Source organism: Sarcophilus harrisii, chromosome 3 (assembly GCF_902635505.1).
Source record: "Sarcophilus harrisii chromosome 3, mSarHar1.11, whole genome shotgun sequence".
In the NCBI taxonomy this organism is placed as follows: Eukaryota; Metazoa; Chordata; class Mammalia; order Dasyuromorphia; family Dasyuridae; genus Sarcophilus; species Sarcophilus harrisii.
This window is the reverse complement of record NC_045428.1, coordinates 588,729,397-588,799,675: the sequence shown is the minus strand read 5'-3', so window position 1 is coordinate 588,799,675 and position 70,279 is coordinate 588,729,397. Positions and strand designations below refer to the sequence as shown.

The window sequence follows — 70,279 nt, the reverse complement described above, 5'->3', positions numbered from 1 at the left end:
TTTAGGACCAGCGTGACTCGATCATGTTGGTAGGCAGCAGGGAAGATTGGAGATGTATAAGAGAGTGAGAGTGGGTGGGAGGGGTTATTGCTAAAACAAGTTTCTGGGGAAGACAGGAAGGAAGGGGATCAATGTTACACATAGAAGGATTGTGTCTAGGGAGAAGTAGATGCCTCTTTTTTCTGCAATCTGAGAAAAGAGAGGATTTTAAGGGAAGGAGACAGGACAGAGGACAAGAAAGTTCTATTCATTAATCATTCTGTATTGCCTCTCTCATGAATAGCCTGAGAGCAGTCAGTCTCTTTCTTGTTGTTTGTTGCTGTTTGTCCTGCCTTCTCAGAGAAGAGCATGACAAACAGAAAGTGATGTCATGACTTGTAAATGAATTGGACTTAAGTGAGGCAGGGCTGTGCAAAGCCACAATCATCACTTTTTCCTCCAGAGGCATCTGGGTATCCAGGACCTCATCCTTTCCCCCCTCAAACAAATGGAACCCAAAATCTTTTGAGGTGAAGATTTTATATTTCAAAACCTTCCTGCTGAGACTGGGAGTAGAGTTGTCCATCCCTCAAGGTCCTTGTTCAAGGGTTAGGTCCTTTAGTGGGTGGTCAGAACTTGGAAGGTGCCAGATCCACTGGGTGGTGAGCCTTTGCCTTGATAAAGCATCTAGAGAGACATATCCTGGAGCTAAATCTAGGAGCAAGGAATTAGGGCAAACATGGAACAAAAAGAAGTGAGAGAAAGAGGATTAGAAATGGGGTGACAATAGGAGCCAAACACAGACAGTAGCCAAGGTTCCCATAAAGAGGATTGCTGTGGGAAGCTGAAATTATATTTAGCTTAAAAGTAAATTTTTTATTAGGTTAACAGAGGCATTCACAAATACTTCCTTAACAGGGGTTTTAGTTCTTTCCGTGATGGTGGAGCTTGATTTCCAAGCCAGGGAATAAACCTTTGTCAAGAAGCAGGTCATTGAGATAGAAAGGTTAGCCTACAAAGGAATGACTGGCACAAATGGGGTGCTGAAGAGTTTGGGAAAGGTCATGTTAGGAAGAGGGGCCTACAATTACAAAAACTCCATTTGGCTGAAGATGCTGGTGATTATGGGTGACACATCCAACAATCTGGGACTCCACCTCAGTCTATTGAGTTTCCTAGTTGACTAAGGAATTATCCTCCTGTTGGTGGGGGAGCTTGAGGAACAGAGAAGGCTGAACCATTGTCAATTTTCTGGGAGCAAGGCAGACCAAAGAAAGATATAATCTCTTTTAGTAAATACCTCAATATTCCCTGTGCTACCAGAAACACTTTGAAACCGCTGCATGGGGGCACACGTGTAAAATCTATCTGCCAGTCCTTGCCTAGATATGTATCCTTTCTCTAAACAGATTTTAAAAGGGGGGGGGGGTTAATGGCACAATCAGGATTCACTGGGGCACAAACCTGCTTTATGGTTTGTGTCCAGTGAAAACAGATTTCATAAAGGACCAGAAAGGATTCTTTCCTAAGTGAGTGGAATCAGTATAGATGTTAACTCTTATTCCTCCTTCCCTCCCCATTTCTAAAGTTCTGATATGGGCAATGAGTTTGGTCCGCTGCTCAGAAGTGTGTGGGGGAATGGCTTAACCTCCAAGGTGTATCCCCTGGAACCTGGATAAGGATAGTGTAGGGGTTAGGCACTATTAAGTGCCTATGAATGACAGTCTCGTTTACAGCCCTGAAAGTCCTGAACCATGTGATATTCCCCATTTGTCTTTTTAACTCAAGGAATAGGAATATTACAGGAAGACTGGCATGGAATCAAAAGCTTATATTTTATAAACATTTCAATCATTGGTTGCAATCCCTCTCAGGTTTCAAGCTTCATTGGTTACTGACATCTATGAGGAACTGTTGAGGTCTAGATTTGGGGTATCTAAATGAAATCAAGGTTTAGTTAGGTCTAATGGCAGGTTTGGGGTACAGGAAGTCAAGCAAAGCTCCCCTGCAACCCCCTTGCATTCGGCGCAAGGATACGGCGGTAAATGAGGTCTAGTAGCGGCGCAAGTCCCCAATAAAAGCATTTATTAGCCCGAGAGCTAGATTGATAAAAGAGGTTTATTACTGAGTTTAGAAGTAGGAGATAGGTGAAGGTAGAGATAAGGAGGGCACTGGACAGAGGGTCCAGTGGACAGAGGGTCCTCACATGGCTAGCATGTTTGGAATCTCTGCAAAGAGGGGTTCCCAGCATGGCCTTTTTATAATAGGAGACTTAGCTCGAGGGGCTTTTGGGTATAGCCCCAAAGTTGGCTCAGATCCGGATGGGGCTGGGACAGGTCCCGATCTTCTATTGGAATTCAAAGGGACCAGGATTTGTGAGTCAAAGGGCAATTGCATTCACTAGAGGGGTTTGGGAATCAAAAACAGGAATCTTTCCCACATCAGAGCCACATTAGGATTTGGGGATCACCCTATAACTGGAATGACATGAGTTACTCCACCTGGAATTCCCTGGTCCTAGACAGAAGGATCCGCTTCCTCCCAGATTTAAAGTGGAATATGGGAGGCCCTTGAGAGAAGTGTTAAAAGTGTTCCTGGAGGTCTGAGAAGAGAGAATTGGGTTCCCAGTTTCGCCATCAGATCCCATCTGCATAGGGCAGCTCGACAGGAGAGGAGAATTAGAAAAGAGTGTTTAAACTACAGATTCCCAAACTGACAGGGTAGAAAGAAGGTCCCAAAACATTCCTATTGCCCATCAGTCCCCACTACCTTATGGAGTGCTGGTGTGTAGGGCCAGAATGCTGCAGTAGAATAGAGTAAGCAGCTCCTGTGTCAATAAGAAAATTCATGAAATTACCTGCCACATTCAAAATACTTGGGGTTTGGCCATTGGGGTGGATTTTGGGGGAGCCTGGCCAATTCCCAGGCTCTCCCTTCCTGGTCCTGAGAAAACTGGGAGGCAGGGAAATGGGAAGAGGCAGTTTCTTTTTCAGTGCTTCCTCATTGCACAAAAGACTCAAGCCTGGAGGTTTCTTCTGAGGGCAATTTTAAGACCAATAATCCTGTATATGGCATCAGAAGCACAAACCTCCACAAGTTAGGCCCTTTTGGGTCCTGGATATAGCAACAGCCAAAACCTGAGCCAGATCTCCACTCCTAGCCCTATTCTTGTTGTCCTGCCTCCCGGTTGCACTTTGATTCCTGTTGTTAGACTCCAAAAGCCATTTCCAAAAGCTGAACCAGGGGAGTTCCAGGACCCATAGCTAACTTCTGCAATTTTGTCTGAAAGTCTAATGTAGACTGGCTGGTAAAATGCATGCTAAGATCTCCTTTAGGAGAAATGGGTTTGTGTATTTCATATCCTGGAGGCATTTTTGAACCTCTGGGGTTAGGGGCAACAAAGGGATGGAATGGGAAGTTTGTGGCTCCTAAAGCAAGGGGAGATAGAAGAGGATTATCTAAAAAATCCTTTTCTGACTCCATCTTCAATTTTCCTCCTCCAAATTTAGCTAGTAATATCCTACACTGTTGTCGTAAATGAGGATCCTGAACTGAGATAAAGGCTTGGACATATGGAACTTCAGTCCATTTGCCCTTTTGGCAACAAAACAGGTCAAGTTATAAAATAGTATTAGAGTTTAGAGACCCATTGACAGGCCATTTCCCCTGATTCCCCAGGTTATATTGGGGTCAAGCTTGATTACAAAAGAAAATGAACTCCTCTTTTGGAGAATTTGAAGGAAAAATTTGTCTATTTTGTTTGTTTGTTTGTTTGTTTTTAAGAGACTGCCTAAAGGAGAATCTTTGGGAATAAAAGAAATTGTCCCATCTTTGTCACCAACCATAAAAAAAAGTTTAAAATTTCTATTTTTATAGCAATTCATCTCATTTGGGGAAAAAAATGTCCTGGAAAGGTAAAAAGGATAAATGTTCCCAAAAGAAAGTAAGGTCCAAAATGCAAGTGTTTCCAACACTAAGCATCCCTAGTCAAAGGAAGCATGCTTGAGCATAGAATTCACTAAGCATAGAAATTCACTGAAGACTCCAAGCCTTCCCAGAGGCTGCTGGGTGTCCCAGCTATAGGACAGGAAAAAAAAAAGGAAAAGAAAAAATGCTTACCTTGAAATTGAGGCAGTAATGCCATATTGTCTTCATACTGGGCACTAAAATGTTGAGGTTACGGGCTGCAATCAGAATCCCAGAATGATGGTGTTAGCCACCAAAGTGGTGAGACCCCCAAAGTATATTGGGGTTATGGGCCAGTGTGAGAGTTGTCCCAAAAGAATTTGTAGGCTTAAACATCTCCCAGATCAAGGGGCAAAGATTTTATTATTCTTAAAATGGGCTAAATTCCAAGAGAAGTTAGCTAGAAAAAGGGGCTTAGCAATTAACAAGGGGAAAGACAAGTTCCCTAGTGAAAGTCACAATTAACCAGGAGGAAAACACCATGAGGTGGGAATATTCCATTGACTGGTGGGTTAACTTCCATAAAGAAGTTAGAAAGGATCTATAACATGAGCAGACTTTTTTTAAATGATAGCTTTTTATTTTCAAAATACATGCAAAAGTAATTTTCAACATTCACCCTTACAAAACCATGTGTTCTAAATTTTTCTACCTCCCTTTGTTCTTCCCCCTCCCCTAGACAGTAAGTAATCCAATATATTAAACATGTGCAGTTCTTCTAAACACATTTCCACATTTATGATGCTGCATAAGGAAAATTAGATCAAAAAGGGGAAAAAATGAGAAAGAAATAAAGGCAAGCAAACAATGACAGAAAAGGTGAAAATACTATATTGTGAGCCATGGTCAGTCCCCATAGTCCTCTTTCCATCACAAATCTATTGGAATTGGCCTGAATCACTTCATTGTTGAAGAGTCACATCTATCAGAATTGATCATCACATAATCTCATTGTTTCTGTGTGCAATGATCTCTTGGTTCTGCTCACTTTACTTAGCATCAGTTCATATAAGTCTCTCCAAGCTTATCTGAAATCATCCTGCTTATCGTTTCTTATAGAACTATAATATTCCATAACATCCATATCCCATAACTTATTCAGTCATTCTCCAACTGATGGGCATCCACTCAAGTTCCCAGTTCCTTGCCACTACAAAAAGGGCTGCCACAACATTCTTGCACATATGGGTCCTTTTCCCTTTTTTATGATCGCTTTGGGATACACATCCAATAGAGGCACTATGAGCAGATCTTTTACAGGGGATATATAACTTGGGGGTTTGACATCATCACTTGGCTTTCTGATTGGATACGTAAAGTGGGCTTACCTCCACCTGAGGTGGGACTGTAATCAAAAATCCACTTGTACAAAAAGCCTGCTTAAGGACAAAATGCCCACTTAAGGCAGAGGTGAGCCCTTCGGTGCCCTTTCTGGCTTGCCTCAGACAGAATTATAATCCTATCAGTGCTTCAGGTTTCTTCTAATGCCAAACTGGATGCCCAAGACCTCATCAATAAAGTCTTCAACAGAAATAGAAAAGGATAGAAAAGTTTTGGGGAAAAGATGTTGAATTGTGTTTGGACACGTTGAGTTTGAGGTGTCTCCAGGACTTCCGGTTTGAAGACTGAATGTGGCTAAGGAGATCATTAAAAGCCGATAAGATTACCAAAAAAAATGGGGAAAGAATACAAGAAAGGCCAGGACAGAGCCTTGAGAAACATTTACAATTGTTTCTCAGTCATGTCTATTGACTCTATTTGAGATTTTCTTGGAAGATACTGGTTTGCCATTTCCCTTCTCTAGCTCATTTGACAGATGAGGAAACTGAGGTAAACAAGATGAAGTGACTTGCCCCAAATCACACAGCGAGGAAGTGTCTGTAATGAGTCTTCCTGAGTCCAAGCCTAGTGTTCTATCCACTGCTTCACCTAATTATTCTACACTTAGAATTTGAGGTCATTTATGCATAATGAGCTAGCAAAGGAGGCAAAGGAGAGATTAGACAAGTAAGAGAGCCAATGAGAAAATATTGTTACTAAGATCCTTCCATTTTAGCTCCTGACTTTCTGGATTTCCAACCATGGTTCAAACGGCTATCTCAGCACTCGGGGCCTCTTTGCCTTGGAACCAACTCCTTGCATTTTCTGACCCTGCAATATCTCTCTTCCAGGACATTCCCCCAGAATTGGAATGGGGGCGGGGGGGAGTAGAGAGCTGTTCATCAGGCTTCTCATAAAGTGATTCCCTTCAACACACTTGAAGAAATTATGGCCAGGAGGGTCAAGTTCTGGAGAAAAGGACTGCCCTTTGAAGTGGCCTTTTTTTGCATTTAAAGGGTGTGCCCATTTCAGATGTTTACTAGCCAGAGTGAAGTTTTATACTTCCTGATTCCTTAAAGAGGGGTGAAGTTTCTTAACCAACTTAAGAGGTTTAGAAACTTTTGGCTAATGGACCAAAGCAGCAGATACCACACAAGAAATGGGTTCTGGATCTTCTATTTCAGAGAAGGGCCCAATATAACCTTCCCCCTATTTCTGATGCTTTTGGACTTTTTAAAAAGTTCTCTCCTTATTGACTTTTTTCTCCAGGAAACTCACATCTTATCAGTCCCCTGGGCCCCTCAATATGAATTTTCTACCTGGAGAACAGAGCATGGGCTTCATGGCCTCTATTTAAGAGGGGGCTCAGCAGCCAGTACCATGCCATCTATATGTGGAACCATCAGTTATAGCAAATGGAGAAGTTTTAAATGCTGTAACTAAATTCATTTTCCTTGACAGTATATTTTCCAAGCATGTACCCCATTAATAATAAGGTTGTCACCTATGTTGCCAGCGCTATCTCAGCATTTGGGAGACTCTGAAAGAAAGTATAGGAGAGAAGAGGTAGTAGACTGTGTTATGCCAAAGTTCCCTTTTAATGGGGTGACCCAGTTCCTCCAATTGTCCTATTTCTTTATTCTGCCTTAGGTTATAACCGTCCCCTCTTAATGTTTAAGATAAAGGTTTTATAGACATTGCTTAATGTTTGACAAGATAAAGGTTTATCCATTTCAGATGTCATTAGAATATCAGTAATGTCATTGTTCTTGTTATTCCATAAAAAGCTCGCTGGCCCAATGCTCTTTGAGATGATAGTTTTGTCTAGCCCTGGGATCAACATGGATCCATTGGTCCCAGTATTTCTCTCCATTTAATAAATTATTGAATTGGTCTCTAATCTCTGTCTTGCTCAGTTTCTTCAGCATTACAACTGACTACTAAGCTGAAGGTCTACAGAGCCTTTGTTCTGATCTCATTATTGTCTGAAGACTGGACAGTGTACCAGCGCCATGCCAGGAAACTAAATCACTTCCATTTATATAGTCTTAGAAAGATTCTGAAGATACCAAGAAAAGATATCAATCACTGAGGTCCTTTCTTGAGCTAAACAGCCAAGCATTCCAACTCTATTTCAGAGAGCACAACTCTGTTGGGTTGGCCACATTGTTTAAATGTGCTTGCCAAAAAGACTGTTTTACACAGGACAAATGTGGTCAGAAAAAGTGATAAGGGACAGAATATAGCTTCTAGGGGAGACATCAATAAAGCTACTTGTCCTTAGGGTACTTCTGTTCTAATAATCCCATCAGTGATTCTAAAGTCTTCTGGCTTTAGAATCTGTTATTCCTTCTCATTATTTTCACTGATTCTGCTAATATTTTTGATCTTTTGTTCCTCTAGATGAATTTTATTAACTTTTGTCTAATATTTTGATAGTTTGGTATGGCACTGAACAAATTAATTTAGACATATTATAATTTTTTATTATATTGGCTCAGCTACCCAAGAGTAATTAATATTTCTCTATTTAGATCTACTTTTATTTATATTAATAGCGTTTTGTAATATAGTTCTATGTGTATCTTGGCAGGTAGGTAGACTCCTCAGTGCTTTGTAGTATTTATTTTTTATTTTAAGTAGAATTTCTTTCTCTTTCTAGATTTTGTTGGTAACATACATAAATACTAATAACTTGTGTGAATTTATTTTATTGCAACTTTGCTGAAGTTGTTAATTATTTTGATTGATTCTTTAGTTGATTCTTTAGAGTTCTATAAGTAAACTATCTGCAAAAAATGATAGTTTTGTTTATTTCTCCCCCATGTTTATTCCTTCAGTTTCTGTTTCTTATTGCTTTAGTTAGGATTTCTGGTACAATACTGAATAGTAATAGTGATTATAGACATGCTTGCTTCACTCTGTATTGAGAAAGCTTCTAGCTTATCCCTGTTACAGATCATGATTGCTCTTGATTATAGATCAAATGATACTATTTCTCAATATAAGGAAAGCTCCATTTATTCTTTTACTTCCTAGCATTTTCAAGAGGAATAGGTATTTTTTTTGGAAATCGTTTTCTGCATATATTGAAATAATCATGATTTTTGTTGTTTTTAACAAATATAGCCAATTATATTTATATTGTCCCAATATTGAATCAGCCCTGCATTCCTGATATAAATCCAGCCTGTTTGTACTGCGTGATTTTTGTGATATATTACTGGAATCTTTTTGCTGATATTTTATTTAGTATAATTTCATGAATTAGGGAAATTGGTTTGTAGTTAGATTTTTTTTTTTCTGTTTTAACTTTCTCTGGTTTAGGAATCAAAAGCATATTTGTGCCATAGAAGGAATTTGACAACATGAATTCTTCTTTACCTTTTTTTCCCCCAATAATTTATATTGTATTGGAATTGATTGCTGTTTAAATGTTTGTTAGAATTCACTTGTAAATCCATCTGGTCTTGGATTTTTCTTTAAAAGTTCATTTATGGCTTGTTCCTTTTCTTTTCCTAAAAAAAAAAAAAAAATTATTTAAATATTCTATTTTCTGTTTTATTGATTTGGGCAATTTATATTTTGTAAATATATATCTATGTCATTTAGATTTTTAGTTTTATTGGCACATAGTTGGGCAAAATAGTTCCTAATAATTGCTTTTATTTTTTTCTTCATTGGTTGTGAATTGAGCTTTTTACTTTTTATGCTAGTAATATGATTTTCTTGTGATTTTTTAAAAAATCAAATTAGCTAATGGTATACTATGTACATGCATATACAAATATACACTATGTATCAATGTGTGTATCAATACATACACATATACATACATGTGTATATACACACATATATACATATATACAGACAGACAGACACACAGACATACATCACCTAGATGGTGCAGTGGATAGAGTGCAAGGCCTGAAATCAGGAAGACAATCTGACCTGAGAAACTTATGAGCTGTGTGATCCTGAGCAACTTATTTTACCCTGTTTGCCTTAGTTCCTCATTTACAAAATGAGCTGGAGAAGGAAATGGCAAACCACTCCAATACCTTTGCCCAAAAAACCCAAATTGAGTCACAGTCAGACAAGACTGAACAACAACACCCTCACCTACCCCCCACATAATAATTTTTTTGTTTTATTTCTTAATTCTTTTTAAACTTTCAATTTTGTTAATATTTTCTTTAATTTTGGGGATCTCTATATTGGTGTTTAGAGATCCCAAAAATTAAAGAAAATATTAACAAAATTGGTGTTTATTTAGGAGTTTTTAATGTGCTGTTTTTCTAATTTTTTTAAGTTGTATGTCTAACTTTTTGATCTGCTCTTTCTTTTGTTGATTAAAATTAGAGGTAGAAAATTTCTTTTTATTACAGCTTTGGCTGCATCCCTTAAATTCTGGAATATTATCTCATTGTTATCATTATCTTTAATGAAATTATTCATTATTTCTATCATTTGTTTTTTGACCAACCCATTCTTTATTATTAACTTAATTAGTTTCCAATTAATTTTTAATCTTTGCTTCACAGGCCCTTTATTGAAAATAATATTTATTTCATTATTGTCAGAAAAGATGCATTTTACATTTCTGTTTTTCTGCAATTGTTTTGTGAAAATTTTATATCTTAGTGCATGTTGAATGTATATTCTTTTTAATAGGTATATTCCATCCAGTTTCCATTCAATATTCTCTAGAGCTCTGTTATACCTCTTTTCTGAAAAATCTAACTTCTTTCTTGTTTATCTTTTAGTTGAATTTATCAAGGTCTAAGAATGGTAAATTGATGTGCTCCCCACTATTATGATTTTACTGTATATTTCTTCCTGTAACATATTTAAGTTTTTCTTTAAGAATTTAGACACTATGTCACTTGTCAAAAATAACATATTTTAAATATTTCTTTTGGATCATTATGCCTTTTTAGTAAAATGTAGTTTTACTGATTTTTTTTTTTAAATTAGGTCTATTTTTGCATTGCCTGAAATCATGATTACTATCTCTGCTCTTTTTTTAACACTTCAGTTGAAGGGAAAGGCAGTAAGCATTTGTATAGCACTCATTATACATTAGACATTAAACACCTTACAAATATCATACCATTTGAGCATCATAACAACCCTGGCAGTTAGATGCTATTATCTTCATTTCACAGTGAAAGAAACTCAGGCACATAGCTAGTAAGCATCTGAAACTGAATTTGAACTCAGGTCTTTCTAACTCCACATATGGTGTTCTAGTCACTGCACCATCTATCTAGTTGCCTCAAGAGACATTGGGATATAGAAGAAAGAATCTTGGTTTGAATACAGGATGCTGCCTTTACCACCAGTGTGACCTTGTCTAAGTCATCTCAGAGGGCTGGAAGATTTGGGATTTCCTGTCTATGATGATAGCATTGTTCCAAAAAAAGGCTGTGTCTAAGAATGGCAGCTACATAGAGAATCAAGAATAGAATGGACCAGGGAAAAGAAGTTTCTTCAGGACTTAGAAGCCCCATGAAAACTATTTTATAAGGTGGGGAAAATGATGAGGACCCCACAGAGAGGAGAGCGAGACTTCCACAGTCAAGCAAGTTCATCCCCTTTTTTTTTTTTTTTTTTTTTTGTGATCTCTCTAAGCCTAAAGCAACTTTCACCTTGGCTTTATATTTCCTTTTGAGATGTGTCCCAGACTTTTGGGGGTATGTTTTATACCAGCCTTTATTGTTCTACCACTTACGTAATTACTGTTTTCTAAAAACAAAATAAGTCTAATTGATTAATTGACATCAACCAATAATTGAGGAAGAACACTAATATAATACAAAAAAACATTTACTAAGTGCCCAATGTGTAGCAGGAGTTGTACCAAGCATCGGGAACACAAATAATAAGAAGTAAGGCAGTCCTTGCCCTCAAATATGAGGAAGACCTGTGCAAAATTACCAGCCTCACGTTCTCCTCTGATTCAATGACCAGATATAGATCAGGATGACTGGACGTGATCCCAGATGCAGCATCTGATATCAATAACAGGTATCAGTTTTAAATAAACCCTATTGGAGGCTCATGAGCAACAATTACATTAAAAAGATGCCCCCAGTCCCTCTAGATTTTCCCTAGAAACCAAGAAGTAGTCAGTCACCCTCCAAGGACCCAATCTATTCCAGAGTCTGAAATATACAAGCAATTGCAAGGAGACCCTCTGGCTGACACTTTCACCACTGGCCAAAGAACTCTCAAGTGAAAGCAATTTCTGACTCATGTTTATAGTCATCATAAAATAAAAAAGATCAAGAAAGGATACAATGATAAAAAGGACAAAAACTCATCACTTTCAGCTATGGTCTTGTAATAGTCCTCCAAAAAGGGAACAACAGTAACATGATCACAATTCACAGGAAAGTTTTCACACGGTTACTTATTGGCTCTGACTTTCTCAGGAAGTTAAGGGCAATTCTCAAAACTTATTCTTGTGGAACTCATTCTTGACTCTTTTCATTTCTAGAAAATTTTTGACTCTTAACTCTTACAACACCAAAGATTACTAAGGTCCTTTCTCACTCTAGAGCTATGATTTCCAGCCAGTCAAGGTGCCTTTCTTCCTGAGCTGACCCATTTCTCCTCTCATAGTCTGACCTCGGGTCAGTCCATAAATTCATAGCTTTGACTATAAATCCTTTTGTTGGTAAAGTGGTATCTCTGCTTTTTAGTATGGTACTTTTTTTCTCAGTCTTAAACCCATGAGTTATTCCATGTTTGATTCTAATTGTTGCTTTTTTGGCTCAATAGTATACAGGTTGCATGGGAGACAAGTAAGATGATCTACATTTTCTTTTTTTTTTTTTTTTTGAGGATTTGCCACATTTTATTTATATCATTTGCTGGAATATGGAGAAAACAAAGAGTTCCAGAAAAAAATCTATTTTTGCTTCACTGATTATATTTAAGTTTTTGACTGTGGCAATGACAATAAAATGTGGCATTTTGGCCTCTAGTTCCTCTACTTCTTCAAAAACCAACCTGCTCTTCTGGTAATTCTCAGTTCACATATTGCTGAAGCTGGCTTGCAGAATCTTAAATATAATCTTGCCTATGTGTGTAATGAGTTCAACTGCTTGATAATTTGAACATTTCTTGTCATTCCCCTTCTTCAGGACTGGGAGATAAATGGATCTTTTTCAATCCAGTGGCCACTGTTGAGTTTTCCAAATTTCCTGGCATATCGAGTATAGCACTTTAACATCATCTTTTAAGATTTTAAATAGCTCAACTGGGATTCCATCACCTCCACTAGCCTAGCATTGTTTCCCAAGACTCATTTTACTTCTTTTTCCCTAGTATCTGGGTTTAGATCAGTAACCATACCATGTGTTCATTAATGATGTTAAATCTTTCTTCCTTTTTTTTTTCCTTTTGTTATTCTTTCCACGGCTTCTTGATTTCTTTTGCTTTTGTTAGGTCTCTACCATTTTTATCTTTTATCATCTCCATTTTTGTATGAAACGTTTTCTTTAATTTTCTTGGAGAGATCTCTTCTTTCCCATTCTATTGTTTTCTCCTATTTCTTTGTATTGTTCACTTAAGAAAGCCTTTTTCTTTCTCCTTGCTATTTCTTGGAATTCCGCATTCATTGGGTGCATTCATATAGCCCCCTCCTTTCTCTTTTCTTCTTTACTTGGTGATTTGTAAAGCCTCATATCTTATATTTCTTGACAGTCCCTATGGTCCTTGCACTTAGAATAGAAGTTCAATAAATATTTGTTGATTTGATTTGGACTGCTTTTTCCAAACCTTTACACCGGTTTCTATTCTGCCAATTTTCAGATCAGAAACTTGTCTTCTCTATGGGAGTTTCCCTGCTCAAAATCAGGGAAATGAGGGGTGAGTTCAGCTTTACATACAGCGAAGGAGCTGGAATAGATAATCAACTATAAAAATTATATAATTTTCTTATTCTATTTAAGAATTTACATATCCTGTTCTTAGAGTTGTGCTGAAGCCACCAGCTCTTTAGCTTGAGAAAGAGCCGATTATTAAATTTTCACTGTGAGCATTTTGCACCCTTTGGAAATTGGCAAGCACTATAAATTGAGGCTGACTTTATTGTTTTGTTGATTCTTAAAGATTTGAGAAGGTGATGAAGAAAATATTAAGAATGCAGATTTAACTCATAAATGTGTCATGGATATATCCACTATCACTTCCTCTTCCCCTTCTCCTTTCTTCCCTCTACCCCAAAGCCGGTTGTTATATACTTACCAGCAGATTCCTTCTTGTTCTCCCCAATGCCTAGACATTTAATATAAATGTTCATTAAGTGCCTTGGTCTCTATGACATCTAATCTAGAGTGTAACCGATAGTGATTATTCAATTCACAATAGCTATTTAAAATTGATTATTCTTTTTCCTTCTCCATTTTCTCTTCTATGTTGATCACTCAGATAAAGCACTTACTCTATAGTGTCAGTAGTAGTCTCTACCTTTCTTATGATAAATGTGATTTCATTGAACTTATATTTGTACCTCTCTGATGGAAATGACCGTACCTACATTATATAAATCAGTGCTTGGCTTGGTCCCAGAAAGATACATGAGAAGGCACCTCTTCCATTCCTTTGTAGAGGCAGGGGTCCAGAGGTACGATATGTTGTATATGACATAAAGATTTTTTAAAATTTGTTGATTGGTTTTGCAGAAGTTTAAATGCTCTCTCTTATTCTTTCACACCCACCAAAAAACACTTCCCTTCAAGGAAATTAGCAGTCTTTCAAAACTGATCAATTTTGTGCAAGTAAACCATGTTTCTTAAAAATAAAAAAAATTTTTAAAAAAAGATGACTTATGCACTTGCCCAAACTCAAGGATATTAAAAATCCAGCACATAAAGCCCAGTACTAGAGGTAGAAATACAAGCCATGTACTATTACGGCAACAACCATCAATTACAGTTAAGAATCCTCGGTAACAACAAAATGGATAATCAAAGATTGCAGCGAGTCAAGTATTTCACTGAGCAAAGAGCATCTCTATTCAGTGTTGCCATTCAGTTTTCTAGCTTAAAACACTGGCTCCATTCCTGAACGAAAAATAAAAGGAATGAGAGGTACAGGAGGGTTTCAAAGGTGGAATCATTTTTATTAGACTTACAGGGCAATGGGAGATGTCTGGGATGAAGCAGATCCCAGATTCGTCCCCCAAGTTCCCAGAGTAGTTTAAGTGTTGAAAATCAGGGTTTCATTATGGGGGTGTTGGTCCAGGTCCTGTGTATTTGGAATGTCAGTGTGCATCAGGAATCATACTCCTCATTCCCTTCAACTGGAAAAAGGAAGAAGAAAAATGTTCAAATGGGGATCCATGTGTCCCAGGGAAATGGAGGTCTCTGGGAGGAAACTGAGGTCCAGATAGGAATCAGTGAGAATGAACACTTCACAAAAACTTCAAGTTCAGGGGTCTAAGGTTCCATTCGTCTCTATGCTTCATTAGCCACGTTCCCATTTGTCCACATATGATAGCAGGAGGCAATCACTCCTAAACCTCCTGCATCTATCCCAATTGTGTCTCTTCCTCCTTCCTCCCTTTAAACTTTTTGGACCCTCTCAACACCCCCCAACTTCTTACCTTGGGGAGGGCTTCCCAGTTGAGGAAGGGGAGTTTTTCTTTAATAGCCTAGGAGAGAATAAAGATACGATCCAAGAGTCTGAGGGTATTATGGGAGCAGTAAGAATGAGTGTGGCTGAGGGATCATCCCTTTAATAGTTGATGTTCACATCTACCTTTATATAAATTAAATTATCATCCTACTTTATACTGAACATATGCCAGTGGGGGTCTAGGGAAAAGAACAAAGGAGACCCAGATTCTAGTCTTGATTATTACCAACTGAGGCAAGATGATCCCAAGGAATGACCAGCAGCTCTGGACCCGTGGCTCAAATGCTGTCTCTGATATTTGTGGGACCCTAAACAAGGCGAGTAGTTTCCCTGGAGATGATCTCAGGGGGTGTTTCCAACTCTAAATTTGAGGTCTTTTGTATTTGTATATTTTTTGATTTCACCAATCATCTCAGTGATGAACTTGACTTTTCTCATCAAGTGATGTAGCCAGGTGTGAGGATCCCTGACATCTCTCTGATCTGGAGAATTCTGGGATTCTATGAATGAATTTAATGTGTGGCTTTCTCCCCCCTTCTTCTCATTCCCACAATTGGCAGGAGTTCTGTAGGGTAATTTGCTGGACAGAATCTGCCAGGATATGTTGTAGAATAATAATGATGATTTTTAAAGTTATTTTTCCTATTGCATGTCCCAGAACATAGGAGAATCTCTGTGAGCTGGGCTCACCTTGAGCGGGGGCAAGAGGGCAAAGCACTTACTTACCTCAAAGAGGGCATGCCAGTTTAGGAATTCCTTGCTCTGAAAGGCCTGTAAGGAGAGGGAAAGAAGGAACAAGTGAGATATGAGGGAGAGATGGGATGCATATCCCATCCCAGCACTTACCCTGAAGAAGAAGGACAATTTTTTTCCCCCTGAGGCAATTGGGATTAAGTGACTTGCCCAGGGTCACACAGCTAGGGCGTGTTAAGTGTCTGAGGCTGAATTTGCACTCAAGTCCTCCTGACTTCAGGGCCTGTTCTCTATCCACTGTACCATCTAGCTGCCCCAGATGGAGATTTTTTCAAAGGGTTTGGAAGGAAGTTGAGATCATTCCCCAAAGTATTGTGAACTCTCAACAAAGTTATCCAATTTTTGAGCCGGGGAGAGGAGCTCGTTAATCAATGTGGATATAGGATCTTGCCTATTTTATAAGAAAACGGAGTAACAAAAACTCATACTTACAGATCGCCACCTGTCCACATTCAGGAACTGTGTGTCTGTGTTCTAGGTAAAAAAAAAAAAAAAAAATGGAAGTATTAAGACAATGTGAAGAAGGTTCAATGGCATTTGAAGGGCAAGTGCAAGAAATAGGGAGAAGAAAGGAGGTTGCTTACCTCAGAACTCTCTACATAATTAGGCTCAGTGGTCCCTCCCTAGGAAGTGGAGAAGAGAGAGGGGGAAAAAAGACAAATTATCATCATTTTTCTTTGTCAATGGATTTGCTCCTTGACCTGAATAATATTTTGATTGTGCCATCCTCAAGTCATCTCTCCTGAATTTTCGTTTATCTTCTCTGGGAGAGGGGAGTGGGAATGGAAGGAAGGGGAAGATGGAGTATTGGTAAGTAGCAAGAATGGGCTCCAAAGGGAATTTGAGAGCTATGCCTTCCTCATTTTTCACTGTCCAGTCTAGTCCTTGGTAGAAATTATCTATGAAGAACATGAACACTGAATAAGGAGAAAAGGGAAATCTTCAAGCGAAAACCTATCTTAGTCAACAGATAAAGTTCAGAACTGAAGGCTCACTTTTCCCAACTGGGACCACCATGTTTCTGACTTCTACAAGATGGCACGTTGGGCTTGGAGGCGGCAAAACCTGAATTCAAATCCTTCCTTCCCCAGATGCTGACTGTGTGATCATAGAAAAATCACTCAACTTGAGGAGGTTCGACTCTGACTTCTGAGTCAAGCCCTTCCAGTGTTAAGTCTATATAACCCTGTTCCTCACATATCTCTATTCCTTCATGGTTGCTTTCCATTTCTCCTTAATGGCCCCTGACCTGTTCTCCTTAAACTCCAGTTTTCCTCTTCCCCATCATGCATTGTACACTTTAGATTTCCATGACCCAGGGTCTTGTACCCTTTTCCTTGGCAAAGGCAACATTAAACAGCCATGGTTACTATCTAGAAAAACATGTGTTTATGCAAATATGTGGATATATATATATATATATATATATATGTGTGTGTGTGTGTGTGTGTATATAATATATATATGAAACACACACATGTACACGTACATGTTACACACACACCGATGGTGTAGATGTCATGAAGAGCCTAAGATTGGGGACAGCCATAGAAGACCAAAAATTGTCCCTAATCTTGGCTCTCCATGACATCTACACTTCAAAAAGAAGGGCTGCAGGGATGAAAGTGGTAGCATATTGGAGTTTGGAGCTCAGACATTCAATCAATCTCTGCTTGCTTTCCTCCCAGACATCCAGTCCTCCCTCCCAGGAATAGAGGTATTCTCTCTCCTGCCCTATCCCGGAGCCTTTCCAGTCACTAGTTCTCATTTAGCCTCTGAATTACCATTATAAGAAATGAAGTAGTATGAGTACCAATTTCCCTCCCCCAAGAAGAGAAAGCACTGGGACTCATAGAGAGGGTACCAACAAATAACTGTGTACCTACCTGAGATTCTCCTAGGGCAGCCCCCTGGGCAGAGTGGAGAGCCAGGAGAGAGAGCAGAACGATGACAAAAAGGACAGGGACCTTCATGATGACTGGTTTGGGGTGCTCTGAGGCGGGGCCCCAGCCCTTGTCCTTTATATCCCCCAGGAGGTGAACGTGTAGAGAACTAGGGCTCCCACCCCACTGACTCATACCTAGATCCCACCACCCATCCCTTGGGCTCAGGGAGGGGGTACTATACTGTTTCCCATTTGAAAATGATTTCACAACTCCAGCTCTGCCCCAGGCACTGGGAAGGTAGGGCATCAATAGAGTTGTTCACAAACTTGGGGATGGGATAAAGACAGGGCAAACCTGTTATTCACAGGGATCAGTATTAGGACCCAATTATCCTGCCCCCTAGTCCTTGACTTCCTCCACCCAATTCTCTCATTTCCTTCCCACGATGCAAATGTCTTGTCCCCCCAGTCCTTAGATATTTTCCTCTTAATTAATATTCAGTTTATCTCAGTGCCAAGTTCTAAGTCATTCTCACTTAGCAGCTGAAGCTAAATGCAGTTCAGAGAATCTAGGTTAAAAATCCTCCTCTGCCCCTTATTACCTGTGTGACAACTTCTCTGGATTTGTTTCCTCCTCTGTAAAACAACAGAATTGTCGATTGATCAACTAACCTTTAAGAAACACCTACTAAGTGCCAGGCATTGTACTAAGCATTGGAGATCCAGTCCTTGCTAATAGAAGAGGCAGGACCAGGGAAGGCTTCCTGCAGAAGGAGGGACCTCAGCTGGGCCTTGAGGGGAGCCAGGAGGCAGAGATGAGAAGAGCAGGGATTCTAGTTCGACTCAATGAAAATATTCCAAGTTGGTAGATGGAGTGTCTCATGTGAGGAAGAGCCAGGAGGCCAGGGTCACCATATCTAATCAGGAAGGGGTCAGATTATTAAAAACTTTGAAAGCCTTTGTATCTCCTAATCCTGGAGGTAATAGGGAGCCACTGGAGTTTATTGAGTGGGAGTGGCAGGGTCTCAGGCCTGCCCTTTTAGCAAGATCAATTTGACGGCTGAGTTGAAAACAGATTGAAGTGGGGAGAGGCTTGGGGCAGACAATCCCCCCACACAGCAGTTACTGCAATAACCCAATGGGGGCAGGGGAGAGAAGGGGGTATACATAAGAGAGGAAAGAATTGACAGAATCTGGCAATTAATTGGATTATGGGAGTGAGAGGAGGTTGGTTAAAAAAATAATAATAATCGCAGGGTGACTAGATTACAAATCTGAGAAGTTAGTAATGTCCTTGACATAGGTTTTTTGGGGGGGAGGTAATAGGAATGGGAGGAAAACCTAACATGTTGAGGGGAGGTTGGTAAAAAAAACAAAAATTAATAATAATCCCAGGATGACTAGATTACAAATCTGAGAAATTGGTAGTGTCCTTGACATAGGTTTGTTTTTTTTTTTTTAAAGCAATAGGAAAATATTTTTACAGTCAAAGGTTCTGATAAAGGCCTCATTTCCAAAATATATAGAGAATTAACTCTAATTTATAAAAAATCAAGCCATTCTCCAATTGAAAAATGGTCAAAGGATATGAACAGACAATTCTCAGATGAAGAAATTGAAACTATTTCTAATCATATGAAAAGATGCTCCAAGTCATTATTAATCAGAGAAATGCAAATTAAGACAACTCTAAGATACCACTACACACCTGTCAGATTGGCTAAGATGACAGGAAAAAATAATGATGATTGTTGGAGGGGATGTGGGAAAACTGGGACATTGATTCATTGTTGGTGGAGTTGTGAACGAATCCAACCATTTTGGAGAGTAGTTTGGAACTATGCTCAAAAAGTTATCAAACTGTGCATACCCTTTGATCCAGCAGTGTTACTACTGGGATTATATCCCAAAGAGATTATAAAGAAGGGAAAGGGACCTGTATGTGCACGAATGTTTGTGGCAGCCCTTTTTGTAGTGGCTAGAAACTGGAAACTGAATGGATGTCCATCAGTTGGAGAATGGCTGAATAAATTGTGGTATATGAATATTATGGAATATTACTGTTCTGTAAGAAATGACCAACAGGAGGATTTCAGAGAAGCCTGGAGAGACCAACATGAACTATTGTTTACAAGAAACAAATTTGAAGCAGAGAGATACATACAGAGTAAAGGTAAAAGGCTGGAATAGAATCTATTATGTTTTAACAGAAGTAATAAAAGCAGATCAAACAAAAGCAGTATTAGATGTAATTTTAAAAGACAAGGAAGGAAACTACATCTTGTTATAGATAATGAAGTAATATCAATACTAAACATATATGTACCAACTGGTAGAGCATCCAAATTCCTAGAGAAGTTAAGAAAGTTGCAAGAAGAAATAGACAGCAAAATTATACTAATGGGGATCTCAACCTTGCTCTCTCAGAACTAGATAAATTGAACCACAAAATAAACAAGAAGGAATTTAAAGAAATAAATAGAATATTAGAAAAGTTAGATATACAACAGGATGATTTCAGAAAGGCCTGGAGAGACTTACACGAACTGATGCTGAGTGAAATGAGCGGGACCAGGAGATCATTATATACTTCAACAACAATACTAGATGATGACCAGTTCTGATGGATCAGGCCATCCTCAGCAACGAGATCAACCAAATCATTTCTAATGGAGCAGTAATGAACTGAACTAGCTATACCCAGAAAAAGAACTCTGGGAGATGACTAAACCATTACATTGAATTCCCAATCCCTATATTTATGCACACCTGCATTTTTGATTTCCTTCACAAGCTAATTGTACAATATTTCAGAGTCTGATTCTTTTTGTACAGCGAAATGGCGTTTTGGTCATGTATGCTTGTTGTGTATCTAATTTGTATTTTGATGTGTTTAACATCTACTGGTCGTCCTGCCATCTGGGGGAGGGGGTGAGGGGTGGGGGGTGGGGGGTGGAAAATTGGGGCAAGAGGTTTGGCAATTGTTGGTGCTGTGAAGTTACCCATGCATATGTCCTGTAGATGGAAGGCTATTAAATAAAAACCAAAAAAAAAAAAAAAAAAAAGCAATAGGAATGGGAGGAAAACATAACATGTTGAGTTTAAGATATCTTTCCAACTAATAGGCATTTGGAGATGTGAGTTTGGAGGTCAGGAGAGAAGTTAAGTAGATCTGATGATCATCTGCACAGAGATAGTGCTTGAAACCAAAGGAAACTGATAAGATCACCCAGATTGGACTTTCCCTCTCTACCCTTTTCTTTCCCAAGATACAAATATCCTTCCTTTCACCTTAGAATCATTCAAGACCTTAGTGGACAATTATCATCTTGAACTTAGATTGGTTGGTTGTTGTCATTCACTTTCTTTGCTAATATTTTATTTAAAATTTTTTGCATCAATATTCATTATAGAGATTGGCCTGTAATTTTCTTTCTCTGTTTTGGTGCTTCCTGGTTTAAGTATCAGTACCATTGTTCTTCACTCTCAAAGAGGACCAAAATGACATCACTTGAGTTACAGTGTATCCAGTGGCAAATCAGACCAATATGAGTTTAAAAGGCTCTGCCACAGGTCAGGCACAAAGAAATCCTGTGAATTTGGAGGGGGGGGGCTTCTCTAACTTTGTACATCTTGTATTTCTTCTGAGCTAATTTAGTTCTGCTTTGCTCATGGAGCACATCTTCTCTGACAAGGGCACGCCATGCTGGGAGGTCCTATGCCAGCATTTCCCATTAATTCTAAAGTTTCTGAGAGAGATCTTGAGAATATCACTTCTTCTGAACATCTTGTGTGGTCCATGTGAGTTCTCCATAAAATAATCTTTCTGGCAAGCGGACATTTGACATTTGAACAATGTCTCCAGCCCAACAGAGCTGTGCCCTCTGCACTAGAATTGGAACACTTGGCAGTTTAGTTCAAAAAAGGACCTCAATGTCTTGTACCTGATCCTGCCAGGTGATCTTCAGAATCTTTCTAAGACAACTCAAAGGGAAGCCATTCAGTTTCTCGGCACGGTGGTGGTGCAGTGCCCAGGTTTTACAGACATACACCAAGGAAGTCAGCAAACAGCTCTATAGACCTTCAGTTTGGTGGTCAGTCTAATATTGGGCTCCGAGATAAAGAATGGGCTAAATAAAATACAGGAAGAAAGAAAGATCAAACTAGGGTCACCCATTCAGAGGAGAGGAGCAAAGCCTCTTAAACTCTAGTAGACATCTCCATTTAGGTAACCCACTTCCTTCCCGCCCCCAACTGAGGTCAGTCTTTAATAGATAATAAAACATCATTCCTAATCAAGCAGCCACCTCCATAGAAAGGCTACTATGGTTTAACTGGTTACAAGCATAACTAGGAGGTGCAAGAAAATGCAATAACTGCTTGCACAGCCAACCAAGACCTTATCTGAGAAACCGGCTCTTCAGCCTGTGCTCTGATGCAACTGGAAACCCTGTACGGATATTTTACTAGGTGGGGGAATCTTTGAAGTTTGTCTTGGTTGAACCCCAATTGTAATTTAAGAGCCATCGCTCCTCATCTCAGGCTCCGAGATCCAGTTAAACTGGCCTCTCTCTGGTTCTCCTTTGACCCCCAAAATTTGCTCCCTCAGAGTCCCTCTCCTCAAAGATTCCCTTCTTTCTACCTTTCCTTATCCCCCACCTCAGGGACTTCCCCACCTTGGAGCGAGCTATCAATTATAGGGAAGGGGAGAAGGGCTGGAACCTGTGATTTTGTTGCTATAGGGAACTTCCTGATAGGGACACTTCCCCTCTCTGTGCAGATCTCCACCTTCTCTGAAATGTATAGTTGTACGCAGAATTTCTTTCTCTTGTTTATCTGTTCTTGTTTTTGTAAAAAATATTTTAGCAACTCTACATCAACACAATCAGTTTCCCTGGTTATCCTGTGATTTTTTGTGTTTAAAAAGCAGATTCTAGATTTCCGCAGATTGCTAAAGAGATCCAGAATGCAAAGTTCGGGTTCTCCTCCCAGTAGAGGGACTTGCCCAGGATCACACAGTCAGAGGCGGAATTTTTGTGTCGCTTTGTATCTGCCGCCTCCTCGGGACGCAGGGAGCGCTTTATTCCCTGTCTCAGCATCTCCAGGGCCTAGGATGGTACCTGGCCAGCAGGTGCACGCTTGCTAAATGCTCCTTACTGATCGAGCTCTAGTCCTCCCGAGACCCGAAGCCTCTTGCCTCCTACTTTTCAGCTTTTTGCCCCCAGAGAGATCCCCAGGGATCAGGGATCCATTTGCGCCAGCCTGCTGTGGGCAGCGCCTGGAGCAATAGTAACAACTCCCACACACACATACGCACACAGATGTACACACAACATACCAACCAAATCATATAGCAACAAGTTCAAATGACTGCACCTCGGTGCTCATTGTGTAAGAAGATAAAGCCGAGGAATGATCGTGGTGGGTGAGGTTAATCTAGGAAGACTTTCTGGAGGAGGAGGTTTTAATCAGTAATGAATTATTGTTTATTAACAACTAATTAGCCAGGGGCTCCTTTGTCAGTTTCAGGATCAGCTCCGAGAGTTTGGATGTGGAAAGTGGACAGAGAAAAGCCAGAGATCAGGGATTTGGACAATCCCTCGTCATCACTCCCAAGTGATTTCTTTTGCATTTTGGAGTTCATTCTCTGGCTATTGTGTTTTTTTTCTTTTCCTCCCTGAGGCAATTGAGGTTAAGTGACTGCCCAGGGTCACACAGCTAAGAGGTGTTAAGTATCTGAGGCTGGATTTGAACTCAGGTCTTCCCGATTTCAGGGTTGGTGCTCTATCCACTGAGACACCTGCTGCCCCACTGTTTTTTGGCTTTTTTTTTTTTGGCTGAGGCAGTTGAAGTTAAGTGACTTGCCCAAGGTCACACAGCCAGGAAGTGTTAAGTATTTGAGTTCAGATTTGAACTCAGGTCCTCCTGCCTTCAGGGCTGGTGCTCTATCCACTGCATCAACTAGCTGCCCCTTGACTATTGTTTTTTTAAGAAATTCACTTTCCTGATTTAGATTTTGTTCCAACCTAATGCTAAATGTTAAAATGAGATTTTTGTTATTTTAAAAAAATTTTTAATTTTTTTTTTTTTAGTGAACATCCTCGGGTGACAAGGTATGGGAATGTGCTGGGGAAAGTGGGGAACCAGGGGAGGGGAAATCAGGCTGACAATAAACTTCTAGCTATTTAATAAGCTCTTGGGGGCACCTGGAGAGTTACTTAGCCCTTTTTCATTGTTGTTTAGTCAATTCAGTCCATTTTGAGGTTTTCTTGGCAAAGCTCTTAGAGGAGTTTGCCTTTTCTTTCTTCATCTCATTTTACAGAGGAGGAAACTGAGGCAAACAGAATTAAGTGACGTTTCCAGGGTCACACAGCTGGGAAGTATTTGTGGCTGCATTTGAACTCAGGTCTTCTTGATTCTAGGCTTAACCATTATCCCTGCACCCTCTAACTGCCCACTTAGCACTTAGGTACATGTTAAATGACTCAGAGGAAGATGGAGAAGAAGGAGATTCAGTCTCTGCCCTCAGGGAGCGTACAGTCTAGCGTGGGAACTGAGGCAAGTACATATAACAATAATCCAAGGTAGGCTGGGCAGGTAGAGGCAGAGCAATGAGTAGTTCTTTATCTAAAGTCAGGATGACCTGAGTTCAAGCCAGTCTCACAGACTTCCTACCTGTGTGGTCCTGGGTGAGTCACTTACCTGAATCTGTCTCAGTTTCCTCATATGTAAAATGGGGATAATAATAGCACCTACTTCCCAAGATATTGTGAGGATGCAATGAGATATTTACAAAATAATTTACTAACTTTAAAGCCCTCTATAAATGCTAGTTATTATCACATGATTATTAGAAACCAACAGAGAAGCCTAAACAAAGTCTGATGAGTTCATTTTCATCTGGGGAGATTAGGAAGGTTTCTCAGAGGGGTAGGTTTGGAAGGTTAAGTGGAGACTGAGATTGAAGAATAGTTGGGAGTGTTAGAGAAGGCATGAGAGAGAGAGAGGGAGAGACAGAGAGAGAAGAGAGAGAGAAAGAGAGGAGAGAGAGAGAGACAGAGAGAGAGAGAGAGAGGAGAGAGAAAGAGAGAGAAAGAGAGAGAGGAGAGAGAAAGAGGAAAAAGAAAGAAAGGAGAGAGAGAGAGAGAGAGAGAGAGAGAGAGAGAGAGAGAGAGGAGAGAGAAAGAGGAAAAGAAAGAAAGGAGAGAGAGAGAGAGAGAGAGAGAGAGAGAGAGAGAGAGAGAAGAGAGAGAGGAGAGAGAAAGAGGAAAAAGAAAGAAAGGAGAGAGAGAGAGAGAGAGAGAGAGAGAGAGAGAGAGAGAGAGAGAGAGAGAGAAAGAGGAAGAAGAAAGAAAGGAGAGAGAGAGAGGAGAGAGAGAGAGAGAGAGAGAGAGAGAGAGAGAGAGAGAGAGAGAGATTGAGAGAGAGAGAGAAAAGGAAGAGAGAGAAAGAGGAAAAAGAAAGAGCTAGAGAGGGACTTTGCAGTCAAAGGCACACAATCCAGAATGCTTGGATAGGTTTGAAGAAATAATGAGGACAAAATGTGGGAGGCAGGAACGGTGAGTTGGAGCCATCTTATGGAGGACTTTGAATGTCAATCTAAGGAAGCTGAATTTTTATCCCATAAGTAATGGGGAGTCATGGAAGGCTTTTGAGTCAGAGAGCAGCTTGATTCAAGCTGTGCATTGGAAGATTAGTGCAATGGCCTGTGAAGGACATTTGGGGCAGTGTGGGGGACAAGTCACAGGGCAGGTGAGGTAGGCCCTGGCGGAAGGATATTTTGCCTGACTCAGGTTAGCCGCAGTGAGAACAGATGGGTACTGGTAGAGTCTATAGTGGGCAGATGGACTAAAGTTGATGGCTCAGCTCCATCCATGAAGCAGCATTGCCTGTGGGTGCTGGAAGTTCCTAATAGAAAGACTCCACTGATTTCAGTCTCTTTCTGAGGCTACTAGAGAGCCCCTCTTCCCACAGCTCTTCCCCCTTCCCCCACCGCACCCCAGATCTGCTGGGACATGATCCTAGGTACAAAGAGAGGCACAGCCCTGATTGCTCCAGGTCAGACACGCCTAAGGCCGGGGATCAGGGAGCCTGGATTTTGGGAAGGGGCTGAGGGACAAGTGACTTGGAAAATGATGAAGACAATTTCAAGGGGGGATGAGAAGCAGGAAGATACCTGAGGCTTAGAGGAGGACTCCCGTGTGGCTGCAGGTGATGAGAAATAGGATGCTCAGATCTGGGACATCCTTATCTTTCTCCCAATCCTATCGATTTCTTCATGTAAACAGTCAGTGATAGACAACAGGTTTGACTTCTTCCATGGCACAGCTTTCCCTCGGCCACCCAGCCCTTTCCTGGTACACGGTACATGTTCTTGATGCCTGCTAAAACTTTTCATCTTCCAGGGAAATTTCCCTAATTAACTTTGCCCTTCTTGGGGCAAGAGCTCTCCTTTTTCTGATGGGTTCCCGGGGTCCACAGCAGTGAAGGAAGCACAGTGCTGAGCTGGTAGCAGGGTAACTTTCTTTGCTTGTAAACATTTATTAAACACCTCCTGTGTGCCAAATACTGGGCTAATTGCTAGGGATGTGGAGAAATACAAAAACAAAAACCTCAGACCCTGTTTCCAAGGAGCTCACCTTTTGATGGGAAGATAACATGCAAACAGTTGTGTTTGCGTAGACATAGCCAGGGTAGAGTGGAGAGAATTTCTGAAGGAGAGCACTCAAATGAAGGAGACTTCTTGGCGATGGTGGGACTTGAGCTGAGTCTTGAGGGAAGCTGAGAGTGGACATGAGGAGGAAGAGTTTCCCAGATACCCGGGACAACAGATGAAAATGGCCGAGTGGTGGAAGATGTGAGTAACCCTAACTGGCTTTCTTTCCCCTTTTACATTGGGAGCACTCAAAGGCACGGATTTTACTGCCTTCCTCTATACCATCACCCACACAGGACCTGAGAGGTTCAAAAGCTTTTTTGCTATCGGGGACCCCAGTTTCATGGTGGTGATTTCCTGCTTCCAGGATGCCCGTCCTCGTGGTCTCCCCCTCACCAGCCCTTCCCTCCAGGCCTTAGGAAATCAGTTAACAACAAGGACCTGCCCTTTCTGGGAAATGTAGGTCTGCATACGGGTCACTGGGCAGTGAGGAAAGGGGATGTAATATAGTCCTGTTGGATTCCACAAGCTTTCCAAGTCCCCGCTACATCCCCGAGATCATGCTGGGCCTGAAGATACAGAGATGGGAACGATAGACTCTGCCCGCAAGGAGTTTTTAATCTGGGAAAGGGAGTGAGACAGACCCGTATAACTATAGTCTAGATTAGAAAGTGGTTAAACGTGTACAGGCTCCTCTATTTAAAGCTCTTCATGACCTGATTCCATCTAATTTTCCTCCATGGATTCGGTGGATTCGAGGCCGGCCTTCTGCTGCTCCTCAGCAGCAGCCTCCGTTCTTTTCACTGGCCCTCCCATACCTGCAGGGGATTCCTTCCCATCTCCCCCCCTTGGAATCCCTGGATCCCTTCCAGGAACACTTCATGCACATTTTGCATGGGGCCCTTCCTAGTCCCCAGCTCAGCTTGTTTCTAGTCTCAATGTATTTGTTTTCTTCCCTCTTAGAATGTAAGCTCCTTGAGACTTAGGTAAACTGATGCTAAGTGAAAAGAGCAGCACAATGATCTCCTGGGTCATTGTACAAGCAACAACAAGACTATACCACGATCGATTCTGATGGATGTATCTCTCTTCAACAATGAGATGATTCAAACCAGTTCCAATTGTTCAGTGATGAAGAGAGCCATCCACACCCAGAGAGAGGACCCTGGGAACTGAGTGTGGATCACAACTTAACATTCCCACTTTCTCTGTTGTTGTTTGCTTGCATTTTGTTTTCTCTTTCATTTTATTCCTTTTTGATCTGACTTTTTTTGTGGAGCAAGATAATCGTATAAATATGCATTCATATATCAGATTTAACACATGTTTAACATATATTGGATTACTTGCCATCTAGAGAAAAGGGTGAGGGAAAGAGGGGGTGAAATTTGGAACACAAAGTTTTGCAAGGGTCAATGTTTAAAAATTATCCATGCATATGTTTTGAAAATAAAAAGCTTTAATAAAAAAAAGAGAAGGAATTAAAACAAAAAATGTAAGCTCCTTGAGGACAACAACTGTTTTGTTTTTGTCTTTGCACCTGAAACAGTGCTCTGAATGCCAGGATAAGGGCTTTTTTTTTTTTAATTAAATTTTATCCAAATGGCCATAAAGTCTTGAACAGAAAAGAGATAAAAGCAGGTCAATGCCATGAGAAAATTGGATTGGCAACTCTTGAAGGATTCCTTGGAAAGGAAGGCGTGCAAACTTCTCAAGAACATGCAAAAAAAAGTTTCCTCTTTTTTTGTATCTCCAGAGGTTGAACCAGTCTCTGGCACCCAGTCAGTGCTCAATAAATGCTTGTTGATTGAGTGATGAGCAACCAGAGACAGGGAGAGAAGTATGGTTTAAGGGAGCTGAGATGGGAAGTCAATGGTGAAATCTAAGGAGAACAGATCGGATTCAAAACACATTTCAGAGGGAGAAGCAACAAAACTGACTGTGCCCCCAGGTTCAGAAAGAGAAAGGAAGGAGTAAAAGTCTGGCGCCCAGGAGGAGGATGGCACATCAGCCAAAATAGGCAAGTCAAGAGGAGGGCCAGATTCGGGAGGGAAGACAAGTTCCATTTTGGACGAATTGGCTCTTGTGTCCCCCAGACAATGAAAAAGCTCTCACAAGTGGATGTTGTGCAAAGGGGGAGGCGGAGGGGGAGGGATCAGATGCTGCTGGCATCAAACCTTCGGCTTCCCAGGGAAGGAGGAAGGCAGCTTGGAGCCAGACTTGGAAGGAGGAGAGGGAGTGAGATCCAAGATTGGCAGGCAGCCTGGATCGTGCTTCTGGCTCTCTGTGGAGCTGGTTCCACCTGGGCCCAGTGGGGCCTGATGGGATTGCTCCCTCATCGAGCCGCAGGCCGGCCTTATCCCCCCATCTTGGTCATTAGAGCCTCGTGTTGGGAGCCAAGAAGACCTGCATTCATCTCACGTTGCATCAGGCACCTCGGGGTGACCCTGAGCACTTGGCCCCAAACTCTCTCAGCTCTGGTTACCTCATCTGCCAAGGGGGTAATTACACCTACCTCCCAGGTTTGTTGTGAGAATCAAAGGAGATAAGACACATTAAGTGTCTTGCAAACCTCAAAGAACTATGTAAATGGGAAATATTGTTATTATTCCTAATCATCTGTTCTGCACCATACAATGAACTTTTGTCTATTTCTTGGCGGGTGCGTGATTCAGAATGTTGACATCGTGGAGAATTCAGACTCCTTGGAAACCACTAGAGATAAGCCTTGTCACCCTGCTTCTGTCCAATCTGCATCAGCCCATCCTCCGGTCCTGGACTCCTCACTAGGCCCCCACCCCGACCTCCCTCTTTAACCTCAGAGAGACAGAGAATTCAGAAGAGGGGTGGGAGGAATTATAGAGACCATCTGATTTGGCCCCTGGGCCAGACCAGAAGCCAACTAAGGCACAGAAGAGGTCAGTAACCTGCTAGTTCAGGTGCCACAGCCAGAGGCCTGGAGGAGGGTATGTGGGGGGGGGGCGGGATAAGGAGGGGCAAGTGGAATATAATTGGCTTAGAAAGGTCAGAGACAACCTGGGGGGGCTTTAAATGCCAATCAGAGGGGTCTAGAGTGTCACTGATACTTCCTTTTTGTTTGTCTGTTTTATTAAAGCTTTTTATTTACAAGACATATGCATGGGTGATTTTTCAACACTGACTCTTGCAAAACCTTCTGTTCCAACTTTTCCCCTCCTTCCCCCCCCCACCCCCTCCCCTAGCTGGCAGAGAGTCCAGTGCATGTTAAATATGTTAAAGTATATGTTAAATCCAATATATGTATACATCTTTATATAGCTATCTTGCTGCACAAGAAAAAGCAGATCAGGAAGGAAAAAAAAATGAGAAAGAAAAGGATGTAAGCAAACAAACAACAGAGAAAGTGAGAATGCTATGTTGTGATCCACACTCAGTCCCCACAGGCTTCTCTCTGCGTGTAGATGGCTTTCTCCATCACAAAATCATTGGAACTGGTCTGAATCATCTCATTGTTGGAAAGAGCCACATCCATCAGAATTGATCATCATATAATCTTGTTGTTGCCGTGTATAATGATCTCCCGGTTCTGCTCACTTCACTTAGCACCAGTTCATCCAAGTCTCTCCAGGCCTTTCTGAAATCATCTTCCTGATCATTTCTTATAGAACAATAATATTCCATAACATCGATATACCATAATTTATTCAACCATTCTCCAACTGATGGGCATTCCCTCAGGTTCCAGTTTCTTGCCACTTCAAAAAGGGCTGCCCCAAACATTTTTACACATGTGTTTCCTTTCCCCTTTTTATGCTCTTTTTGGGATACAGATCCAATAGGAACACTGCTGGATCAAAGGGTATGCTCAATTTGATAACTTTTTGAGCATAATTCCAAATTTCTCTCCAGAATAGTTGGATCTGTTTGCAATTCCACCAACTCTGTATCAGTGTCCCAATTTTTCCACATCCCCTCCAACATTTGTCATTATCTTTTCCTGTCATTTTAGCCAATCTGAAAGGTGTGTGCCTCTGAGACTTCTTAGGGAACTCTAGGAATAAAGCTCAGCTGTGGATGGATGGAAGGCAGACCAGACCAGCCCGGAGGCTATTGCAGGGGGCCAGAAGGGAAGTTCAATAAGGGCCTGGACTGGAACTGGGGTATGTGGTGTGGTGAGGGGATAAGCAGAGACACAGGGATTAATGCAGCAGACAGAATTTGGTGACCCATTGGATCACAGAATTGGGGAGTAGGGAGGAGGGAGGATTCCAAGGGAGCCAAATTGGTGGCTGGAAGAGATCAGACTTCAGCTGTGTGACCACAGACAAATCTCTCGGCCTCTCTGATTTTCCATCTCTATATCTACTCAATGGGGAGATTCCTTAGGAGTAATTGCTTCACGGCTCTGATTTGAGGATCAAACATCATAATGTAGAGAAATGGCAGGTTTTAAGATGTTGTATAAATAACACTATTATAATCCCAATTTTTACAGATGAGAAAACTGAGGTAATCACTCCTGACTCCAAGCCCAGTGCTCTTAGCACTGTACCATGGACCTCTCTAAGTGATCAGCCAAGAGCCATTGGTCAAATCCCCTTGGTGCTGCCCTCTGTGGTAGACAGGTGGCATTTCCAGGATGAAGCCCATGCTTAGTATTCCTCCTCCATGGGCGTTCTAAGAACCCAGAGCCTGGTCAATGTATATAATGTGCCAAAATTCTAGCAAAAGACTCTGGCTGCCATTTCCCCCTCAGCATTGCCCTAGATAGTCTTTGTAATAACCCAGAGGAAGAATTTCTTTTTTAGACTGAAAACCAAAAAGAGAAGGAGCTGAGTGGGATCTGCCCAGAGCCAGAGCTTCCTCAGAATTCCCAATCAATACATAGGCACATAAAAGTACAGGCAGAGGCAGCTGGGAGAGATGGGGAAGGAGGGGAGGTCTAGACTACTCCCCTCCCACTTTGAAGAGAAGAGGAGCAGCAGGCAAGCAATCTGGCCTTCCCCGATGAAGGGCCATGAAAGTTACAGTATGACAGCATGGAAAGGGCTGGGGCTCCTCCCTCCCACTCCCTTGTTACTTGGGAGGTCCTGGCTCTTGGGCAGAGTTATTCCTATTTCCCTTTAGGATGGTTGCTTGCTGAAATCTTCTCTTTGGGAAGATATCTCACACTCTTTCTGGGAGTCAGAGAGATGTCCACTTATCTCTGGGATGGTTCTACATGTCTATGGGAGAGGGGTGATGTCTTTATATCCGTACTTTCCATCTCTGTCTCTGCTCTATTTCTAACTCTCTATCCTTCCCTGTGTTTCTCTCTCTGACTCTCTGATACTGGTCTGTCTCTCTCTCTCTCTCTCTCTCTCTCTGAGTCCTCCCCAGAGGTTCATTTTAGCCCTGACCCTTCTGGCTGCAACTTCACTGATTGCCTCTGAGGAGCCCTCTTTTCACCCAAGCGTTGGGAGGTGACTAGGATGGGCGATAGTCTCCTGATTTTGCGGATGGAAGAAAGTAAGACATGAGCAACTGAAAAGATGGCTTTGTGGAAGAAGATTAAGACTGGGGTTCCTTCACTGCAGATCCACTACTTCCCCTTTTTGTGCTATAGCCCACTGGCCAGTGGGAGCCAAAGGTGAAATCCTATGCTTGCACTTCCCTGGAAGACTGAGGCTGGTGACTCTCCTGAACTAGTAGCTTTGCCCAGCACTGTGACTTCCCTGTTTGCTTGAGGGGGCAAACCTGATGATCAGGCCCTGAACTCCAGCCTGTGCTAGAGGGGGGAACCCTCTTTTTAAAACAGATAAATAAATTTTTAAATTTTTTTCAAACAGATTTTTAAAATCTGTTCTTAAAAACAGATAAATAAATGTTAAGAGGACAGGAAAATGCTGTGCCCCAAATTTCTTTATTTACCTCTTCCTCCTCCTTCATTTACAATGGAGGAATAAGACCAGTAGAAAGATTTGCAGATAACATTTTTGTTTTATTTCCACTGAGAGAACCCCTAAAGAAAGCAGCAAGTACCTTCTGTACAATTGTCATGGCAACCGCTAGATTAGAGAGAGAGTATTGCTCGTCTCTCAGGGTTTGGGCCACCTGTTCGGGCTATTGTCACATAGCAGAGCAGGGGATGGGTACACAAAGACTAAAAAATGGGGTCTGTGAAAGAAAAGGGGTCTCAGGTATCAGGGAAAGGAGCAGGCGAGTGGTAGTGTTGGACAGGGGTAGAGTGGGCCGAGGTCCTCAGAGTAGGTGTGCCAGCCCATCATGACTGGAAGTTATGAGCTCTAAAAGAGAGGAGAGAACACAAATGTTAAAAGCTTTCCAGGCACACTCTTTCCAGTCTCCCTATCCCTTTCCTGAATATGGGCTAATTAAACTCATCTAAGTTTAGCTAATTATAGCTTAGCTCATCTAAGTTTAGCCTCATTGCTGCTAAACTCATTTCTCCCACCCAGGATGTATGTTTCTGCCTTTCCGCCTTGACAGAGGCTGCTACCCCTCTTTGCAAGCCCCCTCCTCTTCTGCTTCACAAGCCCAGGTCTCCCGCCTTCTCCCAAACCCACTGGCCAATTAACCTCCTAGAAACCTCTCAAGAGCCCACTGGCTCAATGCCCTCCTTTATGGGATCACACTCAGCATATTCCCATTTCTTTTCCTCTTCTCTATTAAGCTCACTTCAGTCAGGGATCCTGCAGCTTTCTTCAGAGCAATAGACTCCAATGTGAGCCTTGTCTACCTCCCTTTGAATCTGTCCCTTGCTCCCTGCAGCTTCCTTCCCAAGTCAGAGGCCTGGCTGACTGGCTCCTGAAGACACCCCACCAAGGATCTCTTCCCCAATCCGGAAGGCTCTCCGAATCCTGAGTCCCTCCTTTCTCCAAGGGGATGACCCACGGATTTATGGATTCATTTGGTTTATTTCAGTCCATTCTGAAACTCACCTACCAAAACCTCACCCACTGGAGCAAGTCCGGTTGTGCCCGAGAAGCCTAAACAAAAGGTAGAACGTTTGAGAGGACCAAATGGCACAAGGGTCCCAGCCCTTCTTTTGCCATCCTTCCAGTTCTAGAGACCCCCATTCTCCCCGTTACTCACCGAGGAAGTTACCACTTGTCCATTTTGCCCTCCCTGTGGAGACAAGATCAAATTGGTGGTTTGAGAAAGGCACTCAGCTTTCATTGATCTGTTCGAATCATAGGCTATAAAACTGAGAGAGGCCTAAAAGAGTCTGGCCTCTCCATTTTATTTGTGAAGAAACTCAGGTCCAGAGAGAAGAGGGATCCCCCTGTCCTTAGCACTCCCAACCATCCCTTCTATCCAGGGTTTCAGGATGATCTCAATAGCCTCCATTACCCTTCTCTGTCCATGGGGTCAGGACCCCAGAGCTGTCCTCTTTTTTTCCCAATCCTGTCCCCCAGCCAAGAATTCAGAACCCAGAAGCCCCCTATCTAGTTTTTCCCAAGTACCTCGTTGGGTTAGAGGTGACATTTAAAATGAAATTAATGCAGAGGAAGAAACCTCAAAAGCATTTTTCTTGGGCTTGGGAATTCATCCCACTCTTTAAATAGTTGAGAGTCAGATTTACTTTCCTAGTTCTGTGGTATTCAAATTCAATAGAATTATCTGTTTAGAGCTAGAAGAGAGCTTGGAAAATGGGATGGGAGGAAAGAGAGAGAGAGGGATGAGGTGGGTTTAGAAGAAGGAAGGGAAAGGAAAGAGAAGAGAAAGGAAGGAGAGAGGAGGAAAGAGAAGAAAATAGGGAGGAAAAAAAGAAGAGAAGGAGGGATGGGTGGACAAAGGGAAGGAGGAAGCGTAAAAGGAAAGAAGGAAATAAGAAGGAGGGGAGGGAAGGAGAAGAAGGATGTGGTCCCAGAGATTCCCAGCACCTGAACATTTGCCTCAGTGTAATCACAATGCTATTAGTATCCCTATTCTCAGCCCTGAAAGTTGAGGGCTTCTCCATGTTGGCTTTATAGACTTTCCTCCCATCCTTCAGAGAACCCTGGAAAAGTCATCCCACTCTTCCCTCTTCCTCTCTCCTCTCCTAGGAGCAGAAACCCTTGTCTGCTCAAAGGACCCTCGAGAAAAGACTACCTAGTTGCCTACACTTGCTTATTATTTGTCCTATTGATTACCTTTCTAAAATTGCATCCTTTGTGATTAAAAAAAAATCCAGACTTTAGAACAAAGCAAGCTTCTGTAAAGCCTTTAGAAAGTTTGTGTTTTTCCTTTGGCAGGAGGATGGCTGAGTACAGAGCCTTGGAGCTGGGGCTTAATGCTCTGGCCCTGGCACACGTGTGGCACCAGGCAGTTCTCTAGAGGGGTGGGGACCTCTTTGGTAGAAGGAGCCTGTTCCTCATGCCAGAGACATCCCAGGTGCAGCCCTGTGTCCCTCCTCATTGATTTAATCATCGCACCCTCAGCCACTTTCCTGACTTCCCTTTTTTTTGTCCTACTCTCTTCTGTTCTCCCTTCCCTTGGCACCCAACCTGGTTATCTAGATATGAAGCAGACACTGAGTCCCAAAGATTTTCTGGCTGGCTTGCTCCATGGCTGGCTTGCTCCGTGACTGCCTTTAGGACCAGTCTGACTTCCCATAGCCTGGCCGAGTGATGAAGAGCCTGGCCAGGGGCTGCCCACGTGTGTCTAACATGTGTGTTCCTGGACAAGTCATTTAACTGGGTCAGTGACTTAGCCAGCCAGTAAACTTTTATTAAACATTCCCTTAGGTGCCAGGTCTGAAAAAGTGGAATAAGCATTTCGGGGATGCAGAGAAAGGCAAAAATGCCTGTCCTGCCCACACATTCTGGTGGGAAACAGGACATGAAAATAACTAGACACGTGTGGGATGTTACACAACATCTGTAAAGGGAATCAAGATGGGACCTGACAAGGGGAGATCCAACCGGTGTCCAGAAGGACTACAGGAAAACACAAAGACCCAGGTGAGGAGGGAGAGAGCTAAGGCCAGGGGTATCAGAGCTGGGGGGGGGGCATCAGAACTGGGGAGAAGAGACCAGAGCTGGGGGAGGGAGAACTAGAGATCTGGGGGAGAATCAGAGATGGGGGGAGAACCAGAGATGGGGGGAGAACCACAGCTGGGGGAGGGGAACCAGAGTTAGGGAAGGGAAACCAGAGCTGGGGAAGGGAAATCAGAGCTGGGGGAAGAACCAAAGCTGGGGGAAAACCATAGATGGGGGGGAGCTAGAGCTGGGGGGGAACCAGAGTTGGTGGGAAGCATCAGAGCTAAAGGGGGTACCAGAGCTAAAGCGGGGGGCTCTGGTAAAAGGGCCTGTTTACATGAGGAAAGAAAGCCCCTCACAACCAGGAGCATCTCCTGGATTTACTGGTCAGGAGTGACTCAGAGGGGAGAGGATAGTTGGCTGTGGCCCAACAATCGACTTCACTCTCCTGCTCACTCAGGCTGCCCTCCCTTCTCCCTTAGCTGTGGGCATGGGAGTGAGGTATGTGGTACATGTAGCATGTGTGTATGTGTGTGAGTGTAAGTGTGAGAGAGTGTGAGTGTGAGAGTGTGATTGTGATGGCCGAATTGCTGAACTCTCTCTTCCCTACCCAGTAACCCCACAGGAGATTCCCGAGGGATTCTTGGTCTCCATTCTGGGAGAATCAGGCTCATTTAGTCATAACATTATGGGAGCACATGAACAAAAGCCGCTGGGGAAGGGCAGGCATGGGTGGGTAGGTGGGCACATGACTGGTGGAGGGAATGCCCCCCTCCAGAAGCTCCACTGGAAGCAATCTCCCTGAGTGCCTGTCATTAACGGCAGAAAAACAGCTAGAGCTAAGCAATGGGGCTAGAGTAGATTGGTTTTGAGGCACAGGAAGAAAGGAAACTGTACTTATTAAGTGCCTCCTGTATGCCAGGCACAGGGCTAAGCACTTTACCAATAGCATTGGATCCTCACAAGAGCCCTGAGAGGAAGATGCTGTTATTAGCCCTGTCTTACTTTGAGAGAGACCAGACGTGAGCAATCCCAGTGCTGATGGAGAAAGCTGCCCTTTCTCCCATTCTACTTGCAGGCAGGACTCCGTGGGAAGGCGGCGCAGGGTTCAGCAGGCCTTACCTTAGCTGCTGTTCCGTAGGGGTACTGTCCTGCCTGAGGAGTGGGGTACGCCTGCTGATTGAAGCTCTGTGAGATCGGGGAGAAGGGGAGAGGGCTTTCCATGGCGGCTCATCTGCTTTCCCAGAGTTCCTTGCCCATTGTCCCCTCTGAGACCCCACAATGCCCATCTCCCCATAGTTTGGGATCCCTTCTCCCTTCTCTGCTTCCCTGTAGCCTTGATCAACGTTAGGCAGAGAGAGCTCCTTCCCCCTGGGAACTTTCTCTGCTTATCTCACACCCTCCCATCGCCAGTCCCCAGATTCTCTAAGAGTGAGATTGTGGCCCTTTCTGGGGCATCTTTTGGCTCCTTGGGAATAAGGACTCTTGGTTTTGTATCTCTCTGGGTTGGGACTTACCTGGTTCACACCCCCAGCCCTCTTCTGAAGATTAAGTTCCTCTTCGTTCTAAAAGGGGAGGAAGGGCACTTAGTGCTTCTGCCAGCAATTCCATCCACCCCTCGATCCCAGGACCTGAGGAAAGCTGCACGACTTTCCATGGCCTCGAAGAACCCAGGTATCCTGCCCTCCCCTCCCAGGAGCCCCTGGGTACCAGGAGCTGCCCACACAGAGGGCAGGGAGCCCGACGGGGAAGGGGGGTGCCCCAGATAGATCTAAGTTGTTGATTTCAACACTCACAGGGTGGGGCTGGGGGGGGGCAGAGAACTGATCTGGACCCGCCCTCCTCACCCCAAACCCAGACACCTGGGCTCTCCTTGGTCTGGAGCAACAGGTGGAAAAAGCTCAGCCCCACACCAGCTGCTTGGGTGTGAGCCTAAATAAGCCAGCCTCCACCCTGTCTCACTCCCCCAGCCCCTGTTCCACTCCCAGGATCTAGCCCCCAGCCCTGGCTCCCATCAACCCATCCATGAATGTCATTCTCTAAACCCCCACCCACTTTCTCCCTTACTACACCCAGACTCCCGTGTAGGAGTCTATAAAATGTTTCTAGCCCAAAGAACTCTTCACAGTGACCTATAAATGAGTCCTAAGATTGACTTTCCAAGGGAAAGAAAGAAATAAGGACAGCAGACTCCAACTTGACTTGGATTCTGCTCAGAAAGCTCAGCCCAAAGCAAGGGGACCGTGTTGCCCCCACCCCACCCCAATCTTCACCTCCTCCCTTCCAGAAAAATGCAAATCCTAAACACAGCCTAAAGCAGACCTCCAACTCCAGCCCCCTGCTCATGGCCACCTCTACCCCTCCAACGCTTCCCCAGGACCTGGAGCATCAAGTCCAAACCCCCCTTTTTGAGACCTCGGTGCCTCCTAATTACAGTTCCCTTCCAGGGCCTAACTGGCCTACATTTGAACCCCTGATCTTCCAAGACCCAAGTGTCCCGCCATTCCCCATCCAAATCAACAAAGCCCTTAACCAGATCTTTCTTCATGCGCTGACTCCAATAATCTTACTTAGTTTCCCTTCCCCAAAGTCTCTCTCTCATGTCTCCTTCATCAGCTGGGCCCAGGACTCCAAAATCCTCGACAGTGGAGGAACGGGTACCAAGCGACTGCTCTCCTGCCCTCCCTTCCCTCGTTCCATTACCCACCCTGCCATGGCTCCCCCCAAGCCACGACAAGCTAAGCAGCAGCAGCAGCAGCAGAGCAGAGACAGTCGGCGCTTTCATGTTCTTGCAGCTTGAGATGCACTGTCCCAACCTCCAGGCCCTGGGTTTTTATACCTGGGAAGGCTGGGAGGACCTCCCTCCCCTATGAGTCATAGCTTTCCCTCCATACCCTAACTCCCACCTCCACCCAGGGTTGCCTAAACAGACAAAGGCGCTAAGTAGGGCAGGGGGCTGAGTCAGCAAGTTGCCGGCCAGGCAGAGTTCCCAGACCCAGAGCCAGGGACCCCAGCCCCATTACCTCGGTGATCATTTTCCAATTGATGTAAGGTGTGTTCTGCTTGAAATCCTACAAGGATAGGAAAAGAAGAGATGTTCCCAGACATCGGGGGAAGGTTCTGGGTGTTCGGGGAGGGACAGCCTTGGGCCTAGCATGGAGATCAGCACCAGGTACCAGGTTTGGGTGAGGTGCAAAATGAAGATAAGGGACAAGGATGTGGGGGTCGGTAGTGAAAGTCCTTATCAAATGGTACCATAATGGGGCAATTAGAAGTGGACCAGGTCTTGGTCTTAGGAAGGAAATGAGATTGAGGAGAACATGAGGGATGAGCGCTTAAAGGAGGGCCACATTTCGAGAGGGGAGGGGATTGACTGAGGGGCTTCTCCTACCTCCCAGAGCCGTCTCAAGTAAAGGAAGACCCGAGTACTGGGGCGTGGGAAGTGACGCTGTGGAGGAAAAGTGGAAGCAAATTAGCTGGGAGCTTCACTCCTCCCTGCTCCTTTGGCACAAGTGTGTGTGGCTTTCTCTCTGAGATTTCTTGTCTGTCCCCAACACTCTCTCTCTCTTTCTCCTCTCTCTTCTCTCCTCTCTCACCTCTCTCTCCTTCCTCTCTCTCTCTGTCTCTCTTTCTGTTTTTTTTCTTTCTCTCTGTTTTTCTCTTTTTTCCCTCCTCCCTTTTTCTCTCTTCTCCCTCCCATTCCCCAACCTCATTGCCACCAACAATCTTTCATAGTGACTAAAGACTTGGGAGGAGCTGGACACAGACAGCTTGGAGCCTCTAAGGGAGAGGTGGTGGATTGAGTGGAGGAAAGCTCAGTTCTGGGCAATGAAGTAGAAAGGAAGATGTGGGAGCCAGAGACTGACAGAGCTATTATCCCAGCCCCATTACCCACATTCTTTGCTTTGGATTTTCCCCCATTATAATAAAAGGAATTAATAATAAAAGGATTCCCTCTCCATTATAATAAAAGGAACCAGACCTGGAGGGAGAGCTCAGTGGTGAGACCCCACCCCCTGCCCAGTGCTTCCCCTCCCAAACCCTGGCCCTCACTCTTCCCCTTCAACCCTCTCCCCCTTAAACATGAAAAAGACGGCAAGAAAGAGCAGAGACTGACAGTACAGGGGAGCTGCGGTTTATTTAAAGGAGAAGGAAATATTCTCATTTTAGGGAATTTGGGAGTGGGACCTGAGGGTCCCATCCATCTGGCAACTCCTCGTCTGGAAATCACTGGATGCGAAAGCTCCTCTGGTCCTGGGCAAAAAAATAAGCTCTGAGAGGGAGCTCTGGGGGTGGGGGTGGCAATTCTAGGTAAGATGGACTAGATCGTATTTGGAGCTCTGATCCAGAACCTCCCCAGTGATACCCGGTTGTCCATCATGTCCAAATCAAAATTTCCAGTATTGGGCAGGAAGGTCTCTTCATAATAGCTGTCCTCCTGACCTGATCTGCTTCTAGTATCCCAATCCCTATTTCCACTATGGAATTTTCCCTCTAAAGGCTCCCTTCTCGGGACCATTCCTCCCTTCCCCTCCAGCCTGAGATTTATTTTCATTATATTTGTTTACATTTAAGGTAATATTCTATTAATATCTGGATAGATGTTATATGGGTGTGTGTCCCGTCTCTCTAACCAGACCACAAACTCTCTGACTTTATATGATTCCCTGAGGGACCACGTCTCCTTAGTGAAGTAGGAACTCCCTGAGAGTAAATCCCTTCTCCCTCAGACTGGACATTCTGCAAAAGCGGGACCACGATTCCTCAGTTCTCTGTCTCCTACTTGGAATTGCCCATGTGTCCTTGTCCCTTCAGCCTTTGGCAAGTTCTTCCCATCCTGTCCATTCTCTCCTGAGCTCTAAATAGGCAATCACTTTCCAAATGGATCAGTCAACTCAAAATGTGCAAGCCAGTACAGATTACTTCCAAGAAGGAAGTGTCAGGAGTCTAACTTTCTGGGATGATCCTGCTCATGCATTTCCTGCCTCCCAGCCCTGATCAACCATGTCACACTCCATACATAGCACCATGGTGACCTCATACACCATTGCCCGCATTTTCTATGAGAAAAATGAGGCCCAGCGGGGCGATTTGGCACAAGTGGTAGCAGAGACTGGTCCCCTGCTCTTTCTACTGTTCATACCCCATCTCCTCTCCCTGATCCCATATACTATGAGAACTGGATAAATTAACTTGCTTTAGAGAGAGAGGAAAACTGAGGCACAAGGCCCTTCACCCATCAAGAACTGTATGAGGAAAGCATCAATGAGTTCTTTCCATGTCCTGTCCATAGGTTCCAAGTCTCTCCCACAAAATACTCTCTCTCTTCCAAGGATCTAGAGAGATCCCCCTCTGCTTCCAGCCTCCTAGCCTAAATCAGGGTTCATCATCCTTAGGGGATGTGTCAGGATAACCAGGGACTTTCAGTCAGGAGACTGATCTGAGTTCTTGCTCTGATGTCCAGTCCCCCGCCCATCCCTTCCCTAGTAATGTAAGGAGATGGACTAGATTATCTCAGTGTCAACATACTCCATATATTCCCTCTACCTCAGAGGTTTCAATTGGGCCTGTCTTACTCCCTTTTTCCCCTCCACTCTTCTACTCTCAAGGACCCATATGTCCTGGCCTCCCAGCTCAGTCCTTACCTTGTTTATGGCATCCCAGTTAATAAAACCCAGCTTGGATTTAAAATTCTGCAGAGAAAAAGGAGGGACGAAATTAGATCAAAATGTGGGCAGAGCCTAGGAACAAGAGCACACCACCAACACAACCCAGCAGCCCAGGGACCCCTACACCTGAACAGGTGGCATCTGGACAATCGGGGGACAGAACGGCTCAGTTGGGAGGGGAGGGGAGGGAAGGGGGGATGCTGTTTACCAGACTCACCTTCCAGAATGTGTCAAAGTTGAAGAAGCCTTGAGCGTTGGGACCATTCTAAGGAACAGAAATGAGAATAAGGGGTGAGAGGGTCATCCCAAGACTCTCTTAAATGATGAGATTTATCAACAGGACACCTGAGTTCTGGGTCAAAAAGGGCTTGGTGCAAGACCACATGCCAGGACAACAGGGGGCCCACAAATCCCTTGCCTCCAAGTGGTCCCATTCCCTTGGTCCCTCCACATGTAAATGTAACATGCCAGTCAGGGCAGTACGCACATAAGCTCCGTTTCCACCATTGATCTCAGTTTCTCCTATTCTTTCTCCAGCTGAGTAAGGCCCAGATCCCTGTATGAGGAGGGGGCAAAGAAAAGTGAATCACAGAGAGTATCAGATCCCCCCACCCCCGCCCCCTCATTTGAAGCCTCAGCCCTTCTCTGCCCTGGTCTGACTTCTCCCAAGGGGCCTCAGCAGCATCACGGGAAACCTTCTCCCTCACCCTCCTGGCATTAGCTCTTAAAGCTGGTAGACTCAGTGACTGTCCCCTCTGACCACCTCCTAAACACATATGTACTCTCCTGACCTGAGTCTTAGTCATCCATGTCCAAAAGGAACATTCATGAAATGATCACTAAGGGTACAGCATTGTAGAAGAAAGAAGAGGGGAGGGAGAGAGAAAGGGGGAGAAAGAGATAGAGACAGAGACAGACAGAGAGGCAAAAAGACATAGAGAGAGATCACAGAGATAGAGACAGAGACTTACACAGAGACGACAGAGAATCAGACCAACAGAGACACCCCCAGAGAGAAACATAAGGTTGTGCCTCACAGCACAATAACCCCATGAAATATAAATTTTCTTTCCCACTTTACAAGTAAGGAATGGGGATGTGGAGAGGTTATGAACAAGGCTATAAAGCTCTTAAGTGGGATAACAGAATTGGAACTCAGATCCTATGAACCAAGTCTTTACACTCAACCAGAGTTTGTGCCTTTTTAGAGCTCCTGGTGCATCTCCTATTCAAGCACAGCTCTTGGAATCTTTGTCCTCCTTCTTAGATCACCTCAGAAACCCTACTTCTCAGGGATTTCTCCAGAGTCCTTGCCACACCCTGCTGTTAGTGTTCTGCACTCCCTCCTATTACCCTGGATTTATTCATATGCAAAAATACTGGCTCTAGGCTGGATTTGAATCTTACTCCTGCTGTTCCCTCCCCATGGAATCTCACTTAACCTGATTTGATCTCAATTTTCTCATCTACAAATTGAGAGGGTTGGACTCTAGATCTAGGATCTTATGATGTAGGTTCATATTGTCCACCCTAGTAGAATGTAAACTTCCTGAGGACAGGCATTTTTTATTTTCTTTTTCTTCCTTATCCCTAATGTTGTCAAGGTTTTGCTAAATTCTCGCTATATTATATTGAATTGATCTGAAAATGTGCTAGTGGCAATAAGACATGCAAACAAATAAATTCCCTACAAAGTAGAAAGTAAATGCAAAGGCTGAGGCCATACAAAGGACTATGGAAAATTTGGGATAAGGAGATGTTTCTATATGATAGAAACACCTCCTTATCTATTCATGGATTAATTTAAACTATGAATCATGTCCCAACTAGTCTCATCTGACTTTCCTCTATCAGACACCACTCTGAATAGCAATGGAGAAATAAAGTAGGACTCACAAAGTTACCCCCAGAAGCTCCATTCTGTCCTCCTGGACCAGATCCCTGAAAAGAGGAGAGAGAGAGAGAAGGAGACAAATCAATATATATAAACATAGTTTATATAATTAGATAGAATATTATTAGACTATAATAGAATACTCCTTATTCTATTCAAGAATAATAGAATAGAACAGAAGTGCCTGGTCCACTTCAGCTAGGATATTCCATAGTCTTCATTGCCACACTCTTCATAACTACAGTAAACAAGATGTTCCAACCAGTGCTCACACTGTCCAGAGCTCCCAACCCAATGTTCTTTCTCTTTCAACACTACATTTGCATTTGAACATGGAGATTTTCAGATATTTTGAAAAACCCTAAGTGATTATAACACTCAATATGCTTATGTTTTGAATTCAGCTAGTTAGCTTCCTAGCTCCAGAGTCAGTGTTTTTTCCTTGGTCTTGGTAAAGGGTCCTCTCCGCATTTTGAAATTGTCTTATCTAATGTACAGGGAGTTATCAAGACAGGTGGAACTGGACATACCTCTCCTATAAGTCATCTCTGACTCCCTCCTTTGTTCTGGCCTGATTTTTTTTCTCATTTTTTCAACTGGCAAGAAAGCTTTCCAACCATCTCCTCTTCATGTCCCACCCCTTTCAGTTATCTCTCTCTCATCTATTCTTTAATATGACTTCAATCTGACCTCCTCCAGGAAGCCCTCCCTGACTAGCTCCAGTGGCTCCTTAGCAGTCCTGACATGTTTGCTCTTTGAATATTCTTAACGCATTTCATGATAGCGTGCAAATGTAAGTGTTCTTTTTGCTCAACGGTACTTTCTAGGAGCAGCGGCTGGGTCTGATTTTTCTTGCAACACCTAGGAGAGGATCATGGGTCCTCTGGGTGATCTCCATGTGAAAAAGTAGGGAGTTGGCCACACTCGACCATATCCTAGCTAGTCTTTTTAATTTTTTTAAAAATCTTTATTGTTTTATTTTTTTCTGGCTATCCATGTATATTAACTTTTAAAATACATATTTCTTTATGAATCATGTCCCAGCTAGTCTCATCTGACTTTCCTCCATCAGACACCCCTCTGAATAGCAATGGAGAAATAAAGTAGGACTCACAAAGTTACCCCCAGAAGCTCCATTCTGTCCTCCTGGACCAGATCCCTGAAAAGAGGAGAGAGAGAGAGAAGGAGACAAATCAAGCCTCCAGAGATCAGGGAACCTGGCATCCTGTCCATCAATTCCATTTCCTCCCAAACCCAATCCTCATTCCATCCTCACCTGGTTATTGATGCTTCCAAGGATGTCTTTCCCATGATTGATTGTATCCTGTGGGAAGATGGAATAGAAAGTTAGAGGCAGGGATTGAGGAAGACAATTGGGAGTAGCTAGAAGACTCCATGATCTCAGAGAAGTTGAGGTTTCCTTAAACCCTTTTGGATTCTCTCCCAATAGCAGGGTGGTCTTCGGAACGTAGAGACAGGGACATAAAGGACTTTCTGGAACTCCATGAAATAGAGAGTTAACCTCCCTCCCTCACTCGATCCCTCCCTCCCTTAGCAAAACCTGATCCTATCTCTATGTGGAGCGTGAAAATCTTGTTTCACCTTTCATTGTTGACAGTATCACCTCCCTTGCTTACTTAAGTTCTTTCTTGATGTTATCAATTCATTTTCATTTCCACAAGCACCCCGCTGCCCAACTGGAGTTTGGGAGGGGAGGCCTTGCAAACCAAAGCACTTTATTTTCTTCACCCTCCTCCAGGGAAGGGGTGAGCCCAGCAAGCTTCAATTTGGGGAAGAGGATCACCCATGGGATCCATGGTTCTCTACTAGGTTCTGTGAGAAAAAATCAGACTCAGCCACTGCTGCTAAAAAGCTCGGTTGGGAAAGAGGAGGAAAGATCCAACTTAGATGGATGCTTTTCCTCAGTCTGTGAATGAGAAAGCAGACAGGAATTGAATGTGGGGAGACTGGATGACTTTCCAGCTTCTTCCCAGTGAGATTTTTCACATCCATCAATTATTCAAGACCTTAAGATCCCCAAATCACTAGATACATGTATATTCCACTAAATGATCAAACTCAGAGAGACAAGTTGATGGCCGTCTACCCCTCAGCTTCCCTTCCTTAGCACAGATGACTGAGAGCTAATCCCCATTCTCTCTGGCATGATCTGGCTTATTCTTTCTAAGAAGCAGGATCTTCAGTCTCCAGGCTCCTTACCCGGATGATGGCGTCACTGTCAGGTTTGTTTCCACTCTGTCCGTTGTCCTGAGAGCTGCTTCCCTGGGTGAGAAGAAGAGACAGACAAGAATGGGCTTTGCTTTCCCAAAATCTGGCGACAAATCCCTTGGTTAACTCCATTAAAGACTGATGGCTCCCTTCCTCATCTGCTGCCCTTCCCAGCATACACTCACCTCTTGACTGTCTTTGCCTCCGCTACTTCCACCACTGCCAGAAGATGAAGTAGATTCCTAAAAAAGAGGGAGAATTCTGAAGTTGCCATAGAAGGATTTTACAAGTGTGATAACCGATGCACCAAGACTATGCTGTCAGCTAGTCTTGCTTTAAGCAAAACTGATATGAAATCAGGATTCACCAAATAAACAAACAGGAGAGTTATTTGTCACCCAAAAATATTCATAACTCGCCAAAGACTTTACCAGTCACCTCCACGGTGTACCTTTAAAATTTGTCCTGGTGTGTAATGTACCTTGGCACAGACTCGGCTGCTTAAGACTTGTAGAGACTTGCTCCTACTGTGTGAATTCTACATTTATTCCCATGCCCTCATATATCTTATTGGATTATTAAATTCTTGTAAAAGCTTCAGAGCTCCTGTTAGGACCAAGGGTACCCCATAGTTGGTATCAGGTTGAGATTGAAAGATAAAAATGGAGTAAGGGGTCAGCAGGATTGGGGCTGAGATTATTGATTTCTAAGAGTAGTGTTCCTTGTAAGAATGACGATGGTAACTGGCCATTAACAGCTTCTGAAGCTCACCTTGCTTCCACTGTCCGGGTTCTCACACTGAGAAGGGAAAAGAAGAGAAAGTTTTAGGGGTAGACCTTGGCACTAGAAACCCACACCATAAAATCCCAGGAACTCAGTCACACTTCAATGAACCAAATCCCAAATCAGGCCTTGAGCCCCATCCTAACACCCCAATCTAGTTCCAAGCCCCCAATCCTTAATGCTATTTTTAATCCCCACTATCCATCCTTCCCAGCACACACTCACCCCTTGACCGCCTTTGCCTCCGCTACTTCCACCACTGCCAGAAGATGAAGTAGATCCCTAAAAAAGAGGGAGAATTCTGAGGTTGCCATAGAAGGACTTAGAAGTGTGATAACCGATGCACCCAGGCTTTCTTTATAGGTCAGCAACTCATTGCTTCTCTCTCCTCCTGTCCCCAACCATCCCTTCCCACCTTCTCAACAGGGCTGGAAAACAAAATTATGGCTTCCCATCTGTGTGTTTTTTTTTTGTTTTGTTTTGTTTTTATGGAAGAGACTTGGATAGCAAGCTAGCTTTTAAATTTAGGTTCGATCTTGGTTGGGATGTAGGGAAGGGGTCGAGGGAACAACCTCCATCCTTTACCACCTCCTAGAACGCAGTAAATCAGAAAACTCTTTATAGCGCTCACCTGTTTGCTGCTGCCTCCGCTAGTGGTTGATTCTGGGCTTGTGGCCTGGGCAAAGATTTGGAATAAGGTTATTAGGGGGAAGGAATGAATGCAGAAGGGAGTTAAGCTGCAACATCAGCCAGCCAGGACCAGAGGAGATGGTCTCTGACCGTAGTGAAGGCTGTCTCCCTTTTTTTCTCTCTCATCACCCTATCATGGGACTGTGGTCCAGCCATAGCTGCTCTCCTCCTTAAAGGTCCCACCTTCTGCAGGAAGGCTTTGCCAGCCCACCCACTTCCTCTCAGAAAAGAACTCTCTCCTCTGGCTGCCTCCTGACTTCCTTCAAGTCTTAGCTTCACTTCCATCCTTTCCTACCCTCTCCCGAATCCTAGAGCCTTCCCTTTAAGGCTGTCCCCCACTTATCCTGTATATTTCTTCTCTGTATATAGTTGTATGTACATGGTCTCCCCCGTTAGATTGTGAGCTCTGGGCATATAGAACCTATATTGAACGGCTTGAGTTCTCAATGACGGGGAGTGGGGAGGAGGAAGGGGAAGATTCTGGAACTCAAAGTTTTAAAAACGAAGGTTAAAAATTCTTTTTGATAGAGTACCAGTCCTGGAGTCAGGAGGACGGAATTCAAAGCCCGTCTCAGATACTTAATACCTCCTACCTGGGGGACCCCAGGCAAGTCACTTAATCCCAGTTGCCTCCCCCCACCAAAAAAAAACAACAAAAAAGGGGGGATTCTTTTTTACATGTAACTGGGGCAAAAATAATAAATAAATAAATAGAAATAATAAATAATAAAAAGGATTGTAAACTCCAGGGCAAGAGATGTTTTTGCCCTTTTTTTCATCCCCAGCACTAGGGTGGGGCACACAGATAAGTCCTTAACAAATGCTTGTTAATTGACTGACTCTCTGCTGCCTCTGAGCCTAGGATGGTTAGCAAAGGTACCTACAAGTAGAGTTTGCGGTTCAAAGGCTGACTGCCACTTGAACCTGTGTGATATCACCTGGGTCTCAGTTTCCTCCTCTGCAAAATGAGGGAGTGGATGGGACAGTCCCTGGGATCTCTCCTAGCTCTCTGCATTAATGATCCTGTGATTCATAAGCCAGTCTCCCCTTCCTCACCCCTCCTTCTGTTCTCCCTTCTTAAATGAGCTGCTCCATGGCCTCTGGCCCGACTCTGGGCGCTTGGCTGGCCCTTTTAGGCCGTGGTGAGTGTTTTTCCACCTTATCCCGACAAGGATCCTTCTACCACCCCCCAAGATGCTGGATGCTGGCCAAAGGCAGAAGCCCCCGGCTCTTTGGACCTGCAGGTGTCTGCTGAGGGGACGGAAATTAGAGGGAGGGGTGGCCACCTTCTGTGTGTGACACCAGGCTCACCTTTTGGGAGTTTGCATAGGAGGCTGGAGTACTGCTGATACTGTTACTGTATTCTTGGGAGTTACTGCCGCCCTAAGGGAAAGGAAGTGACACAGTCAGAGAAATCAAGATGTTTACCTCCATTCATCCTCCAGCCTTCCCCTCCCTCTCTTCTCCCCTCCTGGGTGGACACCTGGAATGAGTGAGGGAGAGACTTCCCCACCCCCAGAACATGTTTCAGTTTTCCCATATCTTCTTACCCCAGAGGTACTTCCACTGTCTGACCCAGAGGAGGGGGGGTTGGTGCACTAAAGGGAAAAGTAGATTGAGGAATTAGGAAGTTCAGGTTTCCTCAAGTCAGAATTTGAATCCCTTCCAATCTAGCGTATTCCTCTAGATCTGAGATCATCCCCGTCCTCCCTCCTTTCCCTCTCCCCACAAAGGCCTTCCCATCATTCCTCCTCACCACTTATTCTCCTGTCTTCCCCTCATTGCTTTCCCCACTTTTCCTAATTCTCTTTTCACCTCTCTTTCCTCACCCACCACCATCTTCTCCAATATCCCTCTTCCCAGCGGCCTCCTCCCCAGATTTCCCTCTTACCCCTGATTCCTGGCTGCTGCTCCTCTCTACCAGCTTTCCGCTTCCTGAATTACCACCCTACAATGAGAGGGAGAGGGAAATAACAGGTGGAGAACAGGTGGGTTAGGGTGGCGGTCCTGGGGGGAGGAGGGAGTTGAAAGATTTGAGGGAGAAGACTAGTAGTTAGTGGAGGATCATGGGCTGGTTTCTTTTACCTGAAGACCGGTTCCCTGACCGGATAAACCGCCCTGGCTTCCTTGGCCCTGTAAACCTCCTTGAGGGCTGGTTCCACCACTGCTTGCACTTCCATGTCCTCCCAAGAGCCCATGACCAGTGTGAGAGCCGCTTCCAAGGATCCCGTGCCCTCCACCTGAGAGCAGTCCATTATGTGTCTGCAAAGAGAGCATCCTTGGAGTTGGCGTCCTTTACTGACTGCGAAGGGAGACTAGGAGAAAGAGATGGAGAAAAAGCCACCGAGAAAGAGGGACAGAAGGGCAACAGACAAAGACTGTGACAGGCCACGGGGGCGAGTGGACATTCGAACCCTATCCCTGTGCCAGTTTTCTGGACGCACACGATCTATCTGCCCCCCCCCAACCCTTCCTCCCCACCCCACTTCTTTCACTCTTCCCTTCCACTCACATTAGGATTGCTGGCGCCATGATGGATCCCCAGCCATGGACGATGGGCTAGATTATCAGCCCCGTGACCGATTGTCTCCCCGACATTACTGATCTCTTTACCCACAGAACTCCCGGCATGATTGATGGCGTTCCCTATATCCTGCAACCCGTGACCAAATGGCTGTCCAACCCCAGGACCAATAGCTTCCCTAATTCCATGGTTAACAGCCTCCTCAAACCCATGTCTCACGGCCTCTCCAACCCTCTCGCCAACAGCCTCCCCGACCCTCTCCGCAACCTCTCCCCCGGCAGCCCCTGGGGGCCCTTCTGCATTCAGCGGGGCGCCCCAGCTGCCCCTGAAGGACAGGGACAATATAAGGCCCAAGAGGAATTCCTCCAGTTTCATCTCTGCCTCCTCTTCGTTTCTTTTTTCTTTTTTTTTTTTTTTTAAGTTTTATTCTTCTTGTCTCACACTTTCCCTTCTCCTTCTGGTTTCTCTTCTCCTTCCTCTAGTTCCCTCTTTTCTCAACCTCCCGTCTGCCGCCCCTCTGTGTCTATGGCCTTCTCTTCTTTCCTTGGTTCCCTGACTCCCCAGAATCCTTCCTCCAGCCACTGCTCCTTATACATTGACAGGGAGAGGGAGGTGACAAAATGGGGTGGGCCCCCAGACCCCTCCGCCCCCAGTGATTCACTGACTGACGATAAGGTAATGAGCTATAATTGAATGTCTGTGTTGCAATGGGAGGGAGCAAGGAGAGGAGGCAGGGAGGGACAGACAATATCCCAGTTTCCTCACCAGAGGAATTTAGAACGCTGGGTGGGGAGAAGGGCACCCCAGGAGAGAAACCATTGGTCTCACTTGAAGGTGGATGCGAGGGCATACCTGGGGAGGGAGAACGCCCAGGTAGGGACAGCCCGTCAGGAGCGGGGATGGAGAATAACAGCTGAGTGTGTTGGCTCGGCCTGAATGGGAAGGTTTGCCACGAGGCAGCAAAGACACGTGAGTGGAACAAGATCTCTGTCTCTCTCTCTTTCTAGATCTCTCTCTCTCAGTCCCTGCCTTTTGGGAGTGTCTTTTTCCATTGTTTTCATCTCTGTCATTTTGAATTTTGGTCTGCCTGGAATCTCTGCTCCTCCCTCCAGTTCATCTTCCCACTGCTGCCAAAATGGTACAGCCCTAACCAAGCTCAAAAGCCCCGGGTTGGCTCCCTATTGCCTCAACAATTTCTGTTTAAAGTCCTTCCCAACCAGAGTCCAGACTGTCTTTCCAGGCTTATTACACCTTATACCTCTTCACAAACTCTTCAAGTCAGTCAACAAGCATCTATTAAGTCCCTACATGTCCAGATCTTGTGCCAAACTCTGGGAATTCAAAGATAATCCCTGCTTTCACTGTGCAAAGATGTATAAACAGGTTATAGACAGGATTAAGTGGAGAAACTCAAACAAGGGAAGGCACTAGCTTTTAGGGGGACTGGGAAAGGCTTCTTGGAGAAGGTGGGATTTTAGCTGGGACTTGAAGGAAGCCTGGGAAGTCAGGAAGCAGAGGTGAGGATTGAGGGTGTTCCAAAACTGGGGAGTTAGTTGGCTGCCGTCCTTCCTCGAAGGGGACCAAGATGACACCTGATCAAGGCAAATACCCAGAGTCTGGAGATGGAGGATTGCAGAGAAAGGAAGGAAATAAAGTGCCAGAAGCCTAGGAAGGTAGGAAGGGAGTAGGTTGTGAAGGGCTTCGAATGCCAAACGAAGAATTTTTTCTATTTATTCCTGGAGGTGATAGGGACCCAGGAGAGTTTATTGTTCAGTTCAGACCTCCACTTAAAGATTAATTTGAGAACTAATTGGGAGATGGGCTATCATGGGGACAGATTTGAGGCAGGGAGGTTAAGCAGTAACACAGGCATGGGGGGATAAGGGCCGGGAGCATTCTGAGGGCAGGATCAGAAGAAAGAAGGGGGTCCCATACAAGAGATGTTATAAAAGCAAAATTAACAGAGCTTAACAAGAGATTGGATTGGGGTGGGGGGGTGAAAGGGAAAATTTGTGAGGCTGCGGGACTGGGAGGATGGTAGTGACCTCCGTATTAATAGGGAAGTTTAGAAGAGATGAGGGTTTAGGAAGAAGGATAATGAATTGTTTTCAATATATGGAATTTCAGGGGTCTGTGAATAGGCACTTGGAGATGTGAGAATAGAGTTCAAGAGTTCTCTCTGATGGTAACCAAAAACATGGGAGCTGATGAGATCATTAGGTGACTTATAGGGAGGGAGAAGAGGAGGCTGCAGAGAGGTCAATGAGAAAAGGGCATTGGGATCATTGGTCACTTTGGAGAGAGACATTTCAGAACAGAAATGTCAGCAACAAAATTGTATTTATTTGATAGTTTTCCCCAGTTACAGTTAAAACATTTTTTTTACATTTGTTGTAAATGTTTTACATTTGGTTTTGAGTTCCAGATTCTTTCTCTTATTCCCCGGCCCCCATTAAGAAACCACATGTGAAGTTATGCAAAACATTTACCTAAAAGTCATGTTGTAGAAAAAAACATAGATCTCCCACCCTAAAAACCCTCAAAAATAAAGTTAAAGAGAGAGAAAGAGACAGAGACACAGAGAGTGACAGAAATAGAGAGACAGAGAGAGAGACAGAGAGAGAGAGAGAAGAAAAGAGACAGAGAGAGAGAGAAGAGAAGAGAAGAGAAGAGAAGAGAAGAGAAGAGAAGAGAAGAGAAGAGAAGAGAAGAGAAGAGAAGAGAAGAGAAGAGAAGAGGAGAGAGAGAGAAACAGAGAGAAGAGAAGAGACAGAGAGAAAGAGAGAGAGAAGAGAAGAAGAGAAGAGAAGAGAGAGAGAAGAGAAAGAGAGATAGAGAGAGAAGACAGAGAGAGAGAGAGAGAGAGAGAGAGAGAGAGAGAGAGAGAGAGAGAGAGAGAGTCTCAATCTGTATTCAGACACAATCAGTTCATTCTCTGAGCATGGATAGCACTTTTCATCATAATTCCTTCGGAGAAGCCATAGATCCTTGCACTGCTGAGAACAGCAAAGTCATTTACAGCTGCTATTACTTTGAATATGGTACATTTCACTTTACTTGCATTCATGGATGACTTTCCAGATTTTTTTTTTCCTGAGAACATCCTGCCCATCATTTCCCATAGAACAATGACATTCCTCCATTCCCCCAATGATGGGCATCCCCTCAATTTCCGGTTTTTTGCCCTGAAAACCGAGCTGCCAGAAGTATTTGTGTGCCCATAGGTCCTTTTTCTTTTTAAGAAATCTCTTTTGGAATTCAGGCCCAGTAGTGGTACTGTTAAGTCCAGCAATGAGATTGTAGAGAGTCAGAGAGGGAGTGGAGGCCTTGATTCTCAACAGCCTTCTCAAGAACGATGTAAATCACCATTTCCCATACACAGTATTTCATCTCCCTTCTCCCCTGCAGTGTTTAGGATCCCTGCCTCCCTGAAGGGCCACTTCTGGAACCCAGGTGATTTCTCTTCTTACCACTTGATACTAGTGCCCCCTCCAAGTTATTCATCAATTACTTTGTATGTGCTTTATATTTGCATACATGTGTGTATGCGTTATGTCCCTTGATAGAATGGAAGCCCAAGGGCAGGACTGCTTGCTTTTCATCTCCAGTACCACCTGATAGTCAGTCAACACGCATTTATTAGGCACTTATTATATACCAGGCACACAGCTAATCACTGGAAATCCAAATATAAACAGAAAAAAAACCGGTCCCTGCCTGTCCCCAAGAAGCTAATGGGTGTATAAAAGGCTGTTCTCAAAGCCAGGAAGTCCTGGATTCTAGTCTTTCTTCTGTCATTCTGACTGTGTGATCCTGGTAAAACCAGAGTCTCTTAGCATTCGAGGCAGCCTTCTAGGGCTAGCAGATGTCAATCTGCTTTGTGAAGGGCCGTTTCTTCACTCAGGTGTTCCCTATTAGAAGAAAATCATAGTCTGCTCCTCAACCCCCTCGCCTAGCTGGGTGCCTTAATGAACATTTGCGGATTGATTGATTGACTGATGATTGATTGGTTGGTTGTCTCCCCAGTGTTGCCTCGCCAGCCTCCCTCTTTGGATCTGGGTCTGATTCCCTAAGATGACCTCTTCCACTCAGGCCATCCTGGCCTATGGAGGGAGCAACGCGAGTTGCTTTCATCATCCCCTGACTATTACCTGTGTGGGGAATTCTGGTGTCCAAGAAGGCCATGGCCCTGGGAATAAGGTGTCACTGTGATGGCATCTGGGATGCTCTTGGCATAGGGAATAGGGCAGGGAGGAAAGGAGTAAGTAGGAGGCAAAGCCACCCTGGGGACGGAGTGGGAGGAAAGGAGGGAAGAAGGAAGCGGCCCTAAGCATCCTGTTTACCCATTCATAGAGGGGGCATGGGTGTGAACTCAACACTGCCCCGTGAGGGGTGGGTCAGCTCAAAATAACCCCCCCATTCCCAGTCTCCCCCAGGGCCAGAGAAGTGGAGAAAGACCAAGCTTGTTAGGGAACTGGGAGGATAATTCGAGGGATGAGGTCAGAGCAGTGCCCTCAGACTGACTCCGGCCCCGTCCGGAGTCTCGGGCAGAGATCTGAGAGTTCTCTCCTCCCCAAGGACCCACGCATCAAGACCCCTAGTCTCTCCCTCTTCCCCTGCAGCTCCCATTTCCAGCTCCTTCCTTGGCAAGGGCTTCTGCCCCTCTCCCTTCCACGTGGTACTCATTGATATCTCTGGGAATCACAATTATGGCAGGATGTGTCTTTCTGTCAAAGTCTCTATGTCTGTGTTACAGCAACATAGAAAAAAACAGACTGAGACAGAGAAAAGTCACCATACTAGACAGTATCTCTTTCTCTCAGTGTCTTTTTTTTCCCCCTGATTCTGGCTCTGTTGAAGCTGTGCCTTCAAGAAAGAGGCCTGTTTTCTTTCCCCATTACAGAGACATAAGAACTATCTTTTTAACTGCTTTTTAAAATGCTCTTTTCTTCCTTTTTTCATGTTCCCATACATCCCACTGCCTTCTGCCATATTCCAACCCGTACAGAACCCTCCCTTAGAATAACATTTCCAGACCTCAAATTATACTACAAAGCAGTAATCATCCAAGCCACTGGGCATTGTTTAAAAAATAGAAAGGTAGAGTAGTAGACAATCTAGATAAGAAATAACCAGAAGCAATCAGACTCAATAACCCAATGCTCAATAGACACAGGAACTCAAATAACCCGGAGAAAAACTTCCTATTTGACGAGAACTGAAGGAAAAATAGGCAGGTATTTTGGCAGAAATTAAATTTAGAAGAACATGTTCTACCATCTACAATAAACTCACAAAGATACTAGGTCTGAATATTGGAGTCATAACACAAAATATGGACACTAGGGGATGAAATGGATAGAGTGACAAGCTTGGAGTTGGGAAGATTCCATGAGTTCAAATGGAGCTTAAAACTATTTGCCTCAGTTTCCTCATCTGTAAAATGAGGTGGAAGGGGAAGCTAGGTGGTTCAGTGGATAGAGTACCAGCCCTGAAGTCAGGAGGACCTGAGTTCAAACCTGGACTCAGATACTTAACACTTCCTAGCTCTGTGACCCTGGGCAAGTCACTTAACCCCAATTGCTTTAGAAAAAAAAAAAGAGCTGGAGAAGAAAATGGCCTATCACACCAGTATCTTTTCCAAGAAAACCCCAATGGGTCAATGAGAGTCAGACAAGAGTGAAACAACTGAACAACAACAACAGGGGAAGAATTCTTAACCCAACAAGGAATAGAGATAATCACAAAAGGTAACAGAGATTCCATCATTTTGTCATTTTAGTTACATACTTATAACAAAAAAGTGTCATCAAGCAAATAAAAGAAACATATTTGTTACATCAGAAAACATGTCCCTTCCCTTCCTCCTTTCTTGTAGAGGAACTATGGGTATGGAATGGTGTATATGCTGTCAGGCATGATGAATGGATAGATTAGTTTTGTGGAAATACCTTTTTTTATTGGTTTAGTCTTTCGAGTGTTGCTTCATTGGAGAGGGAAAGAAGGAAAATGCTAAAATGAAGGTGATAGGAAAACAAAAAAAATCATTAAAATGAGGGTTTTTTGTTTTTTATGATTATTTTAATTTTCTCCAGTTATATGTAAAAATATTTGTGTTATACATGTACATTCATTTTTTACGTATTTCCACATGTATCATGTTGGGAGAGAAAAATCACAACAAAAGGGAAAATCACAAGAAAAAAAACAGGCGAAAATAGTATGTGATGATCTATATTCAGTCTCCATAGTTCTCTCTCTGGAGGTCGATGGCGGTTTCCATCCAAAGTTTATTGGGATTGCCTTGGATCCCTGAACTGCTGAGAGAAACCAAGTCTGTCATAGTGGATCATCGCAAAATCCTGCTGTTGCTGTGTGCAATGTTTTTCTGGTTCTGCTCACTTTTCTGGAGGTAAATGATGTTTTCCATTCAGAGTTTGTCGGGATTGCCTTGGATCACCGATCCGCTGAGAAGAACCAAGTCTACCATAGTTGATCATTGCACAATCCTGATATTATTGTATACAATGTTTCCCTGGCTCTGCTTGCTTCACTCAGTTCATGCAAATCTTTCCAGGTCTTTCTAAAATCAATCTGTTCCTCATTTTTATAGAACAATAATATTCCCTCACTTTCATATATCATAGTACCATTCCCCAATTAATGGGCATCTATTCAAAAACTGAGTTTTTTAAGAAGAAAAATTTTAAAAGAAAGAAAACTTTGCGTCATTTCCCACCTCTTCCCACCAGTTCTTTGGCAAGAAGTATGAGTCAGCCTTCACCCTCAAATGCTCCTGGGAATTCTCGGGAAGCTGTTGTATTGATCAGAGTTCTGAAGTCTCCCAGGATGGTTTCCCTTTGTGTATATAAATTGTTCTCCTAGTTCTCTCTGCTTACTTTGCTTTATATCAGTTCATACAAGTCTTTCAAGTGTCTCTGAATTCTTCCCACTCTTTTTTTCTTCCAGCACAATGACATTCCCCTGCCATAGTTTATTCGGCTCTTCCCATTCTCAGTATATCCGCTACCAAAAGTGCTGCTAGAAATATTTCAGTATCTCTGGGACAAGGGTCTGTCTACTTTCTGTCTTGCAACCTGTGCTGTAAGTGATGTAAGCATCACTGCAATGATTGCATCATTCTTGGTTTACAATCAGAAGTGTGAGTAAAAGTGTGGGGAGGCCCTTATTGGGGTGGGTGAATTTAAAATCCTAAGGAATGAGAAGGTCTTGACCCCATCTCACCCAACAGGCCAGGATCCCTGGTGGAGAGAGGAGAGCCTAACTCTAGGCAGGATGATCATTTACTACAGACATCTGATTCCCTGGATCCCTCACAGACCATCCTGCCATTCCCATATATTCCAGTAACACCTGAGATAAATGAATGTACACATACACACACACACACACACACACACACCCTGTACAAATACACTTCAGATGTCGGTTTTTCCCTGACTCATCTTCTTGAATTCAAATCTAACTTCAGACAGAACTGTGTGACCCTGGACAAGTCACTCCACCATGTTTGCCTCAGTTTCCTCATTTGTAAAATGAGGAGGAAATGGTCAGCTTTTGCAGCATCTCTGCCGAGAAAACCCCAAATGGGGTCACGGATAGTCAGATGTGACTGAATAACAAAACATGGATAGAATGGGCAACAAAATCAGCTACTTTTCCCATTTCCAAAGTGGCTGAAGTGCTGGATTCCTTGTAATTCTATTGGGAAAATCCATCAATTTTTGGCATTAAGTAATAAAAACCATTTGTTTCCCTGATTTAAATTGCTTGTTTTCAGAGAAAATTTCTAAGATATATTTGGTACTAGTTCTATAGACTTAAAATGCAAATCCTACACATTTAGTTCTTAATCAAAGCCGGTTGTTAAATTTTCCACACAAACATTTACATCTCTGAAATTGACAACTACTATAAATCAAGGTTCAAGTTCCTGGTTTGTTGATTGTCTGGATTTAAGAAAGTGATGAAAATATCAATAATGCAGATTAAACTGGAAATTATGTCATGCACAGATTTGAGGAAGAGAGAGGAGAATTGGTTGTTATTTACCAGCACTCCTCCAATGCAAGGGGGAAAGTTATGAATTTAGAATAAGAATAGTTAGGTTTGAATAACAGCTTTGCTACTCAATACCCTAAGAGATCTTAAATAAGTAACCTTTCTGTGCCTCAGTTTCCTCATTTATTAAATTATAGAATTGGACTAGACTGTATAGGATTACAGATTTAGAGTTGGAAGGGATCTCAGAGGACATTTAGTTCAATACTCTTATTTTACAGGAGACTAAACTGAGGCCCATGGAGCTAGAGTTTCCTGCACAAATAATAAATTTAAGCAGTGGGATTTGAATCCAGGTTCTCCTCCTCCACAACCTGTAAGGCCCCTGTCAGCTTGGAATTTGCAGCCTCTGGTCTGGCTGCTGTCTAGATGACTATTTGATGGAGAACACCCTCTTCTTTTAGTTTAGTTTTTGATACTTCCCCACATCTCAACACTATATTTAGGTTCAGAAAACCTCAGTTGAAGCCTGACCCTGTCTGACCTTGCCTCAGTTTCCTTCTCTATAATTGAAGGAGTTGAAGCAGATAAGCACTAAGGTTTCTTTAACTTCTGATCTCATATGCCTGAACAACTGGATTTGAACCTATTAGACTTTTTGACTCCAGGGCCAAGGCTCATTCCATCATAACCTGGCAGGAAAGATGTAAAGGTTTGCATGGGAGGAGGCAGGTTAACTAGTTGACAGTCAGTAAGAAGGATTTCTCTTTTGTTTGTTTTTTAATTAAATTTTTTAATTTCAAAACATATGAATAGATAATTTCCAACATTCACCTTTACAAAACCTTGCGTTGGAAATTTTTTTCCTTCCTTCCCTTCTCCCCACCTCTCCTCTAGATGCCAAGTAATTCAATATATTAAACATGTGCAGTTCTTCTATACATATTTCCACAAATATGCTGCACAAGAAAAATCAGATCAAAAAGGGAAAAAAATGAGAAAGAAAACAAAATACAAATGAGAAACAACAGAAAAGGTGAAACTGCTATGCTGTGATCCACATTCAGTCCCATAACCCTCTTTCTGGATGCGGGTGGCTCTCTCCATCATAAGACCATTGGAATTGCCTTGAATCACCACATTGTTGAAAAGAGCCTCATCCATCAGAATTGATTATCTTGTAATCTTCTTGTTTTCCTGGTTCTGTTCACTTTACTGGGTATCAGTTCATGTCAGTTTTTCCAGGTCTCTCTAAAATCCTCCTGCTGGTCATTTCTTACAGAATAATAATATTCCATAACATTCATATCCCATAACTTATTCAGCCATTCTCCACCTGAGGGGCCTCCACTCAAGTTTCCAGTTCTTGCCACTACAAAAAGGGCTGATACATTTTTGCACAGATGGATCCTTTTCTCCTTTTTATGATCTCTTTGGGATACAGATCCAGTAGAGACACTGCTGAATCAAAGGGTATATATATATATATATATGCCCCTTTGGGCATAGTTCCCCTATTGCTCTCCAGAATGGCTGGATTCATTCACACCCATTAGTGTCCCAATTTTCCCACATCCGCTCCAACATTCATCATTATCTTTTCCTGTCATCTTAGCCAATCTGAGAGGTGTGTAGTGATACCTCAGAATTATCTTAATTTGCATTTCTCTAATCAATAATGATTTAGAGCATTTTTTAATATGACTATAAATGGTTTTCATTTCTTCATCTGAAAATTGTCTGTTCATATCCTCTGATCATTTATCAATTGGAGAATGGCTTGTATTCTTATAAATTTGAGTCAATTCTCCATATATTTTAGAAATAAGGCCTTTACCAGAACCCTTTTCTCCTCAGTTTATTACTTCCCTTCTAATCTTGTCTGCATTGGTTTTGTTTGTATAAAAACTTTTTAACTTAATATAATCAAAATTATCCATTTTGCGTTCCATACTGTACTCTAGTTTTGCTTTGGCCACCGATTCCTTCCTTAATAAGAAGTATTTCTAAAGATGGCTATGTGCCATCACTTTCCAAAGTGCTGAGGATGCAGAGATGGCAGTGAATTGCTCCCTGTGCTGAAAGGCTTCTGCTTAATTAGGAGGAGCAAACACTGAAGTTCATACGGGTTAACTCAAGGCATTTGGGGGAAAGGGACCAGCAGCTGGCTGGGGCCAGGGAATGAGGTGAAAACCTCATGAAGGAGTTGATATGACTCAGTCTTTGAAGGGACTAGAGATTCTGAGAGCCAGAGGTGAGGATGGAACACATTCCATGTATGAAGGGGAAAATCTCTGCTGTGTTGGACAAACTGCAAGAAAGACCAGTTGGGAAGTCTACCTGCCAAGACAAAAGTCAAGAATTGTATGAACACAATTGCAAAACACTTTCCACACAAATAAAGCCATATCTAATCAACTGGAACAATATCAAGTGCTCATGGGTAGTCAGAGCTAACAGAATATAAATGACAATTCTACCTAAATTAATCTACTTATTCAATGCAATACCAATCAAATGCCCAAGAGATTATTTTATGGAGCTAGAAAAAATAATAACAAAATTCATCTGGAAAACTAAAAGGTCAAGAATTTCAAGATAATTAATTTAAAAAAGCAAATGAAGGTAGTCTAGCTGAACCAGACCTAAAACTATATTATAAAGGAGGGGTCATCAAAACCATTTGGTACTAAAAAATAGAGTAATCGATCAGTGGAATGGGTTAGATTCACAAGACACAATAGTTAATTACTGTAGTAATCGAGTGTTTGTTAAACCCAAAGACCCCAGTTTCTGGAATAAGAACTCACTATTTGACAAAAATTACTGGAAAAATTGGAAACTGATATGGCAGAAACTAGGTACTGACCCACACCTAATACCCTATACCATGATAAGATCAAAATGGATTCATGATTTAGACATAAAGAGTGATATTATAAGCAAATTAGAAGAACAAAGGATCATCTACCTCTCAGATCTGTAGAGAAGGAAGGAATTTGTGGCCAAAGAAGAACTAGAGTACATTATGGAATACAAAAAGGAATAATTTTGATTATATTAAGTTTAAAATTTTTTGTACAAACAAAACCAATGCAGACAAGATTAGAAGGAAAGCAGTAAACTTGGGGGGGGGGCGGGAATTTTACATCCAAGGATTCTGATAAAGACCTCATTTCTAAAATATAAAGAGAATTGGCTCAAATGTATAGGAATACAAGTCATATTTGTCAATTGATAAATGGCCAAAGGGTATGAACGGACAATTTTCAGATGAAGAAATGAAAACCATTTTAGTCATATAAAAATGCTCTAAATCACTATTGATCAGAGAAATGCAAATTAAGACAACACTGAGGTACCATTACACATCTCTCAGACTGGCTAGGATGACAGGAAAAGATAATGACAAATGTTGGAAATATGGGAAAACTGGATCACTAACACATCACTAACACTATGTACAGTTAGTGTACATAGTTGTGAAATGATCCCTCCATTCTGGAAAGTCTGGAACTATCAGACTGTGTAAACCCTTTGGTCCAGCAGTGTCTCTGCTGGATCTGTATCCCAGAGATATCACAAAAAAAGGAAAAGAACCAACGTGTGCAAAAATACTTGTGGCCCTTTTTGTAGTGACAAGAAACTGGAAAGTGAGTAGATGCCCATTGGTTGGAGAATGGCTGAATAAGCTATAGTACATGAACGTTATGGAATATCATTTCTAAAAGAAACCATTAGCAGGATGATTTCAGAAAGGCCTGGAAAGACTTACATGAACTGATGCTGAGTGAAGTGAGTAGAAGCAAGAGAATTGTACACAGCAACAGCAAAATTATACAATGATCAATTCTGATGGATGTGGCTCTTTTCAACAATGTGGTGGTTCTGGCCAGTTCCAATGGTCTTGTGATGAAGAGAGCCATCTGCATTCAGAGAGAGGACATGGGAATTGAGTGTGGACCACAACATAGTATTTTTACTCTTTTTGTTGTTATTTACTTGCATTTTGTTTTCTTTCTCATTTTTTCCCTTTTTGAGTTGACTTTTCTTATACAGCATGATAATTGTGAAAATATATTTAGAAAAAATGCATGTATTTAATCTATATTGGATTACTTGCTGTCTAGGGGAAGGAGGGTAAGAGGAAGAGAAGGAGAAAAATTTGGAACACAAGATTTTGCAAAGGTAAATGTTGAAAACTATGCATATGTTTGGGGGGGGCCAACTTTAAAAAAAGAAATAAGGAAAGACCAATTGGGCAGAAAGGGAAGGCCATAATACATGGAGCCCCCAGCCTGCAGACATGTCGGTAGACTTATCTTCCCGAGTTCAAATTTAACCTCAGACTCTTAGTTTCTATATAAACCTGGAAAAGTCACTTCACCCTATTTGCCTCTCTTTCCTCATCTGTAAAATGAGAAAGAAATGACAAACCACCTCAGTATCTTTGCCAAGAAAACCCCAACTGGGTTCATGGAGAGTTGGACACAACTGAAATGACTCAATAAAAATGGAGGATGGAATATAAAGAAGAGAGAAGGGAAACTAATTAGGAATCTATTGCAACAGTCTAAAGGAGAGGAAATGAGGGCCTGAGATAGGTTAACTGCTTGGGGAAGAGGGTTTGCTTGTATCTCCACAAGTGGAGAAGAAATCAGATGGGTGCCAACGAGCGGTATTCGCCTTGTCCATCAGAGAGAAACAGAAAAAGAGAAAAACCTCAAAACAAAGGAGAAGATTTAAGAAACATCTGACCCTGAAGGAGCATGGCTGACAATGAGACTGTTAAAAGAACTTTAAAACCAGCAAGAATCATTGGATTTCCTTGAGATGAAAAATTGTTGATGAGACTATTGCAGTACTTCAGAGCTTACAAGAATTATTGGATTCTTGGCACATGAACTAATGGACAATAGGTTCTTTTGGACTATTTCTAGGACTTATGGACATGTGTAAATTCTCATGTTGATTCATGTTATTTATTACATTACTACTAGCCTGTGTTATATTGCTATGTGCTTATGTAACTATGTGTAATGCCTCCCATATTGATGGATTTATGTACACCTTGTTTCATACCTGTTTCAAGTGAGCCCCTTTAGAAACCCGCTAATCTGATTTGATTTTCTATTTCCTTTAGTGTTTTCATCTCCCTTCCTGAAGGTGGCCATGTGAATTGAGAGAAGACAAATGTGAGAAATCAGGATTTATTCTAAGATCTCTTGTTTGTCCCTTGGTGTTTGCACGCTGGCTCTCTCACTGTTATGTGAGCTTCTTGAAAGCAGGGATTGTCTTTCTTTGTGTCCCCAGGACTTAGCACAGTGCCTGGAAAATTGTTGTTGTCATCCAGTCCAGTCCTGTCCAACATTTTGTGATTCCATTTTAGGGTTTTCTTGGCAAAGAGACTGGAGCAGTTTATCATTTCCTTCTCCTGCTCATTTTACAGATGAGGAAATTGAGGCAAATAGAATGAAGTGACTTGCCCAGAGTCATACAACCAGGAAGTGTCTGATGTCAATTTGAACTCAGATCTTCCTGACTCCAAGGCTGGTATTCTATCACTACTGACCTATCTGGCAAATACTAGGTACGTCATAAATACTCATTGGCTGACTGACTTTCCTGATAACACACAATATAGGTGCCTGATCTCCTTAGAAAGCAAGCTCCATGGGAGTTTGTATCCCTTTCAACCTCCTCCAGAGTTTGAACACAGGTTCTCTGACTCCACAGCCCAATTCTTTCACTATCTGATTGCCTTCTGTACTCAGCAGGATCTCGTTATGTTTACTGTTACTGGAGAATTGTTCAAGAGTCTCATCCCTTATAACCCTGGACTCATATGCAGAGGAGCCACTGAAAATTTGCCCAAAACTCACAGAATTGGCCCATTGGAAATAGAAGAAATCTTAGTCTCAGCTAAGCCCTTCATGTTAGAAAGGAGGAAACAGAAAATCCCTTTAAGTTGAGTGATTTGCCCAAGTCCACCTAGGTCAACTAAATCATAGAATCAAGACTTAAACCCAGATCTTTGCATCTGGATACAAATTTTTTTTCACTGTGATAATGTGTCAAAGAACCAACTCACTTATTTGGTGAGGGGAGAGACAGAGGGAAGGGAAGGAGAGAGAGAGAGAAAGAAAAGAAAGAGAGAGAAAGGAAAGAAGAAAAAGGAAGGAAGGAAGAAATCAATGAAGGAAGAAAGAGAGAGAACTAGAGAAAGAGAGAGAATAAAAGAAAAGGGAGAAAGAAACAGGGAAAGAAAAAGGAAAGAAGAAAGAGGAAGGAGGGAAGAAATCAAGAAAGGAAGAAAGAGAGAGAATAAAGAGAGAACAAAAGAAAAGGGAGAGAGGGAAGAAGATAAAGAGAGGCAAAGAAAGAGAAAGAAAGAAGGAAGGAAGGAAGGAAGGAAGGAAGGAAGGAAGGAAGGAAGGAAGGAAGGAAGAAAGAAAGAAAGAAAGAAAGAAAGAAAGAAAGAAAGAAAGAAAGAAAGAAAGAAAGAAAAAGAAAAGAGGGAGGGAGAGAAGAAGGGAGGAGGAAGGGGAGGGAAGGAAGGAAGGAGGGAGGGAGAGACAAAGGAAAGGAAAGAAGAAAGAGGAAGGAGAGAAGAAATCAAGGAAGAAAGAGAGAGAAATAAAGAGAGAACAAAAGAAAAGAGAGAAAGAGAGGGAAGAAGATAAAGAGAGACAAAGAAAGAGAAAGAAGGAAGGAAGGAGGAAAGAAGGAAGGAAGGAAGGAGGAAGGAAGGAAGGAAGGAAGAAAGAAAGAAAGAAAGAAAGAAAGAAAGAAAGAAAGAAAGAAAGAAAGAAAGAAAGAAAAGAGGGAGGGAGGAGGAAGGGGAGGGAGGGAAGGGAAGGAGGGGAGGGAGAGAGAAAGGAAAGGAAAGAAAGAGAAAGGAAAGAAGAGGAAGGAGGGAAGAAATCAAGAAAGGAAGAGAGAAATAAAGAGAGAACAAAAGAAAAGGGAGAAAGAGAGGGAAGAAGATAAAGAGAGACAAAGAAAGAGAAAGAAAGAAGGAAGGAAGGAAGAAAAAGAAAGAAAGAAAGAGAAAGAGGAAGGGAAGGGAAGAAAGAAAAAGGAAAAAAGAAAAAGGAAGGAGGGAAGAAATCAAGAAAGGAAGAAAGAGAGAGAATCTAAAGAGAGAACAAAAGAAAAGGGAGAAAGAGAGGGAAGAAGATAAAGAAAGAGGCAAAGAGAAAGAAGGAAGGAAGGAAGGAAGGAAGGAAGGAAGGAAGGAAGGAAGGAAGGAAGGAAGGAAGGAAGGAAAGAAGGAAGGAAGAATGAAAGAATGAGAAGGAGGGAGGGAAGAAGGAAGGGAAGGGAGGAGGGAGGGAGAGAGAAAGGAAAGAAAGAGAGAGAAAGGAAAGAGGAAGGAAGGAAGAAATCAAGAAAGGAAGAAAGAGAGAGAACAAAAGACAAAGGAGAAAGAAACAGGAAAAGAAAGAGAGGGAAGAAGAGAAAGAAAGGAGAAAGGAAAGGAAGAAAGAAAGAAAGAAAAAGAAAAAGGAAGGAAGAAAGAAAGAAAGAAAGAAAGAAAGAAAGAAAGAAAGAAAGAAAGAAAGAAAGAAAGAAAGAAAAGGAAGGAAGGGAAGGAAGGAAGGAAGGAAGGAAGGAAGAAAGAAAGAAAGAAAGAAAGAAAGAGAAAGAAAGAAGGAGGGAGGAAGGAAAGGAGGAGGGAGGAAGGAAAGGAGGAAAGGAGGGAGGGAAGGAAGGAAGGAAGGAAGGAAGGAAGGAAGGAAGGAAGGAAGGAAGGAAGAGAGAGAGGGAGAAAAAGAGAGAGGTAGGGAGAGAGAGAGGGAGGGAGGGAGGGAGGGAAAGAGGAAGAGCCTCAGAAATGCCCCTGGCCCCTGGCCCCAACCCCTTTCAAGAATGAGGGCTCTTGCTCCGTTTAACCCCAGGAAGACTTGATTGAACTGATCATGGCCAACACATTGGCTTCAAGGTTTGTTTATGTATGGTAATTCATTTGAGTCGTTCAACAATCCTGCGACAAATGATACTTTGCCGATGAGGAAATTGAGGCTCCAAGAGTTGATTTCCCCAGCTCTTTAAGCGTCTGGCTCCAGCTCCTGCATTCTTTTCACAGACTAAGGTGAATATAACCGGCAGAAAGAAGTTCACATAGCGATCACACAGACTATGAAGGAAAACAACTTGGAAAATTTGGACGATCTGGCTGGTGCCATGATCGCCTCCAACTCCCAAAGGCCAGCAACAAACCAGAATTCCTTTTTCTCAGAGGCCATTTAGTCCAACATTCCCATTTTCAATCTAGGAAAACTGAGGCTGGGTAAGCCAAGTGACTTGCCTAAGGTGTTTAAAGGGTAACATTTAAACTATGGTCCTCTGACTCTTGAGTCTGGATTCTTTCACTGGGTCCAAAGCCCACTGAGGGTTGGGGCAGTGATAAGAAGGGAATGTATCAAACCTTTTTAAAGCACTCAGAAGAAAACAAAGAAGTTGTGTAAGAGATCCAGAAGTAAGGCATAATGGCATTATCATGTTAAAGATAACAGATACTTTCAAATGGGGCAGCTAGGTGGTGCTGCAGTGGATAGAGCGCTAGCCATGGAGCCAGATGACTTCAAATGAGCTTTGTGACCCTGGGCAAGTCATTTAACCCTGTTTGCCTCAGTTTCCTCATCTGTAAAATGAGTTGGAGAAGGAAATGGCCAACCCCTCCAGCATCTCTGCAAAGAAAACCCCAATGGGGACATATAGAGTTGGACATGACCGAAACAGCTGCAAATATACACCAAGCTGGGTAGAACTGAGATTTATGGCTTCCTATGTATAATACAAGAATTCCAAATTTTATTTCGATCTCTGTAATCTTGTAGCTTTCATTAAAATCTTCCAGAAACACAAACTATGAAAGGAAGTGAATTCTAGAGTTTTCCGAGTAGATGTACATAAGAAACAAAATGGGTTAATTTTCATAAAGAAAACTTTATTGTGTTCACAACATTTTAGTATCATAAAGTCATTAAATGTGAATTTTTTTTCACTAAATACTACAACTGTGGGAATATTTAAATAGGAAAATAGTTATTTACCAAATATTCCCTTTGCTTTCTTGACAAGCTTTTCAAACCCATTCAGGTTACACGTACTCTGATATGTGGAAACGCTTGTCTTTAGGTTCATAATAAAAAAGAAAATTGTCAGACGACACAAAGGGGGAGTGAGTACCAGTTTATGGCATTTATAACAATCCCCCATCCCGACTCCTTGTGTCCCGGAAGTGGTTCCCTTCCCACACAATGCCCTCCCCCCAAGTTCTTCAAAAACACTTGGAAGACCATTCCACAGAGCCTGCTCAGCAAGCCAGGCAAGTCCATCAGTCAGTTCATGGGTTGATGTTGACGATGCTCTGGAAAGAAAAAGGGGGTTGTAAGAGCTGAGCCAAAGGAGTCAGAGTTAGACCTAGGGGGAGACTCACAGGGAGAGAGGAAAACACAAGGTAAGTGAAGGTAGAGGTAAGGTCAGAGACCAGATCCTGGCCCCAATGGGGTTTCGGGAGCATCAGAAACTAGGGTAAGAAACTGGAAGCCAAAGTAGAAAAGGACTGGGCTTTTGAGGTGAAGAGGGAACTGTTGAGCCTTCAAGCCAGAAGCCATCATCCACCAAGAAAGCCTAGATTATTATGTTCTTATGAAGAATAATAATAATAAATACTATAGCTAATATTTATATAGTGCTTACTATGAGTCAGGCACTGTGCTAAGCTCTTTATAATTATTATCTCACCTGACCACAATAGCCCCAGGAGGTAAGTGCAATTATTATCCCCATTTTACAGTTGAGGAAACTGAGGTTAAGTGAGTTGCCCAGAGTCACACATTTAGAGTGTCTGAGGTCAGATTTGAATTCTGTTCTGGGTGTTCCAAAGACTGAGAGCCATCTCTCCTAATTCTGTCCTCAGGAGCTGAGCAGTTGGGGAAGGACGGAGGGTCCATGTCCTTCCTCAAGGGAGGAAGGGACAGCTGATGGAGAGGGATTGCATGGCCTGTTCTCTCCTCTCCCTCATCTCAGACAGCAGATAGAGGAGGGGGGCTTTTTGCTCATCTGTAAAGAGCTGAAGTGTCATTTTGGGAGCAGAGTGAGGGAGAGGGGGACAGAGCAGGGGCCTTTATACCAGGAATAAGAAGCAGACTCACCTCCACCTTGGGAAGAACAGACCCTCTCCCCAGAGACCCCAATGCTTAGCAGTGATTGGATAAGGGACAGGGAATCAAAAAAGACAGGGAAAGATGTAAGCCTTGTAAGATCTGTGGGGGACAAGGATTGCCTGACTTTTGTATTTCTATCCCCTATACCTGGCATGGGAGCTGGCACATAGTAGGAACTTAATAAGTAAAGAATTGATTGAAATTCTCTCTGGATGCCAAAGGGACCCTGATACTAGGGCGAAGGAAAGAGGTTCTTAGCTGCCAGGAAAGTAGGGAAAGGTCCAGTCTGTCCACTCTGTCCTCCATGGCTCAGTGATGAGAACGGAACCCAAGTGGTTTTGTCTCCCCATTCATCGTGACCTTAGGAGACTGTGGCACGTGAGGGAAGGATCCATAGCAATAGCCCAAAACCAAGAGCAGAAGAATAAGGATAAAAGCTCTCCCTTGGTGAATGATGGGGAGGGGAGACAGGGGGACCCTCTACCCAAAAGCCATTTCGATGAAACAGAAAATCAAAGGGTAGTGACGGCACTTACTCTCCACAGGGCTGGCAAGTTGATGAAGGGCATGTTGACCGAGGCCTAGAAGTTCAAGAAAGCAAGAGTTTAGCCCCCAGCTCTTCCTCCTCCTCCCTCTTCTGCCGCTTGACCCCCTTCTCCTCCTCAGGACCCTTTGCCTTTCCCTCCCTGCTTCCAGAGTTTGTGAGAAAGAGCTTACCCCAGAGTTCAAGGGTGTGACTCCTGCCCCGCTGCCGCCAGCTCCTTGGTGAGCTCCCTGAGGGTAAGATCCAGATCACATTAGGGTCCCTTAGCCTCCTAGGGGTCCCCAACCTTTCCTAGAACCCCTTCTCCATTCAGGGGAAGCTGGGGTAGACAAAGACTTTGTACCAAGTCAGGCTGGTACTACCGGAGAGGTTGGGGAGGGGGCTTCTCTTAGAGTTCAGAAGAGAGGTTCCCCTCAGGTTCCCTGATGCTCTTCTACTTTGGGCTTTAAAAAGGCGTTCCAGGTAGAAGGGCGAATGAAGACAGTGGCCATACACCAGGACCCAACGTTGATTTCAAGCCCAATTCAGCTGCAAAGATCTCAGCCCCAAGACCATGTCCTTCTTTAACCCTGGCCCTCAGCTTTCGATTCCCAGACCCCTGACCCACATCCCCAGTCCCGCTGCTGCCGGACCTCACAACCAGCTCCAACTCTCTCCCAATCCCAGCCCTGTCCCTCTCTTTCTTAATCCCACATTCTGAGTCAGGGCTGTCTCTCACCCAGAGCCCTGCCCCACCCCCTCCTCCACTCCTGGCCTCCTGCCTGGTGGCCGAGCCAGGTCCGCCCCAAGATGCTGTCACCACCTCGTTAATCCCAATGGCTGTCACCTGACATGCTGAATCCCTCTCTCCCTCGTCCTCAATAACTACGCCTTTGTTAGCTTTCCCCTCAGCCCAGCCACCGTCCTCCCTCCCTCCCCCTAGGAAGTCCTCCCTGATGGATGCAGCTCTTTCTTCTCTTCACAGACAGAACCTGTCTGTGTCATGTTGTGTAATTATGGATGTCACACCTGTGTTTTCTGGCTCGCCCATTAGACCTTGCTAACTTCTTAACTGGGTCGGCAGCTCCATGAAGGCAAGACCACCTGGTCACCTCCCTCTGAGCCCCGAACCCAGAGCAGCTTCTGTCACCGGCTGAAGGGAGCCGGGAAGGCACCCAGTACAGGCTTTGTGGAAGGGGGCAATCTTCGGGGTTGGGGTTACTTGCTTCTACAACCCAATCAAACTTCTCCCTGTTCTCTCCCAGCTTCTCAGGGCACAGTCTCAGTTCCTCCTTTGACTCTCACTCTGTACTTTGTATTCCTACTGGCAGAATGTAAGCTCCTTGAGGGCAGGAATTATATTATTTTAAAAACTTTGAACCCATCGCCAATGCTTTGTATATAACTGGCATTCCATAAATGGCACTGGGGAGAGAAAGATGGGAATCTACTTGGTTCTACAAACCCATAGGAGGTTAAGGGGAGGGGAGGTAATAGAAGGGTAACCCTCTAGCCCTTCCTGCCCTTCACCAGAAGAAGCAACCATGCCAGTTCTCCCAATCTGTCCAATGTTTAACTTCTCCTTCCCTCAGCTGCCCCAGAACCCCAATTTTCCCCACCCTTGTTCACCTACATTCAGCAGCTGGTTGGCCTCCTTGCCGGCTTGGTTGACCCCATGGTGGACATCCTCCTTGACTTTCTCCAGTTCTTTCCCAGCTTGCCCAGCAGCATGGTTGACCCCTTGGTTAACCTTTTCTATCTCCTTCTCTGCCTGTCCAGCAGCATGGTTGACCCCTTGGCCAAACTTGTTCACCTCCTTCCCTGCTTGCCCAGCAGCATGGTTGACCCCTTGGTTAACCTTCTCTATCTCCTTCCCTGCTTGCCCAGCAGCATGGTTGACCCCTTGGTTAAATTTGTCTGCCTCCTTCCCAGCCTGCCCAAAAGCACTGTTGACCCCTTGGCCAAATCTGTCCACCTCCTTCCCTGCTTGTCCAGCAGCATGGTTGGCTCCTTGACCAAACTTCTCTACCTCCTTCCCAGCCTGACCAGCAGCATGGTTGACTCCCTGATTAAACTTGTCCACTTCCTTTCCAGCTTGCCCGAAAGCATTGTTAACCCCTTGGCCAAATCTGTCCACCTCCTTCCCAGCCTGCCCAGCAGCATGGTTGACCCCTTGGCCAAATCTGTCCACTTCCTTCCCAGCCTGCCCAGCAGCATGGTTGACCCCTTGGCCAAATCTGTCCACTTCCTTCCCGGCCTGCCCAAAAGCATTGTTGACCCCTTGGCCAAATCTGTCCACTTCCTTCCCAGCCTGCCCAGCAGCATGATTGACCCCTTGGCCAAATCTGCCCACTTCCTTCCCGGCCTGCCCAAAAGCATTGTTGACCCCTTGGCCAAATCTGTCCACTTCCTTCCCGGCCTGCCCAGCAGAATAATTGATCCCTTCGTCCAACTTCTCCACCTCCTTCCCGGCCTGCCCAGCAGCATGGTTGACCCCTTGGCCAAACTTCTCTACCTCCTTCCCGGCCTGCCCGACAGCATGACTCGCATCGTGGATGCCCTTGTCCACCTCCTTCCCGGCGTTGTTGAGCCCTTGGTTGGCGCCGTGGATCACTTTTTCTGCC

General features: G+C 43.5%; 3 protein-coding genes across 5 annotated transcripts in view; all 3 read right to left on the bottom strand.

The window, feature by feature from the left end:
• Positions 1-14,374: 14,374 nt before the first annotated feature.
• KRTDAP (keratinocyte differentiation associated protein) lies at positions 14,375-17,749 on the bottom strand. Its single transcript, XM_031963803.1, has 6 exons — positions 17,553-17,749; positions 16,251-16,289; positions 16,099-16,140; positions 15,640-15,684; positions 14,882-14,929; positions 14,375-14,578 (listed from the first exon to the last, which is right to left on the bottom strand). Exons 1-6 carry the CDS (start codon positions 17,742-17,744, stop codon positions 14,540-14,542), a joined length of 405 nt encoding a protein of 134 aa, XP_031819663.1. The 5' UTR covers positions 17,745-17,749; the 3' UTR covers positions 14,375-14,539.
• A 14,320-nt stretch (positions 17,750-32,069) lies between these two features.
• Positions 32,070-49,503, bottom strand: DMKN (dermokine). Of its 3 annotated transcripts, XM_031963778.1 has the most exons (23): positions 48,924-49,503; positions 48,497-48,673; positions 48,303-48,359; positions 47,962-48,009; positions 47,723-47,794; positions 46,353-46,397; positions 45,947-46,003; positions 45,710-45,736; positions 45,124-45,180; positions 44,930-44,992; positions 43,986-44,033; positions 43,824-43,868; positions 42,712-42,756; positions 41,303-41,371; positions 41,033-41,080; positions 40,792-40,839; positions 38,538-38,594; positions 38,170-38,217; positions 36,664-36,711; positions 36,269-36,334; positions 33,279-33,311; positions 33,125-33,172; positions 32,070-32,470 (listed from the first exon to the last, which is right to left on the bottom strand). In XM_031963778.1, the coding sequence occupies exons 1-22, from the start codon at positions 49,308-49,310 to the stop codon at positions 33,125-33,127; spliced, it is 1,593 nt and encodes a 530-aa protein (XP_031819638.1). In that variant the 5' UTR covers positions 49,311-49,503; the 3' UTR covers positions 32,070-32,470. The 3 variants fall into 3 exon arrangements, with proteins under 3 accessions (XP_031819638.1, XP_031819639.1, XP_031819640.1); XM_031963779.1 differs by lacking the exon at positions 42,712-42,756; XM_031963780.1 differs by lacking the exons at positions 32,070-32,470; positions 33,125-33,172; positions 33,279-33,311; ... (2 more) ...; positions 38,170-38,217; positions 38,538-38,594 and adding an exon at positions 39,260-39,400.
• A 16,386-nt stretch (positions 49,504-65,889) lies between these two features.
• The window catches only part of SBSN (suprabasin), a 4,769-nt gene continuing 379 nt past the window's right edge, over positions 65,890-70,279 (bottom strand). Inside the window, exons 1-4 of the mRNA XM_012545677.3 lie at positions 69,289-70,279; positions 67,850-67,906; positions 67,669-67,713; positions 65,890-66,333 (exon numbers count right to left, since the gene is read on the bottom strand). The exon at positions 69,289-70,279 is cut by the window's right edge and continues 379 nt beyond it. Of these exons, the coding sequence (XP_012401131.2) occupies positions 66,310-66,333; positions 67,669-67,713; positions 67,850-67,906; positions 69,289-70,279 (1,117 nt within the window). The 3' untranslated portion in view covers positions 65,890-66,309. The remainder of the gene's footprint in view (positions 66,334-67,668; positions 67,714-67,849; positions 67,907-69,288) is intronic.

Bases quoted from the DNA above. Each gene is read 5' to 3' on its own strand.
- DMKN (XM_031963778.1), bottom strand. From the start codon at position 49,310: ATGAAACTGGAGGAATTCCTCTTGGGCCTTATATTGTCCCTGTCCTTC. The intron at 42,757-43,823 runs GTGAGTCCTACT...TCCTCTTTTCAG, and splicing joins GAGCTTCTGGGGGTAACTTT to GGATCTGGTCCAGGAGGACA. The intron at 36,335-36,663 runs GTAAGTCCCAAC...CCGATCTCACAG, and splicing joins GGGCTGGGGGTGTGAACCAG to AGCTTCAATCAGCAGGCGTA.
- KRTDAP (XM_031963803.1), bottom strand. From the start codon at position 17,744: ATGAGTCAGTGGGGTGGGAGCCCTAGTTCTCTACACGTTCACCTCCTG. The intron at 16,141-16,250 runs GTAAGCAACCTC...TTTTTTACCTAG, and splicing joins ATTATGTAGAGAGTTCTGAG to AACACAGACACACAGTTCCT. The intron at 14,930-15,639 runs GTAAGTAAGTGC...ATTCTCTCCTAG, and splicing joins ACTGGCATGCCCTCTTTGAG to GCTATTAAAGAAAAACTCCC.